We start from the raw sequence: 53780 nt of genomic DNA, 5'->3' as shown, positions 1-53780 counted from the left end.
ACTTACTATTAATTCTAAATTTGTCTATGTGGAAAAGAACCTAAAAACACAAATCGAAGACCTTTCTCGTAATATTGTATTTATAAAATTTGAAATTTAAGAATGTAATATATAAAAATCCACTCTCGGCCAATGCGCTTAAAAAAAAATTCTTGCATCAGGAGTCCAATGTACACTCTCAAAGAATGAATGTATCGATGAAGTTGGGGCAAACGTATTCTGGGCCCCATGTGTCCTTTAGCGGCCAACCTAGGACCAACAAATCATAATCAAAGATGAGCGAAAGTTCGCAAAGCACAAGCTCTTCTCTAAGTCAGAGACAACCCGCATCCGAAGAGATGATCACAAGAGCGGGTGCAAGCTATGAACCCCATGGATGCGGAGAACCTCCCCTTACCACCAGGAGAAGACATAAGGCTCATATACTAGGAAAAAGATGATGACGAAAATCCAGACAGACCAAAAGCAAGAAAAAGAGCCCGTCACATACCCCAACCTGTCCAAAAGATAATGGAACAACCAAAAAGAACCACACGACAGGACGACATACTAATTCTCCTCCGTGAGATAAAAGACATAATGACTGATCTATCCATAAGAGTAACAAGACTAGAGAAAGGACAAGAGCAGGCCAAAGCACAGATCAGGAAAAACCATGAAGTCAGCCAAAAAAACCTGTGAACAAATTTTAACAAACCTTCAAGACTGTCAAAACAGGATTGGAGTGGCGGAAACAAGAATAAGAGAACTCCACTATAATTTTCACTCTTATAACGTTTTATATCAAGGTCAGGCTACTAAGAGCTTTAACTCAAATATTCAACATCCTGTCGTATACTCTCTGACAACTAAAGAAATTACTTTTACTTTATAAAAAAAATCCGAATATAATGTTTGCGATTACACCTTGATACACACCACAAACACCCTAAATTACTAAATGTAGAAATTAATAAAAATAATCTCTTCGCTAAACTCACCAAAATTTCAATTAGTAACTTAGATATTTTTACTTATATTAATTCTAAATTTATCTATGTGGAAAAACACCTAAAAACACAAATCGAAGACCTTTCTCGTAATATTGTTGATCAGAAATGCTAATTGGAGAGGGGCAAGTTTTAAAAAATGCAATATCCTTAGCTCACACTCAATGAATTCGCAACCCGATAAATTCGCATACAATTTAATGAAAGGCCCCGGTTATATGACCGTTATATCGGGCGAAGTAGCCCATATATATATATATGCTTTCTCTTCCGTCATGCGGGGTCTGTGTCGCCGACATATATATATATCTCGGCGACACAGACCCCGCATGACGGAAGAGGAAGCACTCCAACTTCAGGCAGCCCAAGCACGAGCTGAGGGGGACCAGATATTAGTGTTCGTTGGCATGTGTGGTCTCATGACATTGGTCAAAGAGATCAAGAAGAAGACGCAGCCCAACGCTAATGTGGAGTATTTAAAGCTACGCTGGAAGGCCCTATGCGCAACTGTCTCCATCCCAAACATGTGGGAGCTCAGGACTGTCCCCGAAGCAGCCTTTGATGCAATAACCAATTTGTTTACTGGAGGTTATCCCCACTGGACAGAGAACAATGATTGGGAAAAGGATCCAAGCGCCATTGTATCAGATAAATGCTCAATCACCCCATAGTCTAATTGTAGCCCCTACAGAAACAACTATAACATTTGTAATCCCTGGATGATAGCCTTATATTGGGCAGATACCCCTCAAACCTACACCCTGAAGGTCACGTCTATAGAAGTCACTCGTTTGTCAACCCGGAAGAAGTATGAGTTATCAGCAACACTCAAGAAGTAAAGGAGTTCAGCAAAACTTACAAGCATAGTATAGCCCTGCTAAACTCACAAACAGCTCTATCAACCCTTCGACCTTATTTAATCGCTCATCTAGATCGAGACTATTGCTTTTCACCCTTCTCAGAGGTATCCCATATCCTAGGGTGTGTCCCAGGGAAACCTGCGGATCTTGTCATTTTGTTGAGGAGCCTGACAAGGAGACTCCTATTAACATGGACTGTCCAGGATCAGCCCAAACCAACCACATATGAAGGAGTTGTAGAGCAAATGAGGCAAAGTCAGCGCAAGTGCTTCAAGCTCAAGAGAATATGTACCTACCACATCATACATAACATGGTAACAAAGAAACCATGGCATTCATTAGGAGCAAGAGGTATTATCAAGTACCACACCCACACCCGAGGGCAAAGCAGGAACATTTGTTGGCGAGATATATATATTATATATATCTCAGAATATATATATATCAAGGACATCGTCCGGCTAATTAATCCTGATTGCAAGATACAAATTATACGCAGACGACATTGTGATATATTCCACCAACAAAAACCTCGATAAGGCCATTCAGTCCATCAATATTAAATGCGTTCCAACTGATGTTACTCGTCGTGCCACTAAAAATTGTTACCTCGAATTGCCCGTGTCAATACGAAACAGATCTCTATATTTACCCCCCAAAACTCACATTTTGACCTATAACGGTACCCCGGTTGATTGTAATCCTCTCCTGTTCTCATGTATAAAATAAAAAAAGGGTGGATGAGTCTGACTCCGAAACCTACAGCAATACTCGCACCCCAGACCTTGGAACCTAATGACGACACCAGTGTAGAAATACGTCAACGCAGAACACCTTGCCGATAGCGGGATATACACCCAAAAAAAACCTCTCCAGGTTGCGTAATCATATCATGTTCCCTGTCTATTTAACGCCATACTAAGAACAGGCTTTTACTCCCCTCAATGGAAGGTGGCACAAATAATCATGATCCAAAAACCTGGTAAAGACTCAACAAATACAAAATCATATAGACCTATCAGCCTGTTACCTATCTTGTCGAAAGTATTTGAGAAATTGCTCCTACAAAAGATAATGCCAATAATAGAGAGGAAACAGCTAATACCAAACCATCAATTCGGATTTCGCCGTAAACATGCCACAACAGAACAGATCCACAGAATTACCAACAAAATTACCTCAGGAAACAAAAAATAATTGCTCTGCAGCTTTCTTAGATATTTCACAAGCGTTTGATAAAGTTTGGCACGATGGTCTGCTGTACAAAATACAGCAGCATCTACCGAAATATCTATACTCAACCCTTGAGTTATTTGTCTAACAGACATTTCTTTAGGTAAATGTTTAGTATAACGCTCTCCCCTCCGATTTTCTTGAAACTTTGTGAAATAGTTTATTTTTGTGTGTAAAACACATTCTGAGAAGGAAAATTGTCACTCATGTCTCGTTTTTTTTTTATTTAATTTCAAAGTTTTATGATGTCGGTAAGTAGGAAAATAATAATTTACGTTTTTAAAATACATTTTGCGTAATATAAATTTTGGCCAAAAATTAGCATCACCAACTACGTCTTGAACAGCAAGCCAGGGATTATTATTAAGTTGCTCAACTGAATATCCCATCATTAACGGTGCAGCGAAATAGAAGTGATGAAGAAGGTCACGTGACAACTGTCTGCTTATATATAACCAAAATTCATAAAATCTCTTCAGGAATTCCACAGGAAAGCGTTTTAGGTCCAATCCTGTATTTGTTATATACTGCAGATCTACCAACAGACTCGAGTGTTACAACAGCCATTTTTGCTGACGATACGGCAATCCTCGCAGTACATAACGATCCTATCATAGCATCTAATCATCTCCAGGAAAACCTAAAGGTTAAAAAATGGTTAAAACCATGACGTATAAAAGCAAACAAAACTAAGTCAGCACATGTTACCTTTACCACACGCACAGAAACTTGCCCTAAATTGTGTCTCTAAATGAGACACAAATCCCTCAAGCAAACGATGCAAAGTATGCATTTAGACCGACGTCTGACCTAAAAAAAGTATATATTCAGTAAACGGAAGCAATTGGGGCTCAAACTAAATAAGATATACCGGCTGATAGGTAGAAGATCACAACTATCACTTGAAAACAAAGTACTAATATATAAAACTATATTAAAACCAGTATGGACATATGGGATCCAATTGTAGGGTACGACTTCAACTAAAGAGGTAGCTACTGATGAGATCGCACCCATGGATACTTAAATTTTGGTAGCATTGGGCTCAGCTCGACACAAAGAAACCGAAAAAAAACATGTTAAAGCATGATAAGACAAATAAACTTGCTGATCAGAAAACACAACCTATAAAACCTAAGACGCAGAAGAAAACATCTGCCAAACGAAGACCTTTTCAACAAAGACCGAAAAGAGTGCCTGGGCCAATCAATAGCCCATTGCCTCCAACTCCGCCCGGGGCCAAGCCCAAACCTAAAAAATTATCCACAACACCTACTTTGACGAAAAAAGGACCCTATGTGGAAAACTTGCAAAAAATATGTATTTAACTGTAGCATTCGTAATAGTGACACTACAGTAGAAAACCCTATTTTTTTAAATAAAAACATAATTCTTTTCATTAGATAGTTACCCGCGCCTCAAAGACCTTCAACTTTTTCTTGAAACGTTTCTTCTTTATAAAATTAATGATTTATGAGATGCAATACTGTTTCTATTGAATGGAAACGCTATAGAAGTCTGAAGGAAATTTTACGAACCGATGATTTAATCGAAAAAATTCCTTTATTTTTTTCTTTTTTTAAGACTTTTTTAACGTTACCCAGGATGCACCACGGGGAGGTAAAGTCTGTAGCATATCCCGTGTGTATGTATGCGTGTGTCTGTCAGCAGAGATAAGGACCCCACGGTTCGTCACTCCCGTAGCATTTTTTGACTCCAAACCCTCTCTGCTGTGTGCGTGTGTGTGTGCGTGCGTGTGTCAGCAGAGATAAGGACCCCACAGTTCGTCACTCCCATAGTATTTTCTGACTCCAAACCCTCTCTGCTTCTACTGTTGTGAGTGCGTGTGGTGTGAGGGGAGCTCACAGATGTTCAAAAAAAGGGACACCATGTATAGATTATATTTAACGTAAAACTTTGTTCACAATAAATATCAACACTCTCGTGTTTGATAAAACAAATAGTATGTTCGACATGAACTTTGGAATTCGAATAGAATATATCATAAAATACCTTCTTATAGAAACTTAATCTAAACCTTCATGTTATCTGTGACTCTTCCTGGTGATATATTTAAACTTGCTGAAAAGTCTTAACCAGCCAGAAAGTGTTTCTATTGAATATAAAGTTACTATACAAAAATCAAACAAAAAATTATTTATGCATCATAGTCAGAAAAGTATGGCAAACTTATTACATTAGCCGAATTATATCAGTATAAAGGATCGATCACTATTTTTGTCAAAACAAAGAAAGAGCAAAGTAATTGGCTAACAAATTGTGCAAAGATATTTCTAGCGTTATGGCAATGGTGATTTATGACGCAACAAATGTGAGAGGATTATCAATTCTTTTATCGTGTTCGCAATCAAATTATGATTGCAGATGTAGTTTCTCGTGGCAATATTCTTACACGTTATCAATTATGATAATGTATTATAATCGTAAGTTAACTATATCCATCGCAAAAAACATACACACGCTAAAAATGAAAGATAAACGTTATTTTTTATCACACCTCAAAATAAGAGAAAACTGCTTACACTTTCAGTCAAATTAGAAGATCAAAATTTTGATTATAACGCAATTAAAAAACGCAGCAGTAAAAAGATATTAAAACGGCCAACTGGAAACTAAATATAGAAGAAAAAAAATATACTTAAAAAAAAGCAAAGTGATACAAAAGGTACTACCTTCTATTATTTTAGAAATTCAAATATGAAAAATGAAAGTGATCTGAAAAGTAGCTGTAACAGAAAGAATGTAATCTGATCGCAACTGAAGATACAATACGGTTCATTCGTCTAGTTTCAACTAATCCAAATAATATAATACCAAATAATTTTGAATTTTTTGAATGTGTTTCATAGAACCTATATTAGTTCAAATATAAAAAAATTCTTGCATAACTTAGGGCGTAATGCTACGATTAAGATGCAGGCGGTATAGTCGTAGCCTTTCTCATAACAGTCGAAACTATTAAAAGAAAGACGACTGAACAGCATGACAAAAAAAAACATTTGGCTTAATTCAATTTTTGAGAACAAACCACTGATGCTGAATCCATAAAAATCATTGACTTAGGTTACATATAAATATTTCAATAGTGTTATTTAAAGTTTTAAGCTTTTAATTGCCCTCCTTGTATTGACAACTTACTATTTTCGTCTGGGTTTCTCAGCATTTCTAACAATTTAATCGCAACATTCTTGTGTCTATTAGCTATAGCAACTTGCAATAACGTATTTCCTTGATTATTACGAGCATTTGTTACAACTATAAACTGATCAGGTTTTATAACTTTTAATTTGCTGATCATTTTAAGATTACCATTTTTTGCATCTTTAAACATTTCTTCAACTAGTTTCAGTAAGTCATTAACGTTTTGGTCCTTAGAAAGATCAAGAGGTGTTTTACCTTCATTATTTTTAATGTTATAAATTGCACCTCGCTTCAATAAGGACTTGGTAACATCCAAAAAACCATTCTTAGCTGCAACGTGAAGCGATGTAGCACCGCTAGCACCGGTTTTAGCATTGATGAAATTGTTCAATTTATCATGACTTACACGTTGTAATAAAACTTCAACAATTTCTTTGTAACCTTTAGAAGTAGCAGTGTGTAATGGTGTATTGCCTTTATTAGTTACTTGAGTAACATCAGCTCCGTTTTCTAGTAAGAAGTTCACAACACTTGCCTGTCCACTGTTAACAGCGTAATGTAACGGTGTTCTTCCATCAATGTCTTTATCATTGGCATCAGCTCCATCTTTTAATAGGCGCTGAACAGCTTGTATATCACCATTACTAGCAGCAATGTTAATGTCTTTCTGCAGATACTGGAGAATTTCCGATGGTTCACTCCCTTTAAGCTTATATAAAAAATTAATATGTTCTATATTTTTTAAAATATCCAAAACAGTGGAATGACTAGGGCCAAAAATAGTTTTGAGTTGATCAAAACATTCTTTGAAAACTTTAAGTGCACTAATAAATTTACATTGAGAAAAAAGTACATTTGCCATGTTGTATTGAGTATGCAAAGTCTGAGGATTATTTGGTCCTAAAACATTTTTCTGGATGTTAAAAACTTCTTGAAAGGCTTTCAAGGCTATCTGATATCTTTTTTGTTTGAGAAACATTGCAGCAATGTTATTTAACGTCCCCAAAGTACTCATATGATTAATACCTAAAACCGCTTCCTTTTTCTTGAAAACCTCTTCATAAATTTTCAATGCCTCTTCATACTTACCCTGGTTAGATAATACCTTTGCTATATTATTTTCAACACACATAACCATTGGCTGATCTGCACCTAATATTTCCTTACTTTTTTCTAAAACTTTTCTATTGATATTTAACGCTTCTTCGTATTTGCCTTGTTCCTCTAATACGAGTGCCATGTGAAAGTAAGTCACTAATGTATCTATATGATTTGGTCCTAACATTTCTTCTTGCTTTGGACAAACATCTTTATAAATATTAAAAGCTTCTTCGTTCCTCCCCAGCCTATATAACACTTCAGCAATTGTACTCCTTGTACTTAAAGTATTCTGGTCATTCAAACCTAATACTTTTATCTGTTTCTGGAAAATTTCTTCAAATGTATTTAAAGCTTCTTGGTAAGCCCCTTGTGCGTATGATACTTTACCTATGTATGTCTGAATATCTAAAGTGCCAGGATTATCTGATCCTAGTATTTCTTTTCTTTTTTCATATGCATTCTTGAAGAAACTTAAAGCCCTTTGATAATCGCCTTGATTAAAAAGCACTAAACCTGCGTTAAACTGAGCGGATACATCACCTTGTGATACCTCTTTCAACTGTTCGATTTTTGAAAAATTACTATGCACTGCAGCAACTACTAACGTTTTCTTTTCTTTATCACAAGCATTCATTAGTGCTTTTACTGTATCAATATCCTTTATCTTGTTAAGATCATTAACAACTTGAGAATTATCATTTTTAACATGTTTAAATGAGTCACTCAGTAATTTAAATAAATTAGTTATACTTTTATCTACAGTAAAATCTGATGGTGTTTTACCACTATCAGAAACAGCATTATATACTGCACCGTTAGATAACAAAAGCTTTACAATTTTTAAGTGAGAGAACTTAGCAGCATAATGTAAAGGGGTAAACCCCTTATTACAAATTGCATTAGGATCAGCTTTATTTTGCAATAGAATATTGACAATCCTGTCATAGCCTTTCCACGCAGCATAATGTAATGATGTCCCATTAGCATTTTTGGCGTTAACGATCGCCCCTGCTTTAATGTAATTCTCAACTTCTAAAGAACCATTACGTTTTACAGCCGCAAACAAATTCTCAGTTAATGTTAATAGATTTATAACGTTTTCGTCATGAGACATTTCTAACGGTCTTCTTAAAGAATTGTCAACAGCGTTATATACTGCGCCATTTTTAAATAAAACTTCAATAAAGTCTTTATAACCGAAATCAGCTGCAACATGCATAGGAGTTGCGCCATTAGCATCTTTAGCATTAATGTCAGCGCCTTGTGATATTAAATACTTCGCAACTTCTAACTGACCATTTGATGCAGCATAATGTAATAATGTCTGATTAAATGCATCACGGTCATTAATACTTAACCCCTTACTAAGAAAAAATTCTACGGTATCCTTATAACCTTCTGTAGCTGCAATGTGTACAGGTTTTGAGCCAAAGTCATTCTTAGCATTAACATCACATCCCTTATCTACTAGATATTTTACCATCTCTAAGTTACTTTCTTGTGAAGCAATATGCAATATCGTCCAATTATCGTTATCTTTAGCATCCATATCCGTTTTCTCGTACTGCAATAACAATTTAACTACTTGTAAATGACCATATGTCACCGCTAATTCCACAGGTGTTTTATTGTTATTATCCTTAACATTAATATTTGCCTTATTATCTAGTAAAACTTTTACAACCTTACCATGACCATTTACTGCTGCCAAATGTAATGGTGTAACATTTTCTGTAGATTTAACATTGACGTTAGCTCCACCTGCTATTAAAATCTCAACAATTTCATCATAACCCTCACGTGTTGCAAAACATAATGGTGTTAGATTATTAACAGTTATGGCATCAACATCAGCTCCTCTTGTCATCAGAACCTTTACCACATCCTTACGACCTTTACTAGCAGCTAAATGCAATAGTTCAGCAATTTCAGGATCTTTCATATTAACATAGGTTTTTTCTAGCAAAATTTCTACAATATCACTGTATCCAGCAAGAACTGCTAGTGATAAAGGTCTAATAATGCCTTCTGCATAAACATCAACTCCATTTGATATAAGAACTCCAACGATTTCTTTGCGATTATATTTTATAGCAGAAAGCAATGGCGTCATATTGTTACCTTTGACATTAACATTGGCTCCGTTTGCTGCCAGAATCTCAACGATTTCTTTATGACCTGCTTCCACGGCTGAATGTAATGGTGTATAACCTGCAAAATCTCTTACATTAACTTGGGCTTTATTTTTTATTAGAAGGTTAACAATATTTTTGTGGCCTTCTACAACAGCGACGCGTAACGGTGTAGACCAATCATTAGCTTTAGTATTGACTTTTGCTCCATTTCTTATTAGTGAAATAACAGCATCTTCACAGCCGTTCAAAGCAGCTAGAAGTAATGGTGTAATACCGTCATAAGTTTTAGCATTAACCTCAGCTTTATTTTTTATTAGGAAATCAATAATGCCTTTGTGGCCTCTCAGAGCAGCTAGATGCAATGGTGTACTACCGTCATCAGTTATTGCATCAACCTTAGCTTTTTTTTTAATTAAAAAATCAATAATGTTCTCGTGGCCATTTAGAGCAGCTACATGCAGTGGTGTTAAATTATTATTGTCTTTGGCATTAATTTCTGCTCCATTTTTTATCAAAAGTTCAGCAACTTCCTTATGACCACCTTCTGCTGAGCAGTACAATGGTGTAACGTTATTTTGAGCTTTAGCATGAATGTCAACACCATAATTAAGTAGAGCAGCTACTATTCCTAGATGACCATTCTCGGCAGCAAGATGCAATGGAGTATAACTTGTAACAGAGGCAATACTAGCGTCGGCTTTATTTTTCAGTAGAGCTTTAACAATTCCCTCATGCCCATCTTTCGCTGCACAGAGCAAAGGTGTACTATTGCAGAATTTGATGACAGCATTAACATTAGCTCCATGTTTCAATAGAATATTCGCTATCGACTCTTGATCGGTTTCTACTGCATAATGTAATGGTGTACGACCACTTAAGTCTCTAGCGTTAATATCAGCTCCTTTAAGAATTAAAGCATTTACTACTTCCAGATGGCCGTTTAATATCGCTACATGTAACGGTGTCCAATAGTCATCATTTCTAGCGTTAACATCTGCTTTATTTTGAACCAAGAAATTAACTAACTCTAGATGACCACTCTCTGCAGCTGCGTGCAACGCGGTAAGGCCACCCATAGTTTCATTAAAATCAATCTTTGTATCGTTTTTCAATAGAATCTTGACTACATCGATGTGATTATTACATATAGCATGGTGTAAAGGTGATAAACTATTTTTATCTTGGGTAAAGGTATTTGCTTCATTCTTTAATAAAACCTCAACAGTACCCTTGTGACCATTTTGAGCAGCAACATGTAGTGGTGTTTTGCCATTAGTATCTAGCTCATCAACATATAAACCTGCTTCTTTTATAAGAAATTCTACATTGCCTTTCCTTCCATGCGCAGCAGCGACATGCAATGGGCTTCGACCATTAATATCTTTCAAATTAACACTCAAATTTTGATCAAGAACAAATTTTGTAACTTCTAGACTAGGTCCCTTAACAGCAAAATGTAACGTGGTCCATGAATTAACATCTCTGGAATTAATATCTGCTCCTTTTCTTAAACAATCCTTTAAGCTTTCTAGATTTCCTTCTTCCAAAGCAGCGAACATTCTTTCTTGATTTCTAATAATATCTAAGTCTTGATCGTATTTCTCCCTCAACTTGAAAGAATTATCGCTTACTAATTTGCCAATTTTTTCCTTGCTTTTTATTATATTTCCTCCAGTAAGTTTTTTAGCGTTCAAAACAACTGCTATTGAAGGATCAGACAACAAAATGTCAACTAAAGCATTATCATGCGCTAAATGATTACGTAAACATTTTCCAGTTAACAAAGGAGTGTTATCGTCTAAAGAAAGTAAATTATTTTCCGAGTAATGCTCTGAGCTACCTAAAATTGACATTATATCTAGAACAAGCATTTCTACTAATGATTGCAATTTTTTGTCATTCTTATAGAAAGGTAATTTTTCAATTAATTGGCCACTCAATGCGTTATTATTTAAAATACTTTTTAGTTCGGACAGCTTCACGGTAAGCTGGTTATTATATTCTTCTTCTGTTATATCGTAAGTCTTTCCTTGTTTATATGTAGAAATAAACGAATCTTTTTCATTCAATTTTTCTTTTAAATTCTTAATCCATTTGATATCACTTGTTAAAAATTCAGGAATATAAAAAAAAATTTCGCAAATTAATTTGTTTAGTTTATCAATATTTTCAGGTTGTATTCTTGACTTTACACTACGAGAAATTTTCATTGACAACTCAACAATTTCTTTAAGACTATGAGACTCTATTTTTATCTCTAATATTCGATTAGCTAAATGTTTTATTCCTCTAACAACATTGTGGTCAAACGTAAATTTTTCACTCAACAAGTTGATTAAACCCTTCATTATTGAATATCCAGTGACATAATCAGTTCTGATATTTTCTGATTGAGTTTCTGCAGATTTGATTATGTCATTAATTTTATTAAACAACTCCATTTCATAATTCGTCTTGTCAGTTATATTATCACTTAATTCTTTAATAAGTTTTTCAAGCTTCTCGTGTTCCATCATTTTAAAATTTTCCTGTATCATTTCATCCAATTTAACATTACTAAATATTTCAGCAATTTCTTTTATCTCACCTAAGCTTTCGCTATCAGCCATTCGTTTTAGAAGCATTCTGAGCGTTTTAATTTTCTTACTGTAGAGAATATCAGTAATTACAATATCGATTCTTTTAGTATCATTTTGAACACCGATAAAAAAACTAACATCTGTGTTTTCCTCAATTTCTGTTCTCTTAGAGAGTGAATAAGCATGTGATAGTGAATTACGTAAATCTATAATTATTTCTCTTGTGTTTTTTGGTAACGATAATAGCAAAAGCTCACTTGTAGTATTAGATAACTTAGGTGATTCTAATGTGTTTTTTAAATGCTCACCGATAACCTGTAAAACCCTTGTAATAATTAACTGTCCTTCCCTTTCTTTAGGATCAGCTGATAACGCCAACTTTATATAATCACTTATTTTCATTAAAGAATGGATATCCCTAATTTGTTGATAATCGTCATACAACTCTTCAAATTGAGGATAGCTGCCAATAATCTCTGCAACAACTTTCTCGCGTTCTAACTTTGGAAAATCAGTTAATTTACCAATATTTACACTTCCTATACTATCTTTTTCATTTTCAAGTTTCTTTGCAAAGTTTTCTAAATGATTTAGTATTTTGCTTTTATTCAGCGTAGCATTATAATATAGATTAATTTCTTGTCGTTTTGTGTGAGAGGAAACAAAACTGACTAAGCAAAACTCTATTTCTTCCCAAGGTAATCTATCATAGGTTGATCTTAACTGCCGCTTCAATATATGAATATTTTGGGCAACAGATTTTGCTATAAATAAAATCCTTTTATCTATTTTTTCCATGTGTGAGTAATCTGTCTTTAGCAAGTTAATGTTTTGAAGTGTTAATTCAATCCGTTCTTTGATGTTATTAAGGTTCTTCACATTCTGATCTTTTCGAGAAATATTAGAGAAGAAACGGAGGTTTATTAACTTATTTTCAACAAAAATTTCCATTTCGTCTGATAAAGGTACATCCTTTAATTTTAATTCTTCATAAGCCTTTGAAAGTATTGTATTCAATTCTCCTAAATAAACAGCAAAATAATTACCTGGCCATTTATTAATAAGTGTATTAAGAAGCTCAACATTGCACGAACGTATAGCATAATAAAATGCATTATGGCAAGTTTCATCCTTATCATTTGGCAGTATAGTATTTCTTCTACTAACAATAGACAGATTATTTAGAATTCTACTATCACTATCAAATAGATACTCTAAAATTCTTACTTTATTATGTTTACAAGCTAAGATAATTAAATTAGTGCTTCTAACAGGGTTGCTGATACTATCGTAATAATCTCTCGAAGTTATTTGATCTTCTGCATTACTTTTGTTGTCAATTAAATTGCTTAATTTTTTGAAGCTATCAATATTATCCTCTGATACTGCCTTTTCAAGCTGAGTTAGAACTTGGGGATACAGTTCTCTTGCTTGTTTCTTCATTTTTGTATTTTGTTATAAATTCCTCTTTATATTTAGAAGTAGATAATAAAAGTTTTGGCTGGTAAAAATCAGTTTGCTTTTATGTATAAACCTTCTCTGTATGAACTTCTCTAACGAGATATAGTTATTCCAGTAGTAGAATGTTTACTTAATATGGCACAAATAAAGAAATATCTTCTTGGCACATGTCTAAATAAGCTAAAAAAGCTATGCTAATATGTTTTTAAATAATATTGAAAGTGACATAGAGAAAGGTCAAACATAGGCAGGTCAAAAGCACAAAAACAGGCCAGTTCTGTTGGACTGCAATATGCTGAGGGATGTAAATTTATATTGTATTTTTCGAAACGTGAATTTTAAATTAGTTAAGTCTGAGTTTTTGAACTAAAGTTATGACCGAACGAAGGAGAGAGATGTTATAAAAAACAAACAAACTTGATTCACTCGGCGTTGCTTCGCTAAAAGTTCAACACAGTTGAACTTTTAGCGAAGCAACGCCGAACGCCGAAAACACGACGTCTTGGTCCAACCATGCCCAACAATTCTTCCAACTGAGTTGCGGTCATCCGAAAGTAATTGTGGAATCGTATGTCCTCCAATATTAACTTCGGGACCGACGCAAAGAAAAAACTATGTTTATCACGATTTTCGAAAATGGGTGCTACCCAAAACCTTTTCTTCGCGTATCTTCTTTTTTTTTCATTAAATACATAGCAGCTATAGCGGCTATGCGTCGTCTCCTTACAACCTCTGCTGCAACTGTAGCTGCCACTGTACGTCTGTAATATTCAACGTACGCGATGTACTGTCTATAATAATTGGAGTACTCCATTTTTATTATACGTAGTTCTTCTTCTTCTAGGTTAAGTAGCGTTAGCTCTGCTTTTCAATGCCACTTTGCATTGCGTGAAGTAGGGGTAATACGCCAGCTTTTCTTCGCTCCATGAAAAAGATAGAGGCGATAGCGTTAGCTGTTCTTCGCTGGCTTTACAGTGAGGTGGAGTGGGGATAAACGCTAGCTTTTCTTCACTCCTTATGGTTGCCACTTGATTTCACTGTCAAGAAGGATCCCTCTGATTGATAACCTTTTCTTCCTTTGTTACAGGCACCGACGTCTTAGACTCGGCTGCTCGTTCCACCAGAATTGGCTTAAACCCGTATGAGTATCGATTGTTCTCAGTAACAGGTAACAGGTAAGGTATTCCTCCGGTAGTTATTCTGCACAACAGAGAATTGTTATTAATTCACTGTCAGATATCAACGACACCCGGAATAGCAGTGCGGTGCAAAAGGAGGAAAGATTTAAACGACTTATACCGTATTCACCGAGGTATTCACTTACAATATAGAATAACGTATTATGAATCATCTCTCTCACTCGCTCCTACAGTTACCATATTCGCACTCGTACACTCAAACGTTTCGTATAACGACTCGCGGAATACTCGGAAAGTTATTCGCAATGTCGCGTATCAACACGCAATTGTAACGAATACCTGTATGTGATTCGACGTAAGTCGACTGGTAACACGTTGTAAGATATCTCGCGATTCGGTACTAATTGTTTTTCCCGGCAAGTGACTTTTCTTTGTCCTTAATCACAATCGCTATTTCGAGTCCTTATAGTAGCTCACAAACGTATCACACGGATTAAGTGTCAGGGCGTTAGAAAAACCGCCTCGCGATATGTCCGCTACGACGTTCTCCCGGCAAAAGATCTATACTGAATTTAATTGCGAAGCAAATTCGCGTTAACGTGCTAAGACGTAATAGTCACTCAGGGCGCCTTCGGTGTTTCACCGGTCACGCGCTGTCGCGCGACACTGCCTCTATTGGCGAAATTTACGTCCGTTCGTTGTGATTCCCGGGCAACAACAACAACCTTTATTCTTTATAATTGCTTATTCACAATTACGTTTACTGACTCACTGACGCACGTACGTTCTGCCGGCAAATGACCGAGATCTCGCGAGCACGCAACGTTCATCAAAAAAAAGGAAAGACGACGTGAAACGTGAAACCCGGCTCGAAGTCTATTGGTCTATTGGCTCCTGCGCACAGGACGCTGAAACGCTTGTCGCGCGGAAGAGAGGACGCGGCAGCCAATAAACTTCTTCTTCTAATGAAAATCGGAACGTTGATTGGCTACAGCATCCCTTCTTACTGCGCGGCAAACATTTCCGCGTCATGTGCGCAGGAGCCATACGCGCTCGTCACTTCGGTATCTTCGGCAAACTTCGAGCGGTGGATTCGGTTGATTTCGAATCTCGAATCTCGGGTTGGCAAGTTTAAAATGCGTGACGTTATTTATTTATTGTTAATTTATTAACATTAATTTTCTCCTACCAGGAGTTGATATATTTACAAGCATGCTGTTATAAAAATGAAATTTATAAATATAAAAATATAAAAAACTATAAATGTAATAAAATAAATATTTATGAACATAAAATTTGAAATTTTAAAATGTAATGTGTAAAAATCCTCGCTTGACCAATACGCTTTAAAAAAAATCTTTTTACATTAAAAAATTAGTATATTTTTAAAAGCATAATATTTAAATTTGCATAATAATAATTAAATCTTAATTATAATATTTAGGAAAAATTACAATTTGTAGTGTTTTTTTACTTTTATTTAAGTTAATTTTATATTTAAGTGTAACGTATACATATATTGTTGTTGCGCAACGACAATAGCGAGAAGGTGGTGGGTGTAGTGATTGATATCGATAATATACTCCAATCGCTGTCCCCACGATATATCGTCTTACATTTGACTTCAGATAAGCATGAAGAAAGAATACGCTCTTTCATTCGGCGAATATTATTATAAACGTTCGTCAAGATCGATGATCCTTACGTGACGAGCGAGCCTTCCCTATAATATCAAATAACGATAATATTGTAACAGCTAACCATTTTGTTAATATGGATAGAGAAGTATATGTATATATATTTAGAAATTGTATATTAATCTTTTGAAAATGAAGATAGTACCGATAATGTTCTGTATTATAATTAAATATTTCATATTTAGTCTAAAACGTTATGCAGAGATAGGATTATGTAATAAAATATATACTGGCTGTAGTTTCTTTCCGTAAGGGAAATGATGATAAAAAATCTAATCTATTATATAATTTAGCAGCTTTAGCGTAAACTGATATATAAGTACAGCATATTTCCTAACTTTCTTTGACAATATCAGAAATATCCTAAAGAATGGATCGTCCAATTCCAAATTTGTGATAGGTGATGGATCACGAGACACACATGGAACAAAAGATCTATCAAAGATAATGCCACATCATCAGCGTTTGACCCAGTTGATTAGATATATATAACAGTATTTTCCACAATATATGTCTAATAACAATTTTCTTAATGGAATTTTTAATTGTCTTGCAGATTATCAACATATAAGATATAATACATTAAGAGGAGAATGAGTGCTGATATGTACACATCGTATAAAGTTACCTTGGGAAGATCAAATCGAACCAGTACTTACACATAAGGAGCTCCCAGATTACGTTCCCAAAAATCTCCTTTGTCCAGGGAATGTTAGAGTTAGTGAAGAGGTCAGTTGATTACTTATATTCTGTCATATAAATAACATTTCACTATTTTGATTCCTATAATTGAAACATTAAAATGTTTTACTTTATTTGATAAATTGATATTCTCTTCTTCCTTCAGTAAATTTAAATTAGGCTTTTTGTCATTAGCATTAACCATCCGCCATGTTGTTAATGTGCGAGTGATTTATTTGAATTATTGGTTAACATGTATATTTTCAGTTAATTATATAATTTACATGCATATTTGTAATTAATTATATAAATCATAATACGTAATTATATAGTTAACAAGCTTCATATTATAAAAACTAATAAATTTTTAATTGTATTACAGAATTAACATTATTTTATTACATTTTCTTTGTTCTTTGAAATTTCAGTTGATAAATTTTTCAGTATAAAATAAACGGATCCTAATATAAATTTTAATTAAATAAGCTCTAGAAAAATTCGAACATGCATAAGAAAATTTTATTTTAAAAGAATGTTTGTAAAATTTTACACTATGTTAGGTTGCTTTATAATAAAAGTTTTAAAAACTTTGAACGCATTTCTTAAATATATACTGTAGAAATAGAGAACTTGGAATATGCAAATGGCTAAATGTATTTTTTAATTATTATTATATGTTCTGAAATAGCTAAATAATTTTAAAATGTATAAATTACAATTTTTTCTATAAGTAATTTACACGTTTGACATGTATGTTTTACAAAACAACGTTTTAATAAATATTCAAATATACGTAAATGTATTTTCTTCAGTTATTGGCATATTGCAATATTCGTAATTATCTATTCCCATATTAACAGAAATATTGTTATCAATAGCTGTCTGAATTTCATATTTTTTATTGTTATTTTCAAAGTACTATTTCTAAATATTGATACGTAATAATTAAGACAGCTTTACAAAATTAGAACTTTGAGGTAACACATGTGAACTTTCAAATCAATATTTCTTAAACCTATTATAGCTTTGTGTGTAAAATATTTAATAAATAAGAACTATCAATAGCAAAATTTGAAAAAATATGCCGATAGTTGTTTCCAAAATTGGCATATACCTCTATATATAACTAGTATTATAACGACATTTCAAGTATATACAGTGTTCAGTATACATGTACATCCCAGCAAACACCATGTATCTAACCCCATATCTTGAAAATCTACAACTCTCTCGTTAAATTACAAAATAAATGTGCTTTTAAAGACATTTCGTTCAAACATAAAATACAATATTTATCAATTTCTGTCAGTGTTTCAGTGTCAACTTTTAATATTTTAAGAATCACATTTTGAATGCCTGGAGTTAGATAAAAGAGACTTGAAGGTCGTTCTTGTATTATAGGATTAGACATGCAAAATAATTTTAAAATCGCTAAATCTTTATAAGCTTTAGAACAGAGAAATATAAAAAAAATATTGTTTGAAAACAGGACTATACCTTTGGCAATTACTTGAAACAGACATGCTTGCGCTTTTAAAATAGAACCTCACATTAAATCAATGGGAAATGGCTTTCAGTCAAATATGCTCAAATTTTGATATGTTGTAATTTAGGGCATTTTGATTAAGTCTCAATGGACACAGCTCTTAGGAAAATAGACCGTTTCGGTCTTATTGAACCTAGAGCGTACTTATTATATTCACCTAATGATACAGCGAAAGTTTCCTTATATTGCATTACAGGAAATGCATTAAATGTTTATATGTGTGTAATATTTGCATGTTCTTGAACATACACACTCCCACAACCTAACAAAACATATACAAAAACATGTATATACATGAACGGGTGCAAATAAGTATGAAATAATGGATGACACGTAAGTACATACGTATTTGCGCTCAAGACATGTGAGTAGTTTATAAAGCGTGTGTGCCGAGTAAGCCGAGTATAATTGAGCCAAGGAGGCTGCAAAAATCTTGTTCACGTGCAAGTAAACGTGTTCTGAAAAGAACAGATTGAAGTGCCATTATCGATGTTGGACCGTGCGAAAAAGCAAAGCGGCCAACTTATGCTTCTATAAAGCCGGCGCTTGCGAATGTGCGCGCGAGTAGCGCCTGGGGAAACACGACGGACGCCACGTCGTCGCGCCCGAGAAGTTCGCACGACAGCGGCGCCTGAAAGCCGTAGAACGACGTCTAGTTCTGCCGCACGTTGAATCCTGAACATCTATACATAGATATATTCTTGTATAAGTGCATGAGGGCGTGTGTGGGAGCGTGTGTTCAAAAATCGGAAAATATTACACATATAAAAACATTTAATACAATTTCGAAATGTATGGAAACTTTTGTTGTATCATCAATCGGATACGTACGCTCTAGGATCAATATCACTTAAACAGTCCATTTTCGAGAGTTGTGCCCATTGAGACCTTTAATCAAAATGCTCTAAACTACAAACATCAAAATTTCAGCCTATTTTTCAGCCGACCGAAAGCAATTTCCCATTAAGTTGCAGGGTTCTTTGCTGTTGCACGTGAAAAAATGTACATATCTACTGCCATATATATCTACTTCCGAATTATCTTTCTTCATCAATATGAAATATAATTTTCTTACTTTTCTTACAGCTTGCTTTAATTTCTGTCGAATTTGACACTTCCTTGGTGACGTTGTTGATAATGTCAACGATATTTGTACGTTCATATCTTTTTTCTTTCTTTTCAATACTGATGTAATTTAATGTACTTTGCAATTATAACATTTCATAAGTAGCAAAACTTATTTTTATATAAGACGTTTTTATATATAAATATACTTAAAAAATTATCGTTTTTTTAATCTAATAAGTAGTCTTCCAAGGAAATCATAATATCTGTATTCGTATTTGTTGCTTCCGTAAATATTTTATATTACCTAGTAAATTTATAATAATCAAATAACTAATTCAAATAAATTATCTCATTAAAGGAATATACAATAATGTGCTGTAAAATGTTCATGTAAAGATAATACGGTAAAATTTAAGAATGTGTATATATATACATATATATACATATATATACATATATATAAATTATTTTATTCTTACAGTATTATATTATTATAATACTATAAAAATATATATGCTTAATAATAGGCATAAATATATATATATCTACATATACAATATTACATCAGTGGCCTCGAGACGGTGGCGGCGTGATCAGTCACGCTTGTTTCGCCTAGTTGGCGGATCGCTCGATCACCTGGCGTTGAATCGCTGGATCATCCCAATTCGCGGTTCGCAATTTGTCTCGTTCTGCTGGGATCGACGCGGATGGTTGTGTCGTCCCTGATTCCGCTCGGATGAGCGTGGCTCAACGTTCCTCCACAGCCGGTTGAGCTGGATCGTATTCCAACGGATTGTCGCGCAACAACTCTTCGATGACCGCTTTACATCTTGGATGTGCACGTGGCGATGTACTACTTGCCTGTGCAGTCTCTAGAAAAATAGTACATATAAGGTATAGAGAAAGCATATAATATTTTATGTATGCGTATATAGTTCTATATTCGTATATCAAATATCCGTGTATCCTATTTCATAAAATTAGAGTTTGTAATATATTATTATATAATAAATATAATAATTATTAGACTATTTAATCACTAATATGCATAAAAATATGTGACACATTTTTTGCAAAATTAATAAGATGTTCCGCATTACCAGACATATCCAACATTACCCTTCCAAAATTTACCTTCGAAAAAATTGATATAACATTACACTTAATATAAATAAACAAAATTTGTTAGAAACACGTTATAACAAACATTTGACACTACAACTCAGTACAAACTAAATTCAGTTATCTATAAAGCGTCATCTACAATGGCAGCAGCAGTAGTGGATTAAGATTCTAAGACGTCAGAGTAAGTTGGTTTTTCGGTGTAATAGGGCGTAAAGTAAGCCGTAAGTGAAACGGTTAAGTAGACTGTAGGAAATGAGATTCAACCATTTCGTTTACGGCTTTACTTTATGCCCTATTAGACAGGAAAACAACTTACTCTGATGTCTTATAATCTTAATCCACTACTCCTGCTGCCATTGTAGACAACGCTTAATATTAGTTTTCAGGGGCTTAGAGTATCCCACACTTCCTCTATGTGTATATTTAATCTGTGTACGAAATACACATGACTGAATAATATACTCATATTGAATCTCTAAATACGGATAAAACCAAAATACTACACAGACTAAATATACAAGATAAACAAATTTCTGTATACCTTTTAAATATCCATTTTCTGTACGGGCTTCTGAGGTCTACGATGACCGGGGAGATAATGCGGCGTATTTCTTTCTGACTCCATATATTTCGACGCGAGTTTTGCATCGAATCCTGTGCCTGCTCGTCGGACAGCGAGTGGCCTCGTTTCAACACTCATTCCTCGATGTGAGGCTGCAAATCTCGCCAGCAAATTATAGCGCAGGTTAACTGAATCTTTGTTAACTCGTACGCCTCTTCCAATCCATGGCGGACGTTGTGTAGCGGTCCCGGTTTTGGTGTTTTCCCCCCAGGCATCTCAATTCATCCCCGTGACTGAGGAAGGCGGGCGTGTAGCCGGTGACATCGTGCACCGCAGTATTATAGGCTAACTACAACTCGGACAATCGTTCGTCCCAGGACTTATATAGTTTTTTCTGGACATATTATGATCATGGTGTTGATAGTGCAATTGGTTCGACCGGAATACAATGCAGGGCGTATGCTGGTTCATGTATCCTGAATTCTCGTAGCAGATCGGCAAATTGTCGGGACCGTAGATGCGTACAGTTATCTGTGAGGATCTCTTCGAGGCATGTAATATAACTCCGAAAATGCACTTTACGACGTTTATTGCAGTGGCTCGGCGGAGTGTCTGTATTTCGATCCACATCATGAAACGGTCCTGCACATTTTGGAGCCAGACATGTCTCGTGTTCAAACGCGGCAAGAGCGGTACTGCTGTTTAATCAGCACGTTCATCTTAACTTGGATGACATGTTGCAACCAGTCTGTGGGCTCTCGGACTTCTTCGAATTTCAGAAATTCTACTCGCAGGAATTGCTGCAGACGTTCTTCTTCCGACCAATGTCTTTTTTCAGGCTCGAAGAACCGAGGTACGATCGCTTTTTCCTTGGCCCGAGTGGCATTTCCTCGCAGCCGGTGGAATTCCTTTGTTAATATGCTATCTTTGCCGGGCGCAAAACCAACGCGGGATTCGCCGGCAATCGAAGCACGTATGCTCTGATTGTTGGCAACATGGGCAGTTGTGGCAACTGGTGCTTTCTGCGTTGTCGTATGGTGGGCCTTGCTTTGTGCTTCTAATGCTTCTATGTACTCGAACTCTTCGGTGCGGCGGAACATGTCTTTCGCTCGCCTCATGGTCGCCTGTTAAATGTATAATTTATATCTCGGATGCACATTGTTGTATAGCATGTCGACTCTCTTCCTCCAAGAATCCGGTACCCGACGCTACATAACGATAATATTGATGGCGAATTTGTGATAAGATTTGTCCAGCAGCTGTAACCTGGCCTGACCTGGATCTCGCATATGAACTGAGAGTGAAAAATCATTGCGGTAGGTAGTATTCGAGAAAATCGTGGCAAAATTCTCCCATTCTTGCCAGCTGTGCCGGTTATTGCGACACTATATGAGTGCTTCTCCGTGAAGCAACTTGGGAAGTCCTATTAGTAATTGCGGTTCGGTATATTGAAATCTGGCTTTTAGTTCTTCAAGCCTCTCCAAAAACACAAGTAGATTTTTCTTATCAAAATGGCAACCTCAATTGTATATCTAACTCATAACTTTTGGCAGTCCGTGTGCGGCAGGTTTTCCGGCGGGTACACCAGAACGGTAAATGCAGTGTTCGGGTCCATGTTTTCCGGACATCGTGCAAATATATATTTGGATGTACGGTAACAAATTGGCTCATGCGTTGTAAAAAACAGAGTAGTATAAAATTGGATTTTATTTGTGTGATTTGGATTGGATTTTGTGTGTGTGTGTGTGTGTGCGTGTGTGTGCGCGCGCGCGCGCGCGCGCGTGGGTGTGCGTGTGTGTGTGCGTCACAGCAGAGATAAGGACCCGACGATTCGTCACTCCCGTAGCATTTTTTGACTCCAAACCCTCTCTGCTGCTACTGTTTTGTGTGTGTGTGTGTGTGTGCGTGTGTGAGCTCACAGATGTTAAAAAAGAGACACCCTATATAGATCATATTTAACGTAAGTCTTTGCTCACAATCTCAATTCTCTCGTGTTTGATGAAGCAAATAGTATGTTCGACATAAACTTTGAAATTCAAATTTAAATTATGAAATATCTTCTTAAAATACGATAAACCTTCATATTATCTATGACTCTTCCTGGTGATATAGTTAAACTTGCTGAAAAATACCATAACCAATCAGAACGTGTTTCTATTAAGTAGGGGAGACCGGGGCTAAGCCGACAACGGGGCAAACTTGACACTAGGCTTTTTGCCAATTTAAATCTATCGTAGAAACTTGCCTTTCCTACTGTAAATGCGTCTTTATGTGCCAGTATTATCAACGGAATTTGGTAACATTCTGAGTTATAGTGTAATTTTTAACGCGACATAAGCGTTTTTGATAGTGAAAAGTAATTTTTCTGATCTCTCGAAAATGTCTACTCTTTCATCGAGCTTTACTCTTGCGAATCTACCGGTAAGTGATTTTGATGGGAAATTTGATGCTCTATATGAATCCGATAATCGTTTTTGCATATTTTCAAAATTTTCATGTTTTGAAGTGACAAAAGTGAAAAACGACGTCCGGGGCAAAGTCAACACCACGCCGTTTCGTCGGCTTCCAGTAACAAACGATGCTTGTCATGCAGCCGTATGGCTCATGACAATGTATGCGCACGTCCGATTGCGAGTTTACCTGCATTAATTGTTTTTCAGACATGAGTTTAGATGAAGATAATTGAAAGTTCAACAATTTTTGTTTTCATTATTTTAAATGATTGTTCTAGCTACTTTATTCCGAATTTTGTACTTTTTAAATACACAATAAACAATGTATTTCATTTTCAGACAGTAAAAATAAGTTCCAGATCAAATTGTGTCGATCAGACAAAGTGTTGAGTTTGCCCCGGCGGGGTGTCGAGTTTGCCCCGGCATTTTTCAATTCGAAAAATTTGTCTTCGCGTCACTTTTCCTTTCCTGGCGGCAAAACAAAGCGACGTACAGCAAAACTTCCTGAATCAATTTTGTACCTGAAGAAACACTCTTTAAATATGTACCATTGAATTTGCCTAAAAATTTTAATTAAATATTAAAATTGCCTTTGAAAAAATAGTGTCGGCTTAGCCCCGGTCTCCCCTATAAAGTTACTACAAAAATCAAGCAAGAAATTATTTATGCATCAGAACCAGAAAAATATGGCAAACATTACATCAGTCGAATTATATTAGCGTAAACGATCAATAACTATTCTTACCAAAACAAAGCAAGTAGAGCAAAGCAGTTGGCTAACAAATTGTGCAAAGACAATTTTAGCGTTTTGGCACTATGATTTAAGACAGCACAAACGTGAAAGGGTAATCAATTCTTTTCATCGTGATCGCAATCAAATCATGATTGCAACAGATGTTGCCTCTCGTGATCCTGATATTCTTACACGTTATCAATTACGATACACTACAATCGCAAGTTCACTATAATATCCATGGCATAGGCATGCACACGCTGGAGATGAAAGATATGCATAATTTTTTATCACACACCGCGAAATAAAAAAAGACAGCTGACACTTTCAGTAAAAACGGGAGAATCAAATTTTGATTATATAATGCACAATTTAAAAAAGCGCAATAAAAAATGAAGCAATAACAAAAATTAATAAAACCATTATGGCCAACTACACTAAAAATTAAAAATAGTAAAAAAAATACTTTGAAAAAGAGAAAAGCAAAGCGCTACAAAAGTTACACTTTTTAAAAAATTAAAATACAAGAAATAAGAAAACGTGATCTGAAAAGTACATGTATTAGACAGAACGTAATCTGATAGCAAATAAAAAATTAATAAGTTTTTATTCATCTATTTCAGTTTCAACTATTCCAAATAAAAATGTTATCACACTTAAAATTTTTAAATTTTTTGAACGCCTATCATAACACAGTCGTAAACTCGTAAACTATTATTTACTGTATATATCCCCGTAGGGTTCACAGTCTAGTATCTTACGGCGTTTTTTGAAGGGACGTACCCAACCCTATCCCACTCATCCATTTCCTTTTGGACCAACGGTTTAACGTCTCTTCCGAAAGACGGAGCTCAGTTTTTCCGCACAAGATCCTATCTTGCACGGAGGGCGCAGTTTCTTCGGAAAAAAAACTTTTCCATGTTACATGGCTCTAGTGGACTCGAACCTGGTTCCTCAGATTACGAGTCTGGCGCTCTACCACTAGACCACACTGCCGCCCTATCATAACACAGTCATTACTTATATTTAACTTATATTCTTATATTTGACAAAAATTCTTACATGACTAAGGACATGAAGTTACTATTAAGGTGTAGGCAGTATGGTGGTATGTAGCCTTTCTCATAATAGTCAAAATAATTAAAAAATAACAGAATTAACAGCATGATGAAAAGTAGAAATATTTTATCCACTCTATTTTTATAGCAAACCACCGATGCTCAATTTCTTTAAAATTATTAATTTAAGTTATGTAATTTTTCAACCGTATAAATTAAAGTTTTAAGCTTTTAACTCCTCTCTTTGTATTAACAATTTGTTAATTTTCATCTGGCTTTTTTAGCATTTCTAACAATTTACTCGCAACATTCTTGTGTCTATTAGCTAGAGCAACTTGTAATAACGTATATCCTTCATTATTACGAGCATTTGTTACAACTATAAACTGATCAGGTTTTACCGCCTTTAATTTGCGGATTACTTCAACATTACCATTTTTTGCATCTCTAAACAATTCTTCAACTAGTTTCAGTAAGTCATTAACATTTTGGTCCTTAGAAAGATCAAGAGGTGTTTTACCTTCATTATTTTTAATATTATAAATTGCACCTCGCTTCAATAAGGACTTGGTAACATCCAAAAAACCATTCTTAGCTGCAACGTGAAGCGATGCAGCACCGCTAGCAGCGGTTTTAGCATTGATAAAATTGTTTAATTTATCATGATTTACATGTTGTGATAAAATTTCAACAATTTCTTTGTAACCTTTAGAAGTAGCAATGTGTAATGGTGTATTACCTTTATTAGTAGTTTGAGTAACATCAGCTCTGTTGCTTAGTAAGATGTTTACAATACCTGCCTGTCCATTACTAACAGCGTAATGTAACGGTGTTCTTCCATCAATGTCTTTGTCATTGGCATCAGCTCCATCTTTTAATAGGCGTTGAAGAGCTTGTATATCACCATTACTAGCAGCAATGTTAATGTCTTCCTGCATACACTGAAAAATTTCCGATGCATCGCTGCCAGTATACTTTAATATATCATTAATCTTTTCTATCTTATTTAAAATATCCAAAACAGTAGGATGATTTGGTCCAAAAATAGCTTTGATTTGATGAAAACATTCTCTGAAGACTTTAAGTGCACCAATAAATTTGCCTTGAGAAAGAAGTACAGTTGCCATGTTGTATTGAGTATCTAAGGTTTCAGGGTGATTTGCTCCCAAAGCATTTTTCTGGATATTTATAACCTCTTGAAAAGTTTTCAAAGCTTCATGATATTTTTTTTGATTGAAGAGATTTGAAGCAATATTAAATAACGTTTTCGAAGTACTAGAATGATTAATACCTAAAATCGCTTTCTTCTTCTCGAAAACCTCTTTATAAATTTTCAGTGCCTCTTCATGCTTACCCTGGTTAGCGAGTACCATTGCTATATTATTTTGAACAAATACAACTGACATGTCATTTGCACTTAATATTTCTTTTCTTTTTTCAAAAACTGTTCTATTGATATTTAACGCTTCTTCGTAATTTCCTTGTTTATCTAATACTAGTGCCATGTGAAAGTAAGAATCTAAAGTATCTAAATCATTTGGCCCTAGTATTTCCTCTTGCTTCTTACAAACTTCTTTATAAATATTAAGAGCTTCTTCATTCCTTCCTTGCTTATGCAGCACTAAAGCGATGATACTTCTTGTACTTAAAGTATTCTTATCATTCAAACCCAGTATTTCTTTCTGTTTTTGGAAAATGTCTTCAAATGTATTTAAAGCTTCTTGATAAGCTCCTTGCGCGAAAGATACTTTACCTATGTATGTCTGAAAATCTAAAGTGCCAGGATTATCTGATCCTAGTATTTCTTTTCTTTTTTCATATGCTCTTTTGAAAATACTTAAGGCTCTTTGATAATGGCCCTGATTAAAAAGCTCCAAAGCTAGATTAATCTGAGCGGATACATCACCTTGTGATATCTCTTTCAACTGTTCGACTTTTGAAAAGTTACTGTGCACTGCAGCAACTACTAACGTTTTCTTTTCTCTGTTATAAGCATTCATTACTGCTTTTACTGTATCAATATCGTTTATCTTGTTAAGATCATTAACAACTTGAGAATTATTATTTTTAATATTTTTAAATGAGTCACTCAGTAATTTAAATAAGCTAGTTATATTTTTATCTACAGTAAAATCTGATGGTGTTTTACCACTATCAGAAACAGCATTATATACTGCACCGTTAGATAATAAGAGCTTTACAATTTTTAAGTGAGAGAACTTAGCAGCATAATGTAGAGGGGTAAATCCCTTATTACCAACTGCATTAGGATCAGCTTTATTTTGTAACAGAATATTGACAATCCTATCATAGCCTTTCCACGCAGCATAATGTAATGATGTTCCCTTAGCATTTTTAGCGTTAACGACAGCCCCTGCTTTAATGTAATTCTCAATTTCTGAAGAGCCATTACGTTTTACAGCCTCAAACAATTTCTCAGTGAATGTTAATAGATTGATAACGTCTTTGTTACTAGACATTTCTAATGGTGTTTTATAAAACTTGTAGTAAACAGCGTTATAAACTGCGCCATGTTTTAATAAAATTTCAAGACCGTCTTTATAACCTAAATTAGCAGCAATATGCACAGGAGTTAAACCATTAACATCTTTAGCATTAACATCAGCACCTTGTGTTATCAAATACTTTGCAACTTCTAAATGACCTTTCATTGCAGCATAGTGTAGCAATGTCTGGTTATCTAAACCACGTTCATTAATATTTAATCCCTTACTAAGGAAAAACTCTACAGTATCTTTATAACCTTCTCTAGCTGCAATATGTATAGGTTTTGAACCAGAGGTATTTTTAGCATTAATATCAGATCCCTCATCTACAAGATATTTTACCACCTCTAACCTGCCTTCTTGTGAAGCAATGTGCAATATCGTAAAACCATCTTCATCTTTAGCATTTATGTCCATTTTCCTGTATTGCAATAACATTCTGACTACTTGTAAATAACCATATGCCGCCGCTACTTCCAAAGGCGTTTTATTGTCATTTGTCTTAACATTAATATTTGCTTTATTATCTAGTAAAACTTTTACAACCTTACCATGACCACTCAGTGCTGCTATATGTAATGGAGTAATACCTATGTTTGATTTAAAATTAACGTTAGCTCCACCTGCAATTAAAATCTCAACAATTTCCTCATAACCTTCATGTGCTGCAGAATATAATGGTGTTATATTATTAACAGTTGTGTCATTAACATCAGCGCCTCTTGCCATCAGAACCTTTACTACATCCTTATGACCTTTACTTACAGCTAAACACAGTAGTGCAGAAATTTCAGGATCTTTCATATTAACGTAAACTTTGTTTTCTAGCAAAATTTCTACAATATCTCGGTAACCAGCAAGAACTGCTAGTGACAAAGGTTCAACGCCATTAATATTAACTCCTTTTGCTATAAGAACTTCAACGATTTCCTTATAATTATATTTTATAGCAGAAAGCAATGGTGTTATATTGTTACCTCTGACATTAACATTTGCTCCATTTGCTGCCAAAATCTCAACGATTTCTTTATTACCTACTTCTACGGCTGCATGTAATGGTGTGATGTCTGCAAAACCTCTTGCATCGACTTGGGCTTTATTTCTTATTAGAAGGTTAACAATATCTTTGTGGCCTTCTACAACAGCTGCATGTAACGGTGTAATACCATTATTACCTCTAATATTGACTTTAGCTTCATTTTTTATTAGAGAAACAATAGCATCTCCTTGACCGTTTCGAGCAGCTAGATGCAATGGTGTGATACCATCATGAGTTTTAGCATCAACTTCAGCTTTATTTTTTATTAGAATATCAATAATATCTTTGTGGCCTTTCAGAGCAGCTAGATGTAGTGGTGTACTACCGTCATAAGTTTTTGCATCAACCTCAGCTCTATTTTTTATTAGAAGATTAATAACGTCTTCGTGACCTTCCTGGGCAGCTACATGTAGTGGTGTCATATTATTGTTAGCTTTGACATTAATTTCTGCTCCCTTTCTTATTAAAAGTTTAGCAACTTCCTCATGACCACTTTCTGCTGCATAAAATAATGATGTAGCGTTATATCGATCTTGAGCACAAATATCAACACCATGTTTAAGTAGAGTAACAACTATCCCTAGATGACCATTCTGGGCAGCAAGATGCAGTGGAGTAAAATTTGTAACAGTGGCAATACTAGCGTTGGCTTTATTTCTCAATAGAGCTCTAACAATTCCCTCGTGTCCATCTTTTACTGCATAGTGCAAAGGTGTATTATTGTAGAATTTGTTAACAGCGTTAACATTAGCTCCATGCTTCAATAGAATATTAGCTGTGTTCTCATGACCGTATTGTACTGCATAGTGTAATGGTGTACAGCCACTTATGTCTCGAGCGTTAATATCAACTCCTTTTAGAATTAAAGCATTTACTACTTCCAGATGGCCGTATGTTGCTGCTACATGTAATGGTGTCAAATATTGATCATTTCTAGCATTAACATTTGCCTTATTTTGAAGCAAGAAGTGAACTAACTCTAGATGACCTCTTTCTGCAGCTACGTGCAACGGGGTAAAGCCACCCATAGTTTCATTAATATCAACGTTCACATCTTTTTTCAATAGAATCTTGACCACATCGATATTATGATTATTATTTATTGCATAGTGTAAAGCTGAAAGACCACATTTATCTTGGGTAATAACATTAGCTTCATTTTCTAATAAAACTTCCGTAGTATCCTTGTGACCATTTTGAGCAGCAACATGTAGTGGTGTTCTGCCACTCTGATCTAGTTCAGCAACATATAAACCTGTTTCTTTTATAAAAAACTCTACAATGTTTTTCCTTCCATGCGCAGCAGCAACATGCAATGGGCTTTGACCATTAATATCCTTCACATCAACGCTTAAATTTTGATCAAGAATAAATTTTATAACTTCAAGACTGGATCCCTTAGCAGCAAAATGTAACGTGGTCCATAAATTAACATCTCTAGCATTAATATCTGCTCCTTTTTTCAGACAATCCTTTAAACTTTCTAGATTTTCTTCTTCCAAAGCAGCAAACATTCTTTCCTGATTAGTAATGGTATCTAAGTCTTGATCGTATTTCTCTCTCAATTTGGAAGAATTATCACTTAATAATTTGCCAATTTTTTTCTTGCTTTTCATTATATTTTCTTCAGTAAGTTTTTTAGCGTTTAAAACAATGGCTATTGAAGGATCAGATAATAAAACGTCAACCAAGGCATTATCATGCGCTAAATGATTACGTAAACATTTTCCAGTTAATAAAGGAGTGTTATCGTCTAAAAAAAGTAGATTATTTTCCAAGTTATGTTTTGAGCTGTCTAAAATTGACATTATATCAAGAACAAGCATTTCTACTAGTGTTTGCAATTTTTTGTCACTCTTATAGAAAGATAATTTTTCTATTAATTGATCACTCAATGCGTTATTGCTTAAAATACTTTTTAGTTCAGATAGCTTTAGTGCAAGTTGGTTATTATAGTTTTGTACCGTTACATCGTAAGTCTTCCTTTGTTTATATGTAGAGATAAACGAACCTCTTTCATTCAATTTTTCTCTTAATTTTTTAATCCATTTAATGTCACTTATTCCAAATTCACGAATATAGAAAAAAATTTCGTAAATTAATTTGTTTACTTTATCGACCTTATCATTTTGTATTCTTAATCTAACACTATGAGAAATTTTAATTGACAATTCAGCAATTTCTTTAAGGCTATGAAGCTCTATTTTTGGAGTCATACACTTTAATATTCGATCAGCACAAAATTTAATTCTTTTAATAACATTGTGATCAATCTTAAGTGTGTCACTAAAGCTAATTATGCTCTTTAATAATTTAAATCCTGTAACATAATCAGTTCTGGTATTTTCTGATTGAGATTCCGCACAATTGATTATGTTATTAATTTTTTTAAACAACTTTTTTTCATAATTCGTCTTGTCAGTTACATTGTCGCTTAATTCTTTAATGAGTTTTTCAAGCTTCACGTGTTCCATCATTTTAAAATTTTCCGATATTATTTCATCCAATTTAACATTACTAAATAGTTCAGCAATTTCTTTTATCTCACCTAAGCTTTCACTATCAGCAATTCTTTTTAGCAGCATTTTGGTCATTTTAATTTTGTTATTGTAAAGAATATCAGTAATTACATTATCGATTCTTTTAGTATCATTTTGAACACCAGTAAAAAAACTGGCATCTGTATTTTCCTCAATTTCCGTTCTCTTGGAAAGTGAATAAGCATGCGATAGCGAATTACGTAAATCTATAACTACTTCTCTTGTATTTTTTGGTAATGATAATAGCAAAAGCTCACTTGTAGTATTAGATAACTTGGGGGATTCTAAAGTGTTCTTTAAATGCTCACCGATAACCTGTAAAACCCTTGTAATAATTAACTGTCCTTCCCTTTCTTTAGGATCAGCCGATAACGCCAACTTTATATAATCACTTATTTTCATTAAAGAATGGATATCCCTAATTTGTTGATAATCGTCATACAACTCTTCAAATTGAGGATAACTGCTAATAATTTCGGCAACAACTTTCTCGCGTTTTAACTTCGGAAAATCAGCGAATTTACCAATATTCACACTTTCTATACTATCTTTTTCGTCTTCAAGTTTTTTTGCAAAATTTTCCAAGTGATTTAGTATTTTGCTTTTATTCAATGTAGCATTATAAAATAGATTAATTTCTTGCCGTTTTGTGTGAGAAGAAATAAAACTGACTAAACAAAACTCCATTTCTTCCCAAGGTAATCTATCATAGGTTGATCTCAACTGTCGCTTTAATATGTGAATATTTTGTGCGAGAAATTTTGTTACAAATAAAATCCTTTTATCTACTTTTTCCGTGTTTGAGTAATCTGTCTTTAACAAGTTAATGTTTTGAAGTATTAATTCAATCCGTTCTCTGATGTTATTAAGACAACTTTTCACATTCTGATCTCGTCGAGAAGTATTATTAGAGAAGAAACGGAGGTTTACTAACTTATTTTCAACAAAAATTTCCATTTTGTCTGACAATGGTACATCTTTTAACTTTAATTCTTCATAAGCTCTGGAAAGAATTTCATCCAATTCGCCTAAATTAACAGCAAAATAATTACCTGGCCATTTACTAATGAGTGTATCAAGAAGCTCAGCATTGCATGAACGTATAGCGTAATAAAACGCATTATGGCACATTTCATCTTCATCATCTGGTAGTATAGTGTTTCTTCCAGTAACAACAGACAGGTTATTCAGAATTCTATTATCACTGTCAAATAGATACTCTAGAATTTTTACTTTATTATTCTTACAAGCTAAGATAACTAAATTAGTGCTTTCAAGAGGATTGCTAGCATTATCAGAATAATCTCTCGAAGTTTTTTTATTTTCTACGTTACTTATGGAGTCAATTAAATTGCTCAAGTTTTTTAAGCTATCAATAATATTATCCTCTGATACTGCCTTTTCGAGTTCAATTAGAACTTGGAGATAAAATTCTCTTGCTTGTTTCTCCATATTTTTTGGATTTTCTTAAAAATTCTTTAGATTTAAAAGTAGGTGACAAAAGTTTTGGCTGGTAAAAATAAGTTTTTTTGTGTCCGTCCCCCTCTCTATGAACGTCCTTCTAACAATAAGATAGTTATTCCAACAACAGAATGACAAAATTTATTTAATATGGCAAAAATAAATATCTTGGCATATGTGTAAAATAAGCTATTCTAATATGTTTTTAGATAATATTGGAAGTGATGTGAAAAAGGATCAAACGCAGGCAGATCAAAGGCATAAAAGAACAGGTTTGCCAGCAATGTTCTATTAGCTTGCAATATGCTGAGAGATGTAAAATTCGTTTTCTATTTTTCGCAACATAAATTTTAGTTGTTATTCAAGTTTTTTTTAAGCTAAAGTTGTGAAAAATAGACGCTCTAAATAATAAACAATAATTCACTCGTTATGGTTGCCACTTGATTTCACCGCCAAGGATTCCTCTGGTTGATAATCTTTCCTTCCTTTGTTACAGGTACCGACGTCTCGGCTCTCGGCTGCTGCTCGTTCCAACAGATCGGTCTCCCGTACGAATATCGATTGTTTACATCAGTAATAGGTAAGTAGTCTCCACAGAAGGTAGTTATTTCACGCAACAGAGAACTGTTATTAATTCAGTTTCAAATATTAACGACACCCGGAATAGCAGGGCGGTGCGAAAGGAAGAGAGGTTCGAACGGCCTGTACACCGTACTCAATTAAAAAAGTATTGAGTTATTTCTATCCTCTCACTCGTCATACAATCGCCACACTTCGTACACGAACACTCAACACTCAACCGTCTCGTATAACGTCTCGCGTTAAACTCATCGAAAGTGCAGTTCGCAATATCGCGTATCAAAACACGTAATCGTAACGAACACCCGTGAGTAATTAAACAAGTCGGCTGGTAACAACTAAACTAACACAACACGTTGTAAAATATCTTGGTACCAATTGTTTTTCCCGACAAGTGATCTTTCTTTGTTCTAAATCACAGTCACGACTTCGAACGTCCTTATTGGTCCTTATACGAGATTCATACGCGTTACCGGCGTTACCACGCGTTACACGTACGCGCCTGCCGCCTATGGGTATAAGTGCCAGGACGTTAGAAAAAACGCCTCGCGATACGTCCACACGAAGATATATATTGAATTTAATTGCGAAGTAAATTCGCGTTTCAATTAACGTATTGTAAGACACGTAATAGCGTCACTCAAAAGTTCTTTCAACGTTACTATACGCGTACGCGCTGTCGCAGGACTCGCGGGACACTGCCTCTATCGGTTAAGACTCACGTTCGCTCGCTGTGACTGTTCCCGGCCAAGTATAACTTTTATTATTTAATTGCTTATTCACAATTACTTTTACACCTTACTAACTCACGTACGTAATGCGCGCGGTTGCAGATGAAATGCCAGAATGATTATACGAATGCCTCACGACGCTCACGACTCGTCCGCACGCTATGACCATGACGTCTGTCGTCGACCGTCTACGTTGTACCCGATTGTACCGGCAAGTGATAGGGATTTCGCGAAAACGCGCATCAAAGCGAAGATCACATTGGCCGCGTTTAGCAGACACAACTGTTGAGTTCGTCTTATCAACACTCTGCGTTGATTGGTTGGTTCTAAAAGTAAGAGCCAATCACGTTCGACTGCTACTGAGCGGCCTGCTGAACGCGCCCATTCGTGTACGCTCGCCACGTTCGCATCGTGGCAATCGTTGAGAGGTAGAGAAGGACAGACATATGATCTGGGCTGCGTTCGGAAACGTCACCCGAGTGCCCTTCTCTTTCTATCTCAGCGAGTTAGAAGGAGAAGGGAGTATACCCGTGTGTACCCGGGTGACGTTTCCGTCGTTTCCGAACGCAATCCTGCTGTCTCCTTCTCTCTCGAGCTATAGCTATGTCTCGAGTATCGAGTGGTATCGAGTATCTCGATTCTCTCGATGCGATGCACGACGTTATATTTATTAATTTGTAATTTATTAATTCTCTTCCTACCAGATTTTGATATATTTACAAGTATGGTTTACAAGCAAATCTGCAGTATAACGGCACCCTCTCCGATTCTTTTGAAATTTTCATAGTTTGTGTATTTTGAGTAATTGGGTCATAGAAAAAATTCTGAGAAGGAAAATCGTCGCTCGTGTTTTCCGTTTGTTTATAATTAATACTAAAATATCATGATGTGTCAGTATAAGTAAGAAAATATAATAATTTATGAACATACTCTCCGTTTTATATTAATGCACATGCATGCGCAATATAGTCTAGTGCCTTATATATTTTAATAATTACATCATTTAATTATTTTAATTGCACTTTACTTTAAATAAATCATTGTATAGCGCATGCGCATTAATATAAAACGGATAATATTCATAAATTATTATTTTCTTATTTTATATTGACATCGTGATATTTTAAGTATTAATTATAAACAAACGGAACATGAGCAACGATTTTCCTTCTTAGAATCCTTTTTTCGATCCAAAATACACAAAATACGTAAATTTCAAATAAATCGGAGACGTTATCGTTATACTGCAAAGATTTACTATTTTTTATATTTAAAAAATTAAGTTTAGCATATAAATATTTAAATTTGCATAATAATAATTAAAATTTACTGTTGGGGAAAAAATATAGTATATACAATACATATAGTGTTTCTTTTACTCTTATTTAATTTATTTTATATTTATATATAACGTACCTATATATATATATATATATATATATATATATATATCATACTTTGCGTATATTGTTGCTCAACAAAATCGCGAGGAAGTGGTGGTCGATATCCGATATGACACGCTCCAGGCTCCAATCGCTACTTGCTTCCAATGATATATCGTCTTACATTTGACTTCAAAGAATACGCTCATCTTTATCTGATGTCGGATATTTATTACGGCTTACGTTCGTCACAACGATTCTTGCAATTAGATGGCAAAGCGAACCTTCGCTATAATATCAAGTGACGATAATATTGAAACCGCTAAAGATTCTGTTGGTTGAATTAACCGCTGCTTTCAGTACTTACACGTAAGAATCTTCTAGATTACGTTCCCAAAAATCTCCTTTGCCTATAATTCTGTCATGCAAATAACATTTCACTGTTTTGGTTCCTATAATATAAAACATTAAAATGTTTGACTTTATTTGATAAAAGGATGCTTTGCTATATTCATTTTAATATTACTAATATTACTAAATATATTACTTAATTTATTACTAAATATATTACTAATTGTATGTATATTATACTTAAATATATTATTATATTACTCAATATATTACTAAAAGCGAGAAGAATATTAATGGAATTCTCTAAATAGCAGATTTGATGTTCTTCAGGTGAACATACATCTATCGATATGTGAGATTTTGAATCGATTTCTACGACCTGATTATATTCCTCAGTTGATATTTTCTTCTTTTTTTAATAAACTTAAATTAGACTCTTTGTCATTACTTAACATTTGCGTTACAAAATTTTTCATGTCTTTGAACTTTGGAATAACCATCTGCCGTGTCGTTAATATGCGAGTGATTTGAATAATATAAAACTGTTCAACAATTGTTATTGTCTAAATATGTGTGCCAAATGTCTTGATAATGCTTGAATAGACTTGCTATTTATAGTTCTATCTTATATATAATTCATTTTATATCAAATACATTGATATAATTTTATAATATAATTTTATTAATATTATTATCATTATAAATATAATCATAAGAAATAATTTACATTAATTCAATTCAATTAATTCATTCAATATTTAAAGCAAAAATAATTCAACACATGTAAGTAAAAAAATACCAATTTTTTTTATTTTAAAATATAGAAATACATTTTAAATTGATATGTAATCGATAAATTACACACTGATAAATCAGTGTATTTATTTTAATAAATGCAAATACAATACTGAGTAGTAATATTAATTTCGATGATACTTTACTTGTTAAAAAAAATATAAATTAAAAATAAACAAGATTTCTTATACTATATACTACCAGTTACATGCATACTTCTAGTTAAGTATGTAGGTATATGCATAATTGGTTAACATGCATATTTTTAGTTAATTATTATCTAACTTACACGCATATTTGTAATTAATTATATAAATCATAATACGTAATTATATAGTTAACAAGCTTCATATTATAAAAACTAATAAATTTTTAATTGTGTTACAGAATTAACATTATTTTATTACATTTTCTTTGTTCTTTGAAATCTCGGTCGATAAATTTTACAGTATAAAATAAATGGATCCTAATATAAAATTTAATTAAACTACGTTAGATTAGGTTACTTAATAATAAAAAATTCGAAAAATTTTGTATGTATTTCTTTAATATACTGTAGAAACAGAGAACTCGGAATATGCAAATGGCTGAATATATTTTCTGTATTACTATGGCCGGTATTCATAATCTTATTTCAAGACCGTCTTAAGTAATATCTTAAGATGCTAATACGGCTCTGTGATTGGTTAATGACATCTTAAGATTGTACTTAAGATGGTCTTAAATATAAGAACCGACTATGAATACCGTCCTATATGCTTCGAAGTAGCTAAATAATTTTAAAGTACTTAAATCGCTATTTTTTTCTAAAAGTAATTTACACGTATGTTTTACAAAAAACAGCGTTTTAATAAATATCCACAAATATACGTAAATGCATTTTCTTCAGTTGTTTGGCATATTGCAATATTCATAATTATCTATTTCCATATTAACAGAAATATTGTTTTCAACAGCTGTCTGAATTTCATATTGTTTTATTATCATTCTCAAAGTACTGTTTTTAAATACGTAATAGTTAAGGGGTTAGTCTACCCTGGAGAGCAAAAAAACAAGCGAATTTTCAGGAATTAATTTCAGACAAAATATCGGTGATACATGAATGATTTTTTTTGCATTATCTTTATTAGGGTTTCAAGAACATGTACAAATTTTTTGGGGTAAACAAATTTCAATATGGCGATGAGGCACACCTTCGCGCGCAACCATGTTTTTTAGAGGTGGTCAGACGGTGTACATGGTTTCTGACATGTGGGTGGTCTGAAACAAAAAAAAAATATGGTCATTAACTATATTATATTGTCTTCGGAATGACGGAGCTTTTTTTCTCTCCTCGTTTTTGGCGTCAAGAAAAAAATTCCTGAATTTTTCAAAGAATTCCCGTGAAACGACGTCTACACTGCCACACGCTGAATCCCGAACATCTATACATAGATATATTCTTGTATATGAAAATATCACACACAAATAAACATTTAATACACTTTCGAAATGTAAGGAAACTTTTGCTGTATCATCAATCGGATACATACGCTCTAGGGTCAATATCACTGAAACAGTCTATTTTCGAAAGTTGTGCACATTGAGACTTTTGATCAAAATGCTCTAAACTACAAACATCAAAACTTCAGCTTATTTTTCAGCCGACCAAAAGCAATTTCTCATTTAGTTGTGGTGTTATTTGGTATTGGAAAGAATTTATCTTCTGTCATATCTACTAAATTTATATCTACTTCCGCATTATCTTTCTTCATTTTTTTACTTTTCTTTCAGAGTGCTTTAATTTCTTTCGAATTTGAGATTTCCTTGGTGACGTTGTTGATATATGTCAACGATATCTGTATATTTAGATCTTTTTTCTTTCTTTTCAATAATGATGTATTTTGCAATAAGTAGTAAAAGTTTCATAAGTAGCAAAACTTATTTTTATAAGACGTTTTTATATATAAACATACTTAAAAAATTATCGTTTTTTTATCTAGTAATTAGTCTTCCAAGGAAATCATAATATTTAACATCGTATTTGTTGATGCTTCTGTAAATATTTTATATTATCTAATAAATTTATAATATTCAAATAATTAATACAAATATGTAGATATGTTAGTACATCTACATATCTAATAGATGTGTAGGCTTCGGCGGTGGCAGCGTGGTCAGTCATGCTTGTTTCGCCTAGTTGGTGGATCGCTCAATCACCCGTCGTTGGATCGCTGGGTCATCCCAATTCGCGGTTCGCAGTTTGTCTCGTTCTGCTGGAATCGATGCGAATGGTTGTATCGTCTCTGATTCCGCTTGGAAGAGCGTGACTCAACGTTCCTCCAGAGCCGGTTGAGCTGGATCGTATTCCAACGAACTCTTCGATGGTCGCTTCAAATCTTGGATGTGCACGTGGCGATGTACCTGCCTGTGCAGTCCCTAGAAAAATAGTACATACAAGGTATACAGAAGGAATACATAATTTATGTATGCGTATGTAACTCTATATCCGTATATCAAATATGTGTATCCTATTCCACAAAATTAGAGTTTGTAATATATTATTATATAATAAATACAATAATTATTATAGACTATTTAATCACTAATATGCATTAAAATACGTGAAAAAATTTTTTGCAAGATTAATAAGATGTTTCGCATTACCAGGGCTGCGTTCGGAAACGTCACCCGGGTACACACGGGTATACTCCCTTCTCCTTCTAACTCGCTGAGATATATCCAAGATTACCCAGACATATCCAACATTACCTTTCCAAAATTTACCTTCGAAAAAATTGATATAACATTTACACTTAATATAAATAAACGAAATTTGTTACACTTTATAATGAACATTTGGACTACAACTCAGTACAAACTAAATTCAGTTATCTATAATAGTTTTCAAGTTATCTTTAAAAAGGTTTAGAGTATCCCACACTTTCTCTATATGTATATTCAATCTGTACGAAATACACACAACTGAATATAATTATATTAAATCTCTAAATACGAATAAAACCAAAATACTACACAGACTAAATATGCAAGATAAACAAATTTCTGTATACCTTTTAAATATCCATTTTCCACGGGCTTCTGAGGTCTACGATGACTGGGGAGATGATGCGGCATATTTCTTTCTGGTTCCATATATTTCGGCGCGAATTTTGCGTCGAATCCTGTGCCTGCTTGTCGGATAGCGAGTGGTCTCGTTTCAACACCAACACCCATTCCTCGACGTATACGTAAGCATAAGAAAACTGATTGGTCTATTTCTTTATGCACATGTGTATGGACCAATCATATTTCTTATGCTTACGCATTATGCGTTGTGCAGAAGTGTGTGCTCCCCGCTTTAGGTGCTTAAGCTTGAGGTGCTGTCATGCTGTGGTGCTGTACTGGCTGTACATTTTCCGCGCGGGTTAATCGAAGCACGCTACGTGAACTGTGATATGGCCTGTTTCAATAGCCAATATCACAAAATTTTACACGATAACCCTTGTTTTTTTCGATATTTCTGAAAAGTTTAGATTACGATCTGTAAGAGCTCCGTTTTTTGAATCTCTGGGGTAGGCCGCCTTCATATAATTAATATCTCGTTTCCTGTCTCCAGGAACCCTGCCATAAGAGCTCATGTTAAAAATTGTGATTTCAAAATTCATTTTTGCAAATTTTTACACGATAACCGATGCTAAAATTTTTCGAGCACTTTTCTCGCATCTCAATTTATACGTCCATGAAGTTTTTTTTTCCAATTTTTAGATACATCCGATTATCTGTAGAACCTCCTTAAGTTTCGGCGAAAGGCGATTGCGATGTCCGAGTTATACTTGATACCTTCATAGTTCAGTTATAGATAAGTAGAACTATAATAAAGGTACGTTATTAAGATCGAGACAAAGGCAAAAGGTTATAAAGAGTAAGATAATTAATAAATGAGGATTAATTCTGAAAAAAAATTTGAAATGAAGTAAAAATTTAATTTGCGGGACGTTACTGCGAGATATGCGTTTACCGTACGGCCGCCATTTTGAAAAACGCGGGATTGCACTGTTCAGTATAGAGATTTTAAATCACGGTCGGTTACTGAACGCGCCGCGGCAACTGCGGGGTCGCATTCGAAAATCGCTCCGTTATCCATATCTTTCGCGATTATTACCGTGTGAAAGAGTCCGGTGTGCAAAAATTATTGCGAGTGTCTTCCGCGAAGTGCAATGTTTATCGTAATGTATCGAGAGCATTGTAATTTCAATATCGGTTAGTATATCGACAATCTGCTTTCGTTGTGTCTGGAATGGATCCCCTGCGCGTCCATTCTCGCCGATGTCGCGACGGATGTACTATCATCGCTGGATCGCTTTATAGTCAGTATAATGCAATGCTAATCCTTTTATTATTATATATACGTACGACATCGCTGATGCATAAAACGACACAAGCTTTTTGTATTATAGCTTTGTACATATAGCGATCATCTTTCCCGATATTTGAATGGCGAACAATAAGAACATGGCGTCTTCTAGGCTGCGTTCTTTTTTACGCTTTCAGCGCTAAAAGCATCACTCCATCTTGATATTCGATGTGCAGCGAAGACAGAATGATGCTTATAGCGCTGGAAGCGTCAAAAGGAAACGCAGCCCTAATTTTGCATATTTCACACATGTCAAGAGCTATACGTTCACATATGTGCGTGATGTATACATACGTATATAAACTTTTGTGTAATACAATAAAATTCTATGATTTTTTATGTAAAATGTACATGTGTGTGTATCTAAACGCACACAATTAAATTAATGACGCGAAGTTAATAGTACTTTCTATTGATATTGAAACATCTCTGAGTTAGGGCTACAATTATTTTAAGAATTACAAACATTTTTTTATATTATAAGAATAATAGCACCTAATATTTAAGTAAAATGGTACTTAACTACAATTGCATATAGCTAGCCATCTGCCTTTTTAAAAATAATAAACTGTTAATTAAAATTAATTATTTGCTATAGTAATATAAAATTTTCTATCGTTAAACTCTTTTAATTTAAGATTTATAAAATCTTATTATATTATTACAGTAAATAAAACTATGTTTTTTTTATTACAGTTTAAACTCGTTTATTTTTAATATTGCATTAGTTTCATTATTTATTTATTTACATATATTATTTATTGTCTTTTTCTCTCTCTGAAAACTTACTTTCTTAGTTATATAAGCATTTTAGACATGTATGGACCGTCAAGTTCATAACCCAATTTTCTGTAATAATTACGTGTACCAACGCCTGCAAAAAAATAGTTTGTTAGTATGAATTTTTAAACCTTTGATCAGTTTAATCCAATAATTAATGCAAACGCGAATACGAAAGTTGTAAAAGCGTTACACCACATACCTGAAATTACGGAAATTTTATCAGATTTATGTTCCTCTTTTGCGATTCGTTCAGCTTCTTCCATTAATAAAATACCGAACCCTTGGTGTTGAAATTTTGTAGGATCACGAGCACTAATAGGTACTACGCTGCCATAAACATGAAGCTCTCTTACTATAGAAGTTTTTTCTTTTAATTCCGGCCTACAAGAAGAGCATACATTCATTTAAAGATATCGGGATAATGCATGGCTGCGCATGGTTGATCAATTTGTAAGTCCCGGTCCTCATTCCATGTAAACTTTTCATAAGTTGATTGGAAAATTAAGGTTTGTGAATGGCGACCTGTTTCGGGAACCTATTTTTATTTTAATTGATATTTACGTTACTAAAGAATTTATGTTCTAAATATCAAGACATGTTACATCATGTGATATAGTAGTAGATATGATATAAACAGCAATCAAAATGTGAAAATTATACCTGAATGTGCTGGTAGAACATTTTCTTAATCTAAGCAGGCCAATTAGAATGTCCTGCAAGGGATCTTCGTATGACAAAAATGTCTCCCATCCCTCATTGGCTACGTAATCACGTCGTATAAGTTCAACTTCATAGGGTTGTACTTTCTGATGTATTTCTTGAATTCCTACTTCGCGTGTTCTAACATCACGGCACTCTGTGCCCATATCCTTCATTCTTTCTAGAGCCAATTCACGCAAATTCCCGTGTTTTACACCAGAACTATAATTTTTACATGAAAAAATATATGTATTGTTATCTAACATAAGCGTATTATTCGCTTGTGCTATCTAATGTTAAATTTATACCTCACTAATGGCATTGGTATATCACGTTGTACGCGATAAACGCGGGTCCATGGTGGTATCAAAGCTAGAATATGAGCTATAAAATCGACTAATACACTGGGCTCGTAACTCTTATATCTCCCAGTTTGCCATAATTCGTATAAGCCGGTGCCACGTATAACCAATGTTGGATAAATTTTTAGTCCATCCGCTCGAAACGCAGGATTCTTGAAGAATTCCTAAAAATCGATACAAAAGTATAAGTATTAACAAGAAATTATTGTATAAGTTAACATTGTTGTGTACACATGCAGCGACATTACTATAAACTGGGCGATATCTCGTTCCAAGTCGACATTCGGCAAATTCGGCATCATGTGAGCTATCACCTTGAATCCGGCATCTTTTGCCAATTGAAAACTCTCACATACGGCACGTACTGTATGCCCTCTATTAGTATCCCGCGCCACATCTTCGTATATCGATTGTACACCGACTTCCAAACGTGTGCATCTATCAATTTCATTTATTTTTATTGCAAGTGGTTACCTAATCTCAGACATTGTATTAAAAGCGAACTTACCCATAACGTAGCATATCCGAGAGATGCTTCTTAAGACAATAATCAGGCCGAGTTTCAATGGTGATACCAATACACTTGGTAGTACTACGTTCCGAGTACTTCACCGCTTCGTCAACATTACTGCTTGTATGACCAGACAGCGCGTCGTGTAGGTTCCGTATAAAATAATCTCTATAGTCATCTGGTAATGACATAAAAGTACCGCCCATAACAATAAATTCGACTTTGTCGACATTGTGGCCCAATTGTTTTAACTAAAAGTGTAACATATATACATGATCATTTTACAAAGACTGAAAGATGATTGGAAATTATATGACACATAACCATAGCAGCATTTGCTTTACCTGTTCAATCCGATGTCTTGTTTGTAAAAAAGGATCATATCTCGCGCGTATAGCTCTCATCGACGTGGGTTCGTATCCTGTATACGATTGTGTTGAATATTCGAAGTCAGAATCTGGGCCGCCGGGGCAATAAACACAGATATTTCCCGTCATATTAATATGTGGACATCTGTGTGGTTTGCACATTACTGCTACAACAGCAATCTGCAATAATTATATTGCTTTTTTTTTCTATATCATAAAGATAATCGGTATACAATGATTGACAATGATGCAAGTTAAGCTAACCCCACTAGCAGTCCTGATAGGCTTAGCCTTCAATTTCGGCAGAAGCATGTTCCTAGCGTAACTAGGTACTGCTGCGATAATGTCAACCAATCTTGGAGAAGAGTCCAGGCCATACTTTGAAGAAATTCTCGTCTTCAATTTATTTAGATCAACGTCTCGATTTTCATTATGTGCCTTTAATAACTCTTGTATAATTTCGCCAATTGTTATCACCATACGCTCCTCCTTGCTCTGATTTACAAACTCTGAAAAGACATAGATGTGTTACATTCCAATATAAGTAATTAACCAATAATAAATTAAATTGCATCAATATGTATCTTACAATTAAATATAGAGAAGTGTCATTTTTGATCAGGTTGGATTTCGGTAGTCTAATAATAATATTTTTATGTGAATTTTGTATATTTCTTCCATCTCAACAAACTGTGCGCTGATTATTTGTCGATCTTGAAACATAGTTTTTCGTTCAAACACTAAATTCACATACTTAATCAATAATCAATGTAACTTTTATGGTTTAAAAAAAGGATGGTTATTAACACTAAAAGTTAAATCGATTATCAACTTAAGTAGTGTGGATTTCCGATAAAAACCTGTGTTTTAAGACAGACAAATAATTGACATGCAGTTTGTTGAGTCGGAAAGAGCATAGAAAATTCACACAAAACCATTATTATTAGGCTACCAAGATCCAGAAGCCTCGACCGAAGATTTTTTCTGTATTTAATTATAAGTAATTACGTTAAACATTTACATTAATTTTCTGACTGCACACTACGTTGCAATAACACATTATACTGTATACTTACTGCTTTGTAATACCATGATTGCAAATCTCTTGTAACCTTATTTACAGTGCATTTACAAAAATGATTAAAATATTTCACTCTTTCTTGTACGTCATCAAATTTTTCTATGCAAATTGCATGAGATCTCAATGTCACAAAGAACCAATTGCAAAAAATAACGATAAAACACAAGACAACGTGCTCTGGCACTCAACCGCAAAAGATGGTCTTCTTGTTCTCATGGAAGAGAAAATGGCACCTGATCCCAATACTGGGATCGATATGGTCAGAGTCGGCGAAAAATGAAATAGTCGTTGGAGGAATCATATGAATCACACAATGACTGTGAAACAACGCCAAAAACTGACCGGCGGCTTACTGGCCACGCCACTCAGCGATGCCGGAATCGCATCAAAGCAGCTGTGTTGGAGCACTTTTGAGCACTTTGGAGCCTTGCGGCGCCTGCGTTTAGAGGGGATACGGATACGCACACATAGAAGAATCACGCATACGTCGTATATGTACATATGCGCTCGGCGCGGCGCTCCGGTTACTTCAGAACTGTGCTTCTGTGTGCTTCAGACAATAGAAGAAGACAAATATATTATTCTCTGTCCTATTTTCTCGCGTTGTCGATTTGTGATCGTCCGAGCTCCGAGTGCTTTCGAATTACTTCTTTATTTCCATGCGCTAACAATTAATTTTGGCTGATATCATATACTGTCAGTAAAAATCTACAGTTTACGTCAGGGTTGTGTCGTAAACAAGATTACATCTACACAGATTGTTTATACGTTATGTTTATGCGAACCTTTTTCATGTAGACAATATAATAATAAGCAATATATTATTATAAATTAACTGATTGATTAATGATTAATTAATTGATTTTTTGGGACGTATTTTCACAAATGGTTCTAAAAAAATAAAAAATAGTTTTAGATTAGATTAAATTATATGCATTTCATTTATAATTTATTTATATTAATTATTTATTAACTGTACAGTGATATAGGAGATACGTGATATTAAAAAAGAAATATTATTATTTAATTTACATTGATCTGATCTGTTAATTTTTCGTGGCATGCTAAAAATTGTACTCACAAACTAAATAATAGCAATTAAAAATAAAATTGCAAACAAAACATAATTAATTAATTTCCGATATTTCTGACGAATTATAAATGTTCGATAATCCATGAATATATTCATTGTGATATGACACGTTAAACATAGTTTTCATTGTACATGTAGATGTAGATTATTGTATAGATTATTATAATATATTTTACGCGTGAATGCCCAAACCCTGGTTCACGTTATGTACATCTACTATAGATTTTCAATATTGGCAGTATAGTATATTGAAACGGCTGTTATATATAATTTTATATAAAATATTTATTATAACAATTTATTATATAATTTTGTGTGTAATAATTGTTATACTATAATAAATAAAAATATTTAATGTGACAGACAATTTTTTAAATATAATTGCATAATACCCAGAAATTCTCTTGAAGATTCGAAATCGAAAACTTCACTATCCTTTAGTATTAGTTAATTAATCCCAAATTTGACAAATTTGTCGTATGACAGATGAAATATCAATCTAACACATTTTTTCCTCATTTTCTTATTTATATAGGATAAGCAAAAATTCACATTAAGCTATCCCTAAAAGTGATCGCTAATTTCGAAAATAATACTTTCCTTCCAAGGCTTACTACCAAGTATAAAGCTGATTGGAAGGAAGCACTACGTTATCTTAGAATTCTTGCTACTAATTTTCGCAGCTACTACTTTTCTATACTAGATGGAACTAGTAGGATCATATCGTTATGTAGTAACAGTATTGTAATTGCGAATATACACTTGCTCACATGTACGGTCTGTTAGTGTGCCTTAGTTTTCTAAATTAAATTATTTTCTCTTACGCGTTTGTTGAAAACTAGACGATAATGTTCTTCTGTCAAGTAAAACTCAACGGAGATTATATTCTACATTCTCTATTGTCTCATCATATGAATTTTCTGGAAAAGTCTGTAATTAGAATAGTAATAATAATAATATTATTTATTATTAAATAAATAATTTTTTATTTTAATTTAATTTTGCACCACGACGTCTTATAGAAATGAAGTATTTTAATAGTCTAGTAATTTATAAGTAATTTATAAGTAAGTATTTTATAAGTGTAGTAAGCAGGTAGTTTCGATAGAATGACTTATCGTAAGACGTTATCACGTTTCACGATCGGTGCGGGTCAAAAAGCTTCTAATAGAACAGTTAATTCAAGCGGTTTCATCCGTCCTCACTGATTGGACGATCGTAAAAAATTAATCGAATCCGTGGGTGTGCGGTGCAATATCAAGGGAGCGGTTACGTGGTGCAATTCCCGTTCTCGGCCGATCCAACGACCTTATGGAAAATCGAGTAGACAGTAGACATGCGTACGCCTGTGTGCGTCCGTGTGTTTCCGTGAATTCGGTATTCCAGCCTGGCGGTTTTACGGTGTTTTAATCGTTTCTCGCATATATCGAACAATTAAATCAAATGCGCAGCGAAGCGACCGCGAAATGAGAATTCTGATTCGCATTGCGATTATTGTGGTTCTGGCGTCTCGTTATCACATACCTTTGATAGAGCAACACAACTCTCGATTGTACCGACAGCATTAATTTAACATTAATCGACGCCAATCAGTTCGGAAAACTTCAATAAGATATATATTTTTAATTCGATTTATATCTGCCTTATACTTTTCATTATCTAAATTCCTAATACCCTATTTTAAATTAGAAGATGGCTCTAATCGAGATATAAATAGTATATTGCAATATACGTAAATAATTCATGCTACAATGATGAATACAACCGAGATCCCAAAATTATTGCAAGCAAAATTAAGAAATATGATATCCATAGAGAAATTCTGACAGAGAAAAGTGACCTCCTATGTCACGAACGTCGACAGATGACCAACTTTCGAAGATTCCATCGCGGCAGTCGTTTACCCGGCGGCAAGAGGAAGATGGGAGAGTCGGTATGACGAGGGATGGGATAGATAAGGAGGACTCCTTTTTTTAAGACGTCAGAGAGTTGGCGGTTTTTTTGCCAACGGGGTTCGATCGGGGATGCTGCGACTGCTATCAGCTATCGGTGTTATTAAAGCCTCGACTCGATTTTCATGCATCTCATCGCGAAGTTGCCGGTCCAAATGGCGTCGGGGATGATAGGATGGGGCTCGTAAGTTAGACGAACGGGATGGGGGGAGGTGTGGGGTGTCGCGCGCGGTCGGCTAAATCGGGGCCAGGTCGTGACGGGCGAAGTAGTTAAGATATCGAACGGGGTCGAAGATGAGGGTGGGCCCGCCGCCGCGATTAAGTTCATGCACCCTCTCTCGCCCTCCGGGTGCGCGCTTTCGATTTTCTATACGGTCCACGGAAAGCCGTCAGGACAAAATTACGTCACGTAACGGCACGCCGAGGAAATTTTGTAATTGATCCTGAATTTGATACGATCTTTAAAATACCTAAAAACTCGGAAGTTTGAAGAAATATAATGTATAGGTACGGGTAGAAAATAGTAGATGAATATATATGTATGTGTGTGTATAGAAACACATAATTCCACATTAAAATTATTATTAACATTATTACTAACAGATTATCATTAAAAAGTCACATTATTATTGCTGAAAAGGGAATATTATTTAGCATTTGTGTGTGTGAGGCAACGACGGAAAAGCAACGCGGCTGCTCTTAGTCCGTATACTTAAAGTGTCCCTGGAGTCTATGAAAGCTCTGAATGGTATCGTTAGTATCCTTCGGGACCCACATATCGAGAGAGAGAGAGAGAGAGAGAGAGAGAGAGAGATTTTCCTGCATGTCCCTACACGCTCCTGTACGTAGACGTAGACGCCCTTACGCCGGTCTCTTTTCTCTCCACCATCTCCTTTCTGCTCCTCCTTTTAACTCATACATATCCCGGTATCCAAGACGGGAATTTATGATACGTCGCGCATTTATATTCCCGCGCCTCTCATAAATTCTGCTTTACGCGCATGTAAGTGGCTCTACTTTTGTTCATAGATTCCTACGGCTGTCAGATTTATGTTTCCGTACGCGACATTCGATTCGACATCAAATTTAAGATTGCGGGGAGAGAGAGAGGGAGAGGAAGAGAGAATATGTGCGTATGTTGAGAAAAAGATGGCAGAGTTACATCAAACCTCAAAGCTGCAATGTGAAGAACAAATAAGTATTTCTTATTTGTTGACAAACTCAAGAAACTCGAATGTCGAAACTCGGTCTATGTCGAAAAGAACATTTAATAATGTATTTTAATAATAATCCCTCGAGACTCTTTTCGCACGCGCTAGACTTTCTGATTTTGTCAGTCGGTCGTGCATTTCGAGGATCGTTCCTTCCGTGTCATTTGGACGGATAGGATTTTTCGTATGAGCATTTCCGCAGGCGATTCCGACTCCTTTTCTCGTCGCCTAAAGGCTCGTCTGGACGTCGGGCAAGCGTCGATCTATACCCCGACATGTACGTACGTACGTGCAGCCGGGACGATATAGCTCCGAGAGAGAAATCCGGCTTCGTAGATGGGGAACGACGGGACCCGATATTACATACTTCGCGATACAAGAGCTACGAAAAACGCCCCCGGGCCTTACTGCCGTCGCCGCCGCTCTATAGGTTGGGATTATAATAATTCGCGTCACTGCGTCCAATCTCAATCTGCCTGTCCGGACGAGAGCGGGATGTATCGGTAGGAAGCAAGGACTCCGGTGCTTCGTTAAACGAACCCGTCAGCTTTTGTCGCGTACTTCGTAATACTTTCTTTCTTTTTTAATGATATTTGAAATTGCACGATATCGAGCGTCGACCTCGTCGAGTTAAAACCTAGAGAACATCAGAGAGAGCGGTTAAATGTAGATTATTGTTTTCTCTTATTTTTACAACAAATACAAATCATATCCATGTATGATTACCGTCATTAAATAGGGATTTTCCGAATTCTAATATTTTGATATTATTACAGATTTTATTAATTTTACAGATTTATTATTATAGATTTTTTACAGGTTAATCACGTTAAATTAAAGATTCGCTTGTTTGGCTCTTGCTTACTTTCGTTCTGCGTTCATTTGGAGCTACTTCATTATCCCTTCTTGTAATCAGAAAATGCCTGCTTGATTATTTGGTTACTATGCTTTCTGTGATAATTGGCAATTATTCCATGTTGACTTGTTAAACATGCACGGAAAATGATATTTAATTTAATACCGCACAATCGTATTATACTAATAGTATGGCGATATTGATTTCCGAAAGAGCTTTATTTGTTGCTTTAACAGAACCGAGAGCGATACGGATTTAGTAGCCTGTATATATATGTATTATGTGCATGCAGGGTTTCTGTTAGGACACCTGAGTAAACAGGCAAAGCGGAATTTTCGGCATGATAAATTAACACTTTAAGATAAATCAGAAACATCCGAACACGAATAATTAAGATTGTTAATTAATTATTTCACGGCTTATCATCATCACTTCTTACTGACTCACTAACGAGATATGAGAAATATATAAATATAAATAAATAAATAAATAAATAAATATATATATATATATATATATATAGTGTCTATATAAAAATAGTATATATCTGCATCTTAACACATATACAATTATTAAATTATTTAATATTTTCCCTTGTGAATCTCTCTTGAATTCTTCTTACGTTCGTTTATACACTACACGCTTGCATATATATCAAATCGCAATTGCTGCGAGTTCGCTTTGTGATCATCATCTTCTATACAGGTGTTGAATGGCGGCCGATGTATTTGTTTATCGTCGAATTCAACACGGCGACAATGGAAACGCTCAACCGCGAACTTAACGTTCAAGCATTGTGCGCAATAAGTGTTCGACCCTCTTCATCGTATAATCCTCCTCTATGAGTTCTCTTACACAACCACACGCGCGTACACACACACACACACACACACACACACACACACACACACACACACACACACACACACACACGCGCGCGCGTGTCGCACGTATTTCCGTTCCTTGGAGAGTGAGTATCTATGGCGTACGACAGGTGAACGGTCTATGGAATAAAGCCCCTCGCTGATCCTGTAGCCCCGAGATCTTCAACCTTACTGCACGACCTGCTTTACTGCCGGCCATTCTGCGCTTCCTCCGTCCTTTGACAACGGAAGCTCGTGATCCTCTCGCCCGTCGTGATTCTATTTCTAAATACGTTAACTGCTGTCGCGAATACGTGTGTATAAATATTTAGTAATCCGCGTCGACATTACTTTGAATAGAATTGTATCACCGATGCACCCCCTCCGAGGTCATAGATTTTAAATAAATAAAAAAATATACCACATGGTATAAAAATAAATATAAAAAATACATTACATGATATGTAAACAAATGAAAAAATATATCATATGATATATAAATAAATGTAAAATTTACTTAGTGGTGGTAAAACTAAATTGCCCTATTGAAATATTATCATTAGTTTCCAATACGTAACGTCATATTTTAATAGCAATATTAGACAGTTTTCTTATAATAATAATTTCTTATAATAATATTTTTTATAATTTAATTCTTACAATGATATTTTTATTTAACTTTGATAACTAATAATATTTGCGATATTTTTTGCCATGGAAATAAATTAAAAAACAAGGGAAAAAACAAAATTATTTTCAGCTGGCATGATAGAGTAAAGCGCCATACGCACTAGTTTTACCCGCGGGTAGAAATATCGCGTAACTCCCGAATGAACGCGCGGTAGCGTGCGTTGCGGTGCATCCATGTGCATAGTGGACCGACCGGTAATAGTGTCCAGGACGACACACAGCCGCTATGCAACAATGCACGTATCTATAGCTTCCTCCTTTCTGCTCGCAGCATCATATGATGCTCTTCTAGCTGTCATGATACTGTCGCGCTGTATCGTGCGTCAGATTTCGTCGAGAGGGCCGCGGCGATTTTCCAGCTTGCGGTTTAGCTTTAATTCCACCGACGTCAAATTTTAATATAGAGCGCGCGCACACACAGTGGTATAGAGAAAGTGGCGGCGCGATTGTGTCTCAAAATGCAAAATGTAAATGAAAGGCGTGTAACAAAATGCGCATCTACGCGCTCCGGGATCCGTTTATCCGTACCGTATCCTCTCCTCGCGATATTCATTTAAATTCGCCATATCTCGCGTAATTATAACTTTCGGCCGACACTACTGTTGCGCCGAGTTTATTAGCGACAGCTGGATCCGTTAAATTACGTGTGTGATTTAATTAAATTTTCACCGACGTTGCCCCGCCGATCGATATTTTCGCGCTCGCGGCGCTCGTTAACGCGCGCGCACGGAAAATCTTTCCCGCCGATCAATTTACGCCGATTATCCGAGATATTTGTACGGGTGAACCGGGCTACCACACACCGAATCTACATAATGCCTTGCACGTGCGTTCCCGACGTGGTTACACGGCTCGATGGAGCCAAGTACGTCTCTTACTCTTTCGGGAATGACGTTCATGCACGAGCGCTCGCTGATCCGGTCAACTTTAATCGATGTACATGCGTTCCTTGCCCGATCGCCATTAATACGTTCGAAATTGTTCGCGTATCGATCGCGTTTTTTTTTCGGCTATTCGAAAATTTCAGTATGGAACGTATTGCAAAATGGAATGGAAAGTATGATTGACATGAGAGAGTATGATCATATCTCTAGAGTTTAATCTCTAGTAACGCTTTCGGATATAATATTTTAGAGTTATAACCGAATACCGTTCGCAGGGTGTTTCTCCAAAGCGGCCGAGTTATCATTCCACGTTCGAATTTATCCGACCGATACGTATACGACTTGACACACGCCCGCGAGCGACTTAATTTCCGTTGTCAGGCGATCATATGGGCTGATGCATCGTCTATAAGGCGGTATCTTATTCCACATCGTACACCCTTGGCCCGTTTGTACCACGGCATTTATCATACCGCATATTGTGCGCGATATCGGCATTGACGTGGTTTCGTGGCTGCGCATGCACGACAACGGTGCACGTATGTATCTCGTGCTTCACTTAAGCTAATGACATCAGTCACCGATCTATTTACGCGGCTCCTTCGAGCGAAAGAAAAAGCGGCAGTTCGACGGAACGTTCGACAGAAAATCTTTCACTGATGGCTATCGTCATCCGTACGCGCTCCCGTCGGTCTTTATACCTAATGTAATATAATTACGCATAATTTTATCAAATATTCCGTTATACTCGTATAACTGAATGCGTGATTATCCGAGAATTATTAAATATATTTGTATTAATCCGCGCGATAATGTTTCAATTATGAAATATCGCGTCCGGTCCATCGATTGTCCCCATTTATTCGCTCGTTCCCGAGGACTCTTTAAGGTACTCAACGACGACCTTTCGCACGCACTAAAGCGTAAGTGTTCGTAACAGCCATTATATCCGCTATATTCCCCGCGATATCGCCCTCCCGGCGGGGCGCACGGCTGCACATGCATTCGGGCAATATGGTTACGCGGCTCACTAAAGTTAAACACGTTCCTTGCATAACAACATC

General features: G+C 35.0%; 3 protein-coding genes across 3 annotated transcripts; all 3 read right to left on the bottom strand.

The window, feature by feature from the left end:
- Positions 1-6203: 6203 nt before the first annotated feature.
- LOC139778527 (uncharacterized) lies at positions 6204-13502 on the bottom strand. The gene is made up of 2 exons (XM_071716484.1): positions 7334-13502; positions 6204-7270 (listed from the first exon to the last, which is right to left on the bottom strand). The coding sequence occupies exons 1-2, from the start codon at positions 13500-13502 to the stop codon at positions 6204-6206; spliced, it is 7236 nt and encodes a 2411-aa protein (XP_071572585.1).
- Positions 13503-20173: 6671 nt separating this feature from the next.
- On the bottom strand, positions 20174-34588 carry LOC139778520 (uncharacterized). Its single transcript, XM_071716470.1, has 2 exons — positions 21318-34588; positions 20174-20523 (listed from the first exon to the last, which is right to left on the bottom strand). Exon 1 carries the CDS (start codon positions 33118-33120, stop codon positions 25843-25845), a length of 7278 nt encoding a protein of 2425 aa, XP_071572571.1. The 5' UTR covers positions 33121-34588; the 3' UTR covers positions 20174-20523; positions 21318-25842.
- Positions 34589-42044: 7456 nt separating this feature from the next.
- On the bottom strand, positions 42045-45608 carry Elp3 (elongator complex protein 3). The gene is made up of 9 exons (XM_071716460.1): positions 45163-45608; positions 44351-44595; positions 44063-44266; positions 43716-43969; positions 43456-43645; positions 43154-43371; positions 42807-43067; positions 42346-42527; positions 42045-42237 (listed from the first exon to the last, which is right to left on the bottom strand). The coding sequence occupies exons 1-9, from the start codon at positions 45176-45178 to the stop codon at positions 42161-42163; spliced, it is 1647 nt and encodes a 548-aa protein (XP_071572561.1). The 5' UTR covers positions 45179-45608; the 3' UTR covers positions 42045-42160.
- Between the last annotated feature and the right edge of the window lie 8172 nt (positions 45609-53780).

This window comes from Temnothorax nylanderi, unplaced genomic scaffold, assembly GCF_030848795.1.
Source record: "Temnothorax nylanderi isolate EJ_2023f unplaced genomic scaffold, tnyl_v1.0 TNYL_tig0186_pilon, whole genome shotgun sequence".
NCBI lineage: Eukaryota > Metazoa > Arthropoda > Insecta > Hymenoptera > Formicidae > Temnothorax > Temnothorax nylanderi.
This window is presented reverse-complemented; position numbering and strand designations above follow the sequence as displayed.

Bases quoted from the DNA above. Each gene is read 5' to 3' on its own strand.
- Elp3 (XM_071716460.1), bottom strand. The intron at 43,970-44,062 runs GTAAAGCAAATG...TTACACTTTTAG, and splicing joins CAAGACATCGGATTGAACAG to TTAAAACAATTGGGCCACAA. The intron at 43,068-43,153 runs GTATAAATTTAA...TAAAAATTATAG, and splicing joins ATACCAATGCCATTAGTGAG to TTCTGGTGTAAAACACGGGA.
- LOC139778520 (XM_071716470.1), bottom strand. From the start codon at position 33,120: ATGGAGAAACAAGCAAGAGAATTTTATCTCCAAGTTCTAATTGAACTC.
- LOC139778527 (XM_071716484.1), bottom strand. From the start codon at position 13,502: ATGAAGAAACAAGCAAGAGAACTGTATCCCCAAGTTCTAACTCAGCTT. The intron at 7,271-7,333 runs GTAAGTATGAAG...AAGCGGTTTTAG, and splicing joins AAAGGTATTATCTAACCAGG to GTATTAATCATATGAGTACT.